The 72,089-nt window shown below is 36.2% G+C and overlaps 1 protein-coding gene and 3 long non-coding RNA genes across 4 annotated transcripts; all 4 read right to left on the reverse strand.

The window, feature by feature from the left end:
- Nucleotides 1-2,893: 2,893 nt before the first annotated feature.
- On the reverse strand, nucleotides 2,894-9,222 carry LOC148768500 (uncharacterized). Its single transcript, XR_016033116.1, has 2 exons — nucleotides 8,882-9,222; nucleotides 2,894-3,179 (listed from the first exon to the last, which is right to left on the reverse strand). It is a non-coding gene; the product is annotated as an uncharacterized LOC148768500 (long non-coding RNA).
- Nucleotides 9,223-15,003: 5,781 nt separating this feature from the next.
- On the reverse strand, nucleotides 15,004-16,505 carry LOC105964465 (uncharacterized). Its single transcript, XM_012988972.2, has one exon. The coding sequence runs from the start codon at nucleotides 16,503-16,505 to the stop codon at nucleotides 15,018-15,020; it is 1,488 nt and encodes a 495-aa protein (XP_012844426.2). The 3' UTR covers nucleotides 15,004-15,017.
- Nucleotides 16,506-16,707: 202 nt separating this feature from the next.
- Nucleotides 16,708-18,309, reverse strand: LOC148768501 (uncharacterized). The gene is made up of 2 exons (XR_016033117.1): nucleotides 17,590-18,309; nucleotides 16,708-17,482 (listed from the first exon to the last, which is right to left on the reverse strand). It is a non-coding gene; the product is annotated as an uncharacterized LOC148768501 (long non-coding RNA).
- Nucleotides 18,310-29,185: 10,876 nt separating this feature from the next.
- On the reverse strand, nucleotides 29,186-30,787 carry LOC148768502 (uncharacterized). Its single transcript, XR_016032854.1, has 3 exons — nucleotides 30,570-30,787; nucleotides 29,699-29,751; nucleotides 29,186-29,440 (listed from the first exon to the last, which is right to left on the reverse strand). It is a non-coding gene; the product is annotated as an uncharacterized LOC148768502 (long non-coding RNA).
- Between the last annotated feature and the right edge of the window lie 41,302 nt (nucleotides 30,788-72,089).

The following is a 72,089-nucleotide window of genomic DNA, read 5'->3' on the forward strand; positions in this document are numbered from 1 at the left end:
CTCTTCTAATTTGATTTTATTTTCCTAGTTGCAACTCATCTCTTACTCTTTGATCATTTTTGCTTCCTGGACACCTAATCTTCTATTTGTACCTATAAGATACCAAATCCACCAATTAATATAGAAATATAAATTAATCTGAAAAAAAATCCTCGTAAACGTAGAGTTTTATTTCTACACTACAACGTATCTTTTTAATCTTTTGTTTTTGCTGTTGTTTGTTGATGCGTATTAATGTCCTCGTATTGTAGTTCGTGTTTTTAAGAACGTTGTTTCGAATGCAATTTTGCGCATGTTTTTTTACATGACGTTTGTGCATGTCCATTTGAGCCAGTATGCTTATGCATGTTTGTTGATTTGTATTAATGTCCTAGGATTGTATTTTGTGTTTTCATGATCCTTTTTGCGAATCCACTTTAGCGTGAGCCCTTTTGTGCATGCTTTTATACTTTTACTTATGTGCATATCGCTTCTAGCGAGTGTTTTTGTGCACGTTTCTTGATGCGCATTCATGTCCTCAAACAATAGTACGTATTTTCATGATCGCTTTTGATATCCAATTTTGACCATGTTCGAGTCCAAATTTGGTATTTTGCCATTAGACAAGAACTGTAGCCAGCTGAAATAGCTTTCCAATGCCGCCGGAACCAGTTGCTTTGGAGTCCGGATGAGAAAGTTATGATTGACTTCGTGGACACTACCAAAGATGTTCGGGGATTCTCTCTTCTAATTTGATTTTATTTTCCTAATTGCAACTCTTTTCTTACTCTTTGATCATTTTCGATTTTTACCTATAAGATACCAAATCCACCAATTAATATAGAAATATAAATTAATCCGAAAAAAAACCCACGTAAAAGTAAACGTCAACGTAGAATTTTATTTCTACACTCCACTGTATCTTTTGTATCTAGTGTTTTTGTTGTTGTTTATTGATGCTATTAAAGGCCTAGTATTGTAGTTCGTGTTTTTAAGAACGTTGTTGCGAATGCACTTTTGCACATGTTTTTTTACATGTACATTTGTGCATGTCCATTTGAGCGAGTGTGCTTATGCATGTTTGTTGATTTGTATTAATGTCCTAGGATTGTAGTTTGTGTTTTCATGATCATTTTTGCGAATGATCTTTTGCGTGAGTACTTTTGTGCATGCTTTTGTACTTTTACTTATGTGACTATCTCTTCTAGCGAGTGTTTTTGTGCACGTTTCTTGATGCGCATTCATGTTCTCGAACTATAGTACGTATTTTCATGATCGCTTTTGGAATATAATTTTGACCATGTTCGAGTTCGAATTTGGTATTTTGCCATTACACACAAACTGTAGCCAGCTGAAATAGCTTTCCAATGCCGCCTGAACCAGTTGATTTGGAGTCCAGATGAGAAAGTTATGCTCAACTTCATGGACATTACCAAAGATGTTCGGGGATTCTCGCTTCTAATTTGATTTTATTTTCCTAATTGCAACTCTTTTCTTACTCTTTGATCATTTTTGCTTCCTGGACACCTAATTTTCGATTTGTACCTATAAGATACCAAATCCACCAATTAATATAGAAACATAAATTAATCCGGAAAAAATCCACGTAAACGTAAACCTAAACGTAGAGTTTTATTTCTACACTGCACTGTATTTTTTTTTTCTACTGGTTTTGCTGTTGTTTGTTGATGCGTATTAAAGTCCTAGTATTGCAGTTCGTGTTTTTAAGAACGATGTTGCAAATGCACTTTTGCGCATGTTTTTTTACATGTACGTTTGTGCATGTCCATTTGAGCGAGTGTGCTTATGCATGTTTTATTGATTTGTATTAATGTCCTAGGATTGTAGTTTGTGTTTTCATGATTTTTTTTTGCGAATGCAATTTTGCGTGAGTTCTTTTGTGCATGCTTTTGTACTTTTACTTATGTGCGTATCTCTTCTGGCGAGTGTGTTTGTGCACGTTTCTTGATGCGCATTCATGTTCTCGAACTATAGTACGTATTTCAATGATCGCTTTTGGAATCCAATTTTGACCATGTTCGAGTCCGAATTTGGAATTTTGCCATTAGACAGGAATTGTAGCCAGCTGAAATAGCTTTCCAATGCCGCCGGAACCAGTTGATTTGGAGTCCGGATGAGAAAGTTATGCTCGACATCGTGGACACTACCAAAGATGTTCGGGGATTTCTCTCTTCTAATTTGATTTTATTTTCCTAATTGCAACTCTTTTCTTACTCATTGATCATTTTTGCTTCAAGCACACCTAATTTTCGATTTGTACCTGTAAGATACCAAATCCACCAATTAATATAGAAATATAAATTAATACGAAAAAATATCCACGTAAACGTAGAGTTTTATTTCTACACTCCACTGTATCTTTTTTATCTAGTGTTTTTGCTGTTGTTTGTTGATGTGTATTAATGTAACGCCCCACAACCTAACAACAGAATCCAATTGGATCACCACCATTAAGTTAGGGATGCTAACCCTTTATATATACTTAAACATTATGGTTTTAATACAAAAATACGTTATATGCTTTGAAAAGAAATCAAGCTTTGTACTTTCTCGAAATCTGTACATATATATAAATATTTATTGTTTATAAAATTACATTGTACAAAAACCATAAACGAGCGGCTAACAAAATAAAATCAGAGTTTCTAGCTCGGCTACAAAAATGGCTCGAAGCATGGCATATGAACAAATCTGTGACTGGCCGCTCTTGGCTAGGTCAACTTCTAAACATGTACATCATTACCTGCATCATAAGAACCTAATGAGCTAATGGCTCAGCAAGTTGAAACTGATGTAATAGCGATATATCACATAACGCATTATTCATTCAATAAGTACAATATCACATATAACTTCATTCATGATCCTTTTCTTTGAAATCCTTCTCTTTATCGGGTACCCTTGAAGTGTGGTACTTGATTGATAGCAATAGACTGTGATTTTCGGAACCTGTTCATCACATTTGGCCAATAGATAATAGGGGGGTTTCCATACCGGCCTTTGGACCTCAGGTATTAGCCGTATTTCATTTCTTTAATTGTGGGTTTTCCATACTGGTCTTTCGACCTCAGGTATTTGCCACCATGCGTTGGGTCCGCCGGTTCCTCCCGCGTCCCTTGCCTACTCGACCATCAATCAAGTACCATACTCCCATTTTCCAAACATATTCTTTCATATCACTATGACTCATCAATCATTCAAACATGATGGAGAACACGTAGCAAAAGTCACATTAAAGCACACATAATTAGGTTCTTATCATGAGCAAATGAAAGCTTCAACTTACTGTTGGGTGCTAAATACCAACACGTAAGTGTACGTATCGCAAACAAGTAGTAAAGTAGACTCGTGAGAGTCGGATGTCGATCCCACATTCAACTTACATATGTTTTTTTTTTATTTTTTTTTATATAATAAAAATGGAAATAATAAAACGGCAACTAAAACAAAAACTAAAGCATGCAAAATAAAAGAAAAAAAATAAAACACAAATAAAGCGCACATAAACGAAAACAAGTAGTTAACCACCCCCAAACTTAAAATTCACATTGCCCTCAATGTGATTCGCCCGGAGTTTAAGGATAGAAAACACCTGTTTTTAAGCGTCGGGACCATCGTCGGGTTGCTCACCAACTCCACCTTGCGCATGAGCATCACCATCTCCTTCATCACCCGAAAGCTCGGGTACCGGCTCAAGAATCGGTGCGGGCAACGGAACCGGTTCGGCGCACTCGGGATTGCCGCAAGCCAAATGGCACACAATGGCTTGGAGCATCTTTCCCGACCATCGTTGGAGGGATTCGATCGTGCTCACCTTGTGCTCCACCGTGGCAAGCCGATTTCTCGTGATCACCAACTCGCGCTCCATTCTTCTTTGAAATCGCCGGTCCGAACTTGTACTTGGACCCTCGGGTGGAGCTATTGGTTGGCCATCGACGGGTTGCTCGCCATCTTGGATGGGTGCCTTGTATTGTCGGGCCGCAAGGTTACTCATCGGCTTCCGAATCGAGGTGAGAATATCCGTCGTTTTGGTTGGGACCTTCGCCTTCTTGCACAAGCCGGTAACTAGGCAAGGGAAATAAAACCCCTTGGAGTTGTTGACCATGGAGGTCCAAAATCGGTCGGATATGATTTCGCCAATGTTGATCGGTGTGCCCTTGAGAATGTGGTAAGCAAGGGCGCACCGTTCGGGATCCACGTGAGTCCACGAGCGGGTGGGAATGAGGTTGGCAAAAATGAACGTAAGGCACGCCTTGCCTATTTGGTGAATGCATTTCCACTCCAACTCGTACGTTTCTTCGGTTGAGAGGTTGGACCAAATGGGGGGTCCATCGCACAACACCTCGGCGATTTGATCTCGTGTGACCGCAAGTTGCAATTGCTCCCAATTGAATGACGTGTGTCGGAGGTGATAAAAAAAGTTGATTGCGTGGGCACACCAATCGACCTTCTTTCCTCGAACCGTGCTCGAGTTCCAATCCGTTGTGAGGAGGATACGGTTGTTGGCGTAGAACTCGCGGACCAATGATAGGTTGATCGAACCCTCCGGTTCCAATAATGCTTGCCAACCTCGTCGTAGAAATTCTTGGTGCAACGGTGCGAATTGTGGAAGGGTGATCGCATAGGCACGTTCCGTCACTAGTTTCTTCACTTTTTGCTTCTCAAAGCGAGCACTACCGCCTTCGACACAACAAGCATCTTCGTCGGGTGTTGGAATTTGATCGGTTTTCTTGCCCTTCCCCTTGCCTTTTGAAGGGCCTTCGCCTTGAGAAGTGCCCTCTCCGTCACGTCCTCGTTTCCCCATGACTTGAGAATGTGTGTGGAAGGGTTTAGGAGTGGATTGATGTGCAAAATTTCCCCCAAACTTGACTTGGGCAATTCGTCGAACACCTTGTGGGCGTTCGTGGTGGAATGGATTTTTGGAGAAATTTGTACCTTTCTTGACTCCTCCCTGCACAAATCAGCAACAAACAACCAAGTTTAAGTATTATGTGTGTGTAATTGGTGAATTTTTGGTGAAATTTGTCAAAGAAAATCGAAAATTTTGAAAAGAAAACGTTAGGGTTCGAAGTATGAGAGAGAGGTTTTGGATTTGTGAAGCTTGGGGTGTGAAAAATTCTATTTAAAGTTGCCCCCGTTTTTTCCCTCGGACGGCCGTGCGAGATATAGTCTTAATATCCGCACGGCCGCACCATTTGTTGAATTTGGGCAGTAGCCACTTTATATTTCGGACGGCCGTGCGAGATTGTAGGCATAAATCCGCACGGCCGCATCAATTGGCCAATTTGGACAGTAGCTCATCCGAAATCTCACACGGCCGTGTGAGATTCCTGCCTTTTTCTTGCACGGCCGTGTGAAGAATTGCAATTAAGTCCCTGTAAAATAAAAACTTCTAATTAGTGCCCCTGAAACTTTTTTTTTTTTTTCAAAGCTGAAATAAAATAAGAACGAACACTAACAAGCTAAATAAATAAAAACAAAAATAATAAAAAAAATAAAATAAAAGAAAGAAAAACGAAAGCTCGGGTTGCCTCCCGAGAAGCGCTAAGTTTACAGTCTTCAGCCGGACTTTGTCTGCTTCTTTGTTTAAGCTAACGTGACCGAAGTCACTTGGCAATTAGATTCCTCTCCCCGATGACGCTCGTTTGATTTTTTAGGTGGCCACATCCTCCTTGCACGTTCATCACCGTTAGCACCCCAACTCTTTTGACTATCTCTCGGAGGTGTTGAAATTGAGTTCGCACAACAAACGTGCTCCTTCCGATTCCCTTTTCCGCTGTCATCTCCTGCACTCGCGGATGCTTTCCCATGGTCCAAAATTGAAACATCAAAATTTTCATGATTTGTAAAATCCATAAGCTCAATAGTAAAACACTCATTATTCTCACATGGATTTTTATTAGCACAAAAAACATTAAAGTTGATCGTTTCATCATGCACCGTCATTGTAAGATCACCACTAGCACAATCAATTAGAGTTTTCGAAGTGGCTAAAAACGGTCTCCCTAAAATAAGAGGTATCTCCCTATCTTCATCTATATCGAGTACAACAAAATCAACCGGGAAGATAAATTTGTTCACCTTTACTAGCACATTCTCTAAAATACCTTTTGGGTAAACCAAAGACCTATCGGCTAATTGCAGAGTTATAGCCGTAGGTTCAATCTCACCTAACCCAAGATTTTTATAAGTGGAATAAGGCATAAGATTAATGCTAGCACCCAAATCAATAAGCGATCTAAAATTTTTACCTTCTATAGTACAAGGGATAGTGAACTTATCTGGATCGCCGAGTTTTTGTGGAAGGGGCCGTGTAAGAATTGCACTACATTGTTCCGTGAGTTGGATCATCTCGTTCCCTTGCAATTTCTTCCTTTTCGTCACGAGATCCTTGAGGAACTTCACCCATTTTGGCATCTTTTGAAGGGCTTCAATAAACGGGATATTTATTTGGATTTCCTTCAGCTTGTCCAAAAATCTTTGATACTCGGCATCGAGCTTCTTCTTCATAAGCTTCTGAGGATATGAAATCGGAGGGGCTCGTGATTTCACTGGAGATGATAGTGGTTCTTCGTGAGTCGCTTCTTTTTCTCCAATCACGCTTGGCTTCTCGATCACCGTGTTTTGCTTCTCTTTTCGTGGGGCTTCCTCCAATTGTCTCCCATTCCTTAAACTCACAGCGTTGCACTGCTCGACGTTGTTCTTCCGAGGATCTTTCGTATTCGACGGCAGTGCTCCCGATGGCCTCGTGGTTAGCTGGGTTGCAAGTTGACCCATTTGTGTTTCCAAATTCCGGATGGAGGCTTGGGTGGTTGTCATGAATTGCGCCAAGATATTTGCGAGATCTACACCTTGAGGTTGAGCTTGAGGCGGATTTTGGAATCCGGGAGCTGGTCGTGAATGATTTGGCGTTTGACCTTGAGGTGTTGCTTGCCTTTGTCCTTGCTGATTTCCTCCCCACCCAAAGTTAGGGTGATCCTTCCATCCGGGATTGTAAGTATTGGAGTACGGGTTCCTCTGTTGTCGGTTGGTGTCATGCACATAATTCAGAGACTCCGTTTCTTCTATGCGCTGGTCGGGAACTTGGACTGCGTGGACTTGCTTAGTCTGCAAAGCCGCTACTTGCTTCGATAGCTTCTCCAATTGGGCCGTGATTGCAGTGACTCCGTCTAACTCCAAAATTCCTCCAGTCTTGACTGCTCCGCTATTCGACCGGTCCGATGCCCGCATGTATTTGTTTCTAGCGATCCGCTCCAAGAGTTCGTATGCTTCGTCGTAAGTCAAACTCATGAACATGCCTCCAGCTGCAGAGTCGAGCACTGTCCTCGAGTTGTCTTGCAGTCCATCGTAAAATTTTTGCAGTTGGCGCCACTCTTGTAGTCCGTGATTCGGGCACCTCCTTACTACCTGTTTGAACCGCTCCCACGTCTCGAATAATGCTTCACCGGCTTCTTGTATGAAGTTTTGAATTTTTCGCCGGATTCTCTCAGTTTTTGTTTGGGAGTTGTATGTGTTCATGAAAAGTTGAGCTAGCTGGGCCCACAACGAGATGGAGTGCGGTGCACGAGTTTGCAACCATTCTCGGGCTGCTCCTTGTAGGGAGTGCTTGAACAGGCGGAGTTGCAATGCTTCGGGTGTTACTCCGTTCATCTTGTGCGAGTCACACGTTTCAAGAAAATTGACCAAGTGAAGATGTGGATCTTCATGAGCCAATCCGCTGAATAGACCATTGTTTTGGAGCATCGTGAGGAGTCCCGCTCGAATCTTGAAATTGTTGGCTTCAATGGGGGGCTGCTGGATGCTTGATTGGAACCCATTGAGTGTCGGGACGGTGTACTCATGCAGTGCTCGTTGACGAGGCGGTGGATTGATTAGCTGGCGTTGCTCTTGCTCGATAACGATTTCCCCTGCCGCATTCAGTAGGCGCCCTTGGTCACCTCCCCCACGATTATTCTCGTCTTCCATAGTTGCCGGAGTGTTTTGGGCTAACCGTTGATTTCTCCTGGCTTGCCTAAACGTTCGCTCAATTTCGGGATCAAGAGGTAGCAAGTTCGTGTCGTGTCCTCTTCGCATAAAAAGTACCTAAAACAAAATAATAATAAAAAAAAATAATTAAATAAAATAAATAAATTGGCTGAAGTAAGAAAAATTGCTCAAATTTAATATTAGGATAAATGAATAATTTAGCCGTATTCCCCGGCAACGGCGCCTACGTTCATGCGCTAAATAAGATCAAGATAGAAGAAATAATCGAAGAATTAAACTTGCATAAAAGTCGAAAAAGAGGTTCGAATTACCACATAGGGTTCCAATAAAATCCTAGAATAAAAACTTAGCTACTCATGTTCTCTACGAAAAGCATAATAAAAAGATGAAAAATCATAAAAGCTATAAATAACAATAAAGGAGGAGAACTATGATGAAGAGTCGTCAAGTCTTCGTCTTCGTTTTTGTGCTCCTTGATTGCGTGTAGAAAGATGAATAATAAAAACTAAAGATAAAAGATAATAAAAGATTAAAAGATAATTCCTAATTGTGTGCTTTTGGCCTTTAAATAGGGTGCAAAAATATAATAGGGCGGGTTTCCTTGTGTAATTAAACTTCCTTCACTGCGCCACCACGACCATCCGGACGGCCGTGTGAGATTTACGCCTGAAATCCGCACGGCCCCGCGGTCTTCAATTCTTCAGAAATCTGATTTTTTCACTTTTGGCCCACTTTTTCTCCGAATTTGCAGTTTTCACCCCAAAAGTTGACAATTCTTCAATTTGCACCTAAAATACAAATAATAACCATTTTAAGCACCAATTATCATTAAAACACACCAAAAGCTCCAATTAAAAGGTACCGTTAAGTGTAAAAATATACACTTAACACTTACCTCAAGTTCAATATGGTCTATGAAGTGAAAGGATCAGTTCTTAGATAAGGTGTGCTACAAGACTTGATTAGAGATGAATTCAAACTTCAAAACATAGGATTTTCAGCTAGAAAAGGTGCAGAACTTGTCCTAGCTATACTTCTATGAATTTTTATGGTTTGATGTTCTCTTTTGTGAATATGGAAGTGAAGAAATAAGAAGAGAAGCTTAAGGAATTGGTCTGGTCGTTTTTGGAAGAAGACAAGTAAAAATGAAGACCGAAACACAAAATCTTCACTTATCTACCCATTCCCAACAAGGCCAAATGGAGGATGATGATTGGACGGCTTATATTTGCTGGATTCTTGTGGTTATTCCACGTTTTTACAGCTTGAGATGAGATGGTGGGCTGATGTTTACTCATTATAATCAAGTGTAAACAAAATCAGAATGGTCTTGTGCAACCTAATCAACCAACCAATCGAATTGCACCCTTTTGCATACTTTTGGTTTTAGTCTAATATGAGTTACTTCAAGTAATTACATATGTAATTAATCATATCAAAATGTAATTAAAATGCAGAACTACAATTAAGACAACTATATCAGCGTTTAACACATTGATCCCTTCTTAACCGAGAAACTGAGCTTCTCATTACAATAAATCACTTAAGTTTCATGTTAAATCATAAAGTAGAAGTTCAATAACATGTATCATGTATTAGCACATTTTAAGAAAATTATTCGATCACATATTAAAACACTATAAAGGCACATGGCAAGCCAGGATTTCGGGTTGGGCTCGGACCGCTTTGGCTTTCGGGGGCCGTCTTGCCTTGATCCGGAGTACGCTTTTGACTATGGCTTTGCATCTTGTTCACGTTATTCAACCTCCGCAGTACATTATTCGGCAGATTGAGCAGTGCATGGCCCGATTTCTCTGGGGATCTTATGGTAATCAGCGCCGGCCTCATTGGGTTGCTTGGCAGACGATTTGTCGGCTTGGGGTTGAGGCGTTTGACGGATGTGATTGACGCCTTCACTTACAAGCTCTGGTTCCGATTCCGTGCTCAGGATTCTCTTTGGGCCCGTTTTCTCCGAAACAAGTATTGTCGGAATCGGTTCCCAGGTTCATGCGTTGTGTCTTCACTCTATAGCACGGTGTGGAAGCGCATGTGCCGTGTCCGAGAGCGTGTTCAAGCTCAAATATTTTGGCGGATTGGTCCAGGTCATGTTTATTTCTGGCACGACCACTGGTTTGGCGATGGTCCCCTTTCGGGCATTATTGATGGTGGTCGGCTAACATCAGTTCGTGTGGAGTATTATTTGGTTAACGGTCAGTGGGATCGAAACAAGCTAGCTGAGGATATTCCTTTTGAGTGGATCGATAGGATTTGCTCGGTCCCAATCTCTGGTGCTTCGAGTGATTTGCCCATTTGGAGAGCTTCTTCGGATGGCAAGTTTTCCTTGACCTCGGCTTGGGCCTTGATACGACAGCAGCATACCCCTACCCCTCTTCTTCATATATTTTGGGGATCTTGTCTTACTCATACAATTTCTATCTTTCTTTGGCGTCTCATTCTTCAGCGTCTTCCAGTGGATACCAAACTTCAGTCTCGAGGCACCTCTCTTGCCTTGAGGTGCTATTGTTGTCCAGATCCATCTATTCTTGTGTCGAGTCTTGTATCTCAGTCTGTCGAGTCTCCTTCTGTTGAGTCGATTGATCATATCTTCGTGGAGAGCCCGACGGCTAAGAGGGCATGGCATCATTTTTTCTATCTTTTTGGCTATACACCTGCACACACTACGCACGTACCCCAGATTTTACTTTATTGGCAGCACTTCACTTCGCAAACACTCACACACCACACACACATCACGACCATTGTGCCTTGCTTGATCTTGTGGTACTTATGGATTGCAAGAAATGACAGCAAGCACAAGGATATCACGGTTCGCGCTTCTTCCATCATTTACAGGGTCATCCAGCACATCAGGATTCTTCACCAAACCAACTTACTTTCGGCGGACAACTCGACTAGCATTCCCCAAGTGGCTGAGTCTCTTAGCCTATATTACCGAGTCAGAACACCAACTCTCACACCTCATCGAGTTATTCGGCTTCCACCGGATCCGGGTTGGGTGAAGCTAAACACAGACGGAGCCCGTAGAGCATCCACCCAGATTGCAGCTATTGGCGGGATTATCAGAGGTTCGGACGCTGAGGCCATACTTGCATTTCACGAGAGGATCTCTGCCCCGAGCAGTATTGCAGCCGAGCTTGCTGCCCTTGCCTCGGGGCTGCGATTTGTTATTCAGAGGCAATTCACTAGAGTTCGGATCGAGCATGACGTAGAAGTCGCTGTTCAACTTCTTTCGCACACGGACCAAGGTCATTGGAGTCTTCAAATTTCTCTCACGGCGATCCGGAACTCTCTTTCTACTTTGGAGTACAGGATTACATATATCTACCGGGAGGGCAATACAGTGGCTGATGCATTAGCTAACTTGGGGTGTCAGACCGAGTTGGTTCGTACCTTCACAACAGTGGAGCTTCCCCGACCTATTCAGCAGATGATTCGGATGGACCAGCTTGGATATCAATCCTTTCGATGACAGTCTCGCACATAGGTGCCATGCATTCCATGTTTTTATATTATTGGCAATTTAGGAATTTTCGTGAACTTTACATGTTAGGAAGGGTTGGGGTGATTATGGATTGTTTGGGTCTATCAAGACTAGACTGTTTGCCGAATGGTGCCACGCATTTCGCAGCCGTTATACCTGTTTCGCCCATTTTTGGCTGTTGTGGTGAGGCGAACGGTCTACCTTGGTCTTCCCCGACCTTCTATGATCATTCCCTACCCATCCATTTTATTATTTGGGCCACATGTTTTGCCCGTATTCTTAACGTTTTGTTAGTTAGCTATTGTCTTTTGTTTGTCAATTGCTATTATTACCCATATGTTGGGCAGTAGCAATTTGAGCGAAACTCATTATGTACTTCTTAAATTTTCTTTTATAAACAGGTAGGGGGTCAAGCCTAACCCCCCACCCTCACCGGGTGTCGTTCTCTGAAAAAAAAAAAGGCACATGTGTACCAAGCAGTCGTGATCATGCATCATGAATGATGAATTATAACTATATGCATTGATGCAATATGCTTATTATTGGCCATGTATGGATGGTTGGGCATTACAATCCTTCCCTCCTTATAAAATTTGCCCTTGAAAGTTGACGTACCGAACAATTCTGAATATTTGCTATGCATTTCTTCCTCCCCTTCCTACGTGGCTTCTTCAATAGATTTATTTATCCACAATACCTTAACTAATGGAATCTTTTTATTTCTCAGCTCCTTGACTTTTCGATCAATAATTTGAATTGGTTTCTCCTCATAAGACAATTCTGCAGAAAACTCAAACGGTTCATAACTCAAAACATGAGAGGGATTTGAAATGTACTTCTTCAACATAGACACATGGAAAACATTGTGAACACCAGATAATGAAGGAGGTAAGGCTACTCTATATGCTCTATCACCAACTCTTTTAAGGATTTCAAACGGACCAACATATCTTGGACTAAGTTTTCCTTTCTTTCCAAATCTCATTATGCCTTTCAATGGAGCCACTTTCAAAAATACATGGTCGCCAACCGTAAACTCCTGATCTCTTCTTCGTTTATCTGCATAACTTTTCTGTCTACTCTTTGCCGTCTTCATTCTTTCCCTTATCTTCCGTACCGTATCGGAAGTATGTTGCACCATCTCTGGCCCAAGTAGACTTCTTTCACCAACTTCATCCCAATGAATTGGAGATCTACATTTTCTCCCATATAGTGCTTCATAAGGTGCCATTCCAATTGTAGATTGATAACTGTTATTGTAAGTGAACTCTACCAATGGAAGCTTTTCATCCCAGCTCCCTTTCAAATCTAGAACACAAGCTCTTAACATATCCTCAAGTATTTGAATAACTCTCTCGGATTGTCCATCAGTCTGTGGATGAAATGGTGTACTAAATGCAAGCTTCGTCCCCATGGCATTGTGCAAACTCTTCCAAAATGCAGAAGTGAACTTCGGATCTCTATCAGATACTATTGACACTGGCACTCCATGCAATCTAACTATCTCTTTAATATATTGTTGTGCATATTGCTCCATGTTGAATGTGGACTTCACTGGAAGAAAATGGGCTGATTTAGTTAGTCTATCAACAATCACCCATATTGAATTGTATCCCCTTTGTGTTCTAGGCATTCCAAGCACAAAATCCATTGTAATATGCTCCCATTTCCACTCTGGAATCAGTAAAAGTTTCAATACTCCTGCTTGTCTTTGATGTTCCATTTTGACTTGTTGACAAGTGAAGCATTAAGCCACAAACTTTGCTATATCTCTCTTCATGTTAGGCCACCAATAGTGAAGTTGTAAGTCTTTTTGTACATTTTCGTGCTGCCCGGGTGCACTGAGTAAAGACTTCTGTGAGCTTCTTCCAAAATGTCGCCCTTTATGTTAGCATCAAAAGGAACACACAATATGCCTTTATAACGAATCATTTCATCATGACCAATAGAGAAGTTCGGCCTCTTCTTAGCATCAATCATACTTCGCAACCTGGACAAATACTTATCCACTTTCTGAGCCTCTTTGATTCGGTCATGAAGTACGGGTTTTAATACTAAAGATGATAAAGAGCTAACCGTCCCTTTAGGTACAATTTCAAGCTCTAATCTTTGTACATCTAGTAGTATTGGTTTCTGTATAACAAGGAAGGAAGACATAAATTTTCTACTCAATGCATCTGCAACCACATTAGCTTTACCAGGATGATAGTTAATCACACAGTCATAAATCCTTCACAAGTTCTAACTATCTTCGTTGTCTCATATTCAATTCTTTCTGAGTGAAGAAGTACTTCAAGCTCTTGTGATCCGTGTAAATTTCACATTTCTCACCATATAGGTAATGCCTCCAAATTTTCAAGGCAAACACAACGGCAGCAAGCTCTAAATCATGAGTTGGGTAATTCTTCTCATACTCCTTCAATTGTCTTTAAGCATAGGCGATAGCATTCCCATGTTGCATCAATACAGCACCCAATCCATTTTTTGAAGCATCACTATACACTACGAATCCACCAGTTCCAGAAGGAATGACGAGAACAGGAGTTGTAGTCAATCTCAGTTTCAACTTTTGAAAGCTACTTTCACATGCATCAGTCCATACATACTTCACGTTCTTCCGTGTAAACGTTGTTAATGGAGTTGCTATCTTGGAAAATCCCTGAACAAACCTTCGATAATATCCTGCCAATCCTAAGAAACTTCGAACCTCTGATACAGTTGTTGGTGTTGGCCAATTTTTGATAGCTTCTATCTTACTCGGGTCGACAGAGATACCATTCTTGGACACGACATGCCCTTGGAATACAACTTGATCAAGCCAAAACTCGCACTTCTTAAATTTAGCATATAGTTGCCTTTCTTTCAATATTTGCAACACCACTGTCAAATGTTCTCTATGTTCGTCTTTATCATGGGAATAGATCAAGATATCATCAATGAACACAATCACAAATTTTTCGAGGAACTCCTTGAACACCCTATTCATCAAATCCATAAAAGCTGCGGGGGCATTTGTTAAGCCAAAGGGCATAACTAGAAATTCATAATGTCCGTACCTTGTTCTAAATGCAGTCTTTTGTATGTCATCCTCCTTTATTTTCAGTTGATGATACCCGGAGCGTAAATCGATCTTCGAAAATATTGATGCTCCTTGCAATTGATCAAACAAATCATCTATTATGGGTAGTGGATATTTGTTCTTGATTGTAAGTTTGTTCAGTTCTCTATAATCGATGCATAAACGTAATGTACCATCTTTCTTTTTCACAAACAAAACCGGTGCTCCTCAAGGAGAATAACTCGGCCGAATAACACCTTTATGCAACAAGTCTTGTAGTTGAATCTTCAACTCTTTTAGTTCTGTTGGTGCCATTCTGTATGGAGCTTTAGAAATAGGAGTTCTTCCGGGCAACGTATCAATAAAAAATTCAATTTCTCGATCCGGTGGCAGTCCTGGTAAGTCATCTGAAAATACCTCAAGAAATTGATCAACCACATCCACATCTTGGGGTTTCAATTGTGTTCCTACTTAAGTGTCCATAACATTAGCCAAGTATCCAACACAACCCTTACTCATCATCTTTTGAGCCTTCAATACAGCTATAAATGGTATTGAAGATGAAAGTGAATGACCGCCGAACTCGAAATGTTCTTCACCAGGTGGCTGGAAGATGACAACCTTCCGATTACAATTAATGGTTGCATAATATTTTATAAGCCAATGCATGCCCAAAATAGTCTCATAATTTGCGAGAGGTAAAACAACAAGATCTGCACAAAGTGTTCTACCACTAATCTGAATAGAACAATGTTTCAACATTTGGTTGGAATTCATCTCTTCCCCTGATGGAGTCGTCACATTGTACATCACATCCAACGTATCTGGTATAATGCCCAATCTCCTCACCAATGAATGTGATGCAAATGAATGAGTAGATCCTGAGTCTATTAATGCAAGTGCTGGAGTTCCTAAAATCAAAATAGTACCCGAGACAACTGATGCATCTGCATCAGCTTGTTCTTTAGTCATTGCATACACTCTCGCTTGGACTTTGACTGGTGGGGTGCGACAATTCCTTGCAATATGCCCTGGTTTCTTACACTTGAAGCAACGATTTAAACAGCTATAGCATTCACCAAAATTATTCTTCCCACATGTGGCACACTTGGGCTTTTCAACTGTAGTAGAACTTTGTACAACTCTAGGGCGCTTGTCATTTACTTGGCCGGATTTTTGCTCTGGTTTCTTCCATTGAGATTGAGTTCTTGGAGTAAAAGTTTGCCTCTTCTGTTGATGAAATTTCTGAATTTCCTTCTCATCAAAGTCAGCCATCAATGCGTTGTCCACCACTTGTCGAAACTCGTTTGGAGAAGAGATCCTTACATCTTTTCTAATAACTAGGTTGAGGCCTCTCATAAAGTGATCCATCTTTTCTTTGTTATCTTTAGCTATGTAAGGTACATACTTGCAACCCTCCACGAATTTTCGCACGTAGTCACATACGGACATTTCATTCTGCTTCAATTCTAAGAACTCTTTAACTTTGAGTGACCGGACATCCCTCGTGAAATACTTGTCATAAAAGATTGTTTTGAATGCCTCCCATGTCAACTTCTCGATATCCACTGCAAGTTTTGTACCCTCCCACCGAACATCTTCTTTCTTCAATAGGAAAATGGCACAAAGTACTTTCTCGGAATCTTCAATACGCATGTAGTCAAAGATGACATCTAGAGATTTAACCCATTCTTCTGCAACCATAGGATCAGACCCACCATAGAAATCAACCGGTTCCATTTTATAAAACTTCTCATACACGGTAAGTGAGTTATCGTGTCTAGCTTGTGGAGGAGGAGGTTGTTGGTTTTGTTCATGGGTTCGCTGTTGCATATCGAACAATTTCTGTATCTGTTCGCCATGCATTCTAGTCTGTTGCTGAATCAAACCAGCTAAATTATCAACTAAGTTGTAGTCACCCTCGTGGCCAACATTCCCTGTCTTCCTTTTCGGTGCCATTACTTCCTATAAATTGCAGAATCTCATCCCATTCATTAGCCAATACTAATGCACAATCATGACAATGGCATACATATGTTAATATAATCAAACACATAGGTAAATAAGAAGAGAGTTAACCAAGCTTCGCAGCCAAAGTATGTTCATATGCCCTCTTCTGTCTTCAGAAAAGATTTTATACCTCCGCTCTGATACCACAAAATGTAACGCCCCACAACCTAACAGCAGAATCCAATTGGATCACCACCATTAAGTTAGGGATGCTAACCTTTTATATATACTTAAACATTATGGTTTTAATACAAAAATACGTTATATGCTTTGAAAAGAAATCAAGCTTTGTACTTTCTCGAAATCTGTACATATAAATAAATATTTATTGTTTATAAAATTACATTGTACAAAAACCATAATAGAGCGGCTATCAAAATGAAATAAGAGTTTCTAGCTCGGCTACAAAAATGGCTCGAAGCATGGCATATGAACAAATCTCTGACTGACCGCTCTTGGCTAGGTCAACTTCTAAACATGTACATCATTATCTGCATCATAAGAACCTAATGAGCTAATGGCTCAGCAAGTTGGAACTGATGTAATAGCGATATATCACATAACACATTATTCATTCAATAAGTGCAATATCACATATAACTTCATTCATGATCCTTTTCTTTGAAATCCTTCTCTTTATCGGGTACCCTTGAAGTGTGGTACTTGATTGATAGCAATAGACTGTGATTTTCGGAACCTGTTCATCACATTTGGCCAATAGATAATACGGGGGTTTCCATACCGACCTTTCGACCTCAGGTATTAGCCGTATTTCATTTCTTTAATTGTGGGTTTTCCATACTGGTCTTCGACCTCAGGTATTTGCCACCATGTGTTGGGTCCGCCGGTTCCTCCCGCGTCCCTTGCCTACTCGACCATCAATCAAGTACCATACTCCCATTTTCAAAACATATTCTTTCATATCACTATGACTCATCAATCATAAAAACATCATGGAGAACACGTAGCAAAAGTCACATTAAAGCACACATAATTAGGTTCTTATGATGAGAAAATGAAAGCTTCAACTTACCTCAAGTTCAATATGGTCTATGAAGTGAAAGGATCAGTTCTTAGATAAGGGGTGCTACAAGACTTGATTAGAGATGAATTCAAACTTCAAAACATAGGATTTTCAGCTAGAAAAGGTGCAAAACTTGTCCTAGCTATACTCTATGAGTTTTTATGGTTTGATGTTTTCTTATGTGAATATGGAAGTGAAGAAATAAGAAGAGAAGCTTAAGGAATTGGTCTGGTCGTTTTTGGAAGAAGACAAGTGAAAATGAAGACCAAAACACAAAATCTTCACTTATCTACCCATTCCCAACAAGGCCAAATGGAGGATGATGATTGGAACGCTTATATTTGCTGGATTCTTGTAGTTATTCCACGTTTTTACAGCTTGAGATGAGATGGTGGGCTAATGTTTACTCATTATAATCAAGTGTAAACAAAATCAGAATGGTCTTGTGCAACCTAGTCAACCAACCAATCAAATTGCACCCTTTTGCATACTTTTGGTTTTAGTCTAATATGAGTTACTTCAAGTAATTACATATGTAATTAATCATATCAAAATGTAATTATAATGCAAAACTACAATTAAGACAAATATATCAGCGTTTAACACATTGATCCCTTCTTAACCGAGAAACTGAGCTTCTCATTACAATAAATCACTTAAGTTTCATGTTAAATCATAAAGTAGAAGTTCAATAACATGTATCATGTATTAGCACATTTTAAGAAAACTATTCGATCACATATTAAAACACAATAAAGGCACATGTGTAACAAGCAATCGTGATCATGCATAATGAATGATAAATTATAACTATATGCATTGATGCAATATGCTTATTATTGGCCATGTATGGATGGTTGGGCATTACAATTAAAGTCCTAGTATTGTAGTTCGTGTTTTTAAGAACGTTTTCCGAATGCACGTTTGCACATGTATGTTGCATGTCCATTTGAGCGAGTGTGCTTATGCATGTTTGTTGACTTGTATTAATGTCCTAAGATTGTAGTTTGTGTTTTCATGATCCTTTTTGCGAATGCACTTTTGTTTGAGTACTTTTGTGCATGCTTTTGTACTTTTACTTATCCGCGTAACTCTTCTAGCGAGTGTTTTTGTGCACGTTTCTTGATGCACATTCATGTTCTCGAACTATAGTACGTATTTTCATGATCGCTTTTTTAATCCAATTTTGACCATGTTCGAGTCCAAATTTGGAATTTTACCATTAGACAGGAACTGTAGCAAGCTGAAATAGCTTTCCAATGCCGCTGAACCAATTGATATGGAGTCCGGATGAGAAAGTTATGCTCGACTTCGTGGACACTACCAAAGATGTTCGGGGATTCTGTCTTCTAACATGATTTTATTTTCCTAATTGCAACTCTTTTCTTACTCTTTGATTATTTTTGCTTCCAGGACACCTAATTTTCTATTTGTACCTATAAGATACCAAATCCATTAATTAATATAGAAATATAAATTAATCCGAAAAAAAATCCACGAAAACGTAGAGTTTTATTTCTACACTCCACTGTATCTTTTTTATCTAGTGTTTTTACTGTTGTTTGTTGATGCGTATTAAAGTCCTAGTATTGTAGTTTGTGTTTTTCAAAACATTGTTGCGAATGCACTTTTGCGCATGTTTTTTTACATGTACGTTTGTGCATATCCATTCGAGCGAGTGTGCTTATGCATGTTTGTTGATTGGTATTAATGTCCTAGGATTGTAGTTTGTGTTTTCATGATCCTTTTTGCGAATGCACTTTTGCGTGAGTACTATTGGGCATGCTTTTGTACTTTTACTTATGTACGTATCGCTTCTCGCGAGTGTTTTTGTGCACGTTTCTTGATGCGCATTCATGTTCTCGAACTATACTACGTATTTTCATGATCGCTTTTGGAATCCAATTTTGACCATGCTCGAGTCCGAATTTGGAATTTTGCCATTAGACAGAAATTGTAGCCAGCTGAAATAGCTTTCCAATGTCGCAAGAACTAGTTGTTTTGGAGTTCGAATTTGAAAGTTATGCTCGACTTCGTGGACACTACGAAAGATGTTGAGGGATTCTCTCTTCAAATTTGATTTTATTTTCCTAATTGCAACTCTTTTCTTAATCTTTGATCATTTTTGCTACCTGGACACTTAATTTTCGATTTGTACCTATATGATACAAAATCCACCAATTAAAACACAAATATAATTTAATCCAAAAATAATCCACGTAAACGAAAACGTTGAGTTTTATTTCTACACTCCATTGTATCTTTTTTATCTAGTGTTTTTGCTGTTGATTATTGATGCGTATTAAAGTCCTAGTATTGTAGTTCGTGTTTTTAAGAACGTTGTTGCGAATGCACTTTTGCGCATGTTTTTTACATGTACGCTTGTCCATGTCCATTTGAGCCAGTATGCTTATGCATGTTTGTTGACTTGGATTAAAGTCCTAGGATTGTAGTTTGTGTTTTCATGATCCTCTTTGCGAATGCACTTTTACGTGAATACTTTTGTGCATGCTTTTGTACTTTTACTTATGTGCGTATCTCTTCTAGCGAGTGTTTTTGTGCACGTTTCATGATGCGCATTCATGTTCTCGAACTATAGTACTTATTTTCATGATCGCTTTTGGAATCCAATTTTGACCATGTTCGAGTCCGAATTTGGAATTTTGCCACTAGACAGGAATTGTCGCTAGCTGAAATAGCTTTCCAATGCCGCCGGAACTAGTTGATTTCGACTTCGGATGAGAAAGTTATGCTCGACTTCGTGGACACTACCAAAGATGTTCGGGGATTCTCTCTTCTAATTTGATTTTATTTTCCTAATTGCAACTCTTTTCTTACTCTTTGATCATTTTTGCTTCCTGGACACCTAATTTTTGATTTGTACCTATAAGATACCAAATCCACCAATTAATATAGAAATATAAATTAATCATAAAAAAAAATCCATGTTAACGTAGAGTTTTATTTCTACACTCCACTGTATCTTTTTTATCTAGTGTTTTTGTTGTTGTTTGTTGATGCGTATTAAAGTCCTAGTATTGTAGTTCGTGTATTTAAAAACGTTGTTGCGAATGCACTTTTGCACATGTTTTTCTACATGTATGTTTGTGCATGTCCATTTGAGCGAGTGTGCTTATGCATGTTTGTTGATTTTTATTAATGTCCTAGGATTGTAGTTTGTGTTTTCATGATCCTTTTTGCGAATGCACTTTTGCGTGAGTACTATTGGGCATGCTTTTGTACTTTTACTTGTGTGTGTATCGCTTTTAGCGAGTGTTTTTGTGCACGTTTCTTGATTCGCATTCATGTTCTCGAACTATAGTACGTATTTTCATGATCGCTTTTGTAATCCAATTTTGACGATGCTCGAGTCCGAATTAGGAATTTGGCCATTAGACAGAAATTGTAGCCAGTAGAAATAGCTTTCCAATGTCGCAAGAACTAGTTGTTTTGGAGTCCGAATTAGAAAGTTATGCTCGACTTCGAGGACACTACCAAAGATGTTGAGGGATTCTCTCTTCTAATTTGATTTTATTTTCCTAATTGCAACTCTTTTCTTAATCATTGATCATTTTTGCTACCTGGACACTTAATTTTTCGATTTGTACCTATATTATACAAAATCCACCAATTAAAACACAAATATAAATTAATCCAAAAAAAATCAACGTAAACGTAAACGTAGAGTTTTATTTCTACACTCCACTGTATCTTTTTTATCTAGTGTATTTGCTATTGTTTGTTGATGCATATTAAAGTCCTAGTATTGTAGTTCGTGTTTTTAAGAACGTTGTTGCGAATGCAGTTTTGCGCATGTTTTTTTACATGTACGCTTGTGCATGTCCATTTGAGCCGGTATGCTTATGCATGTTTGTTGATTTGGATTAATGTCCTAGGATTGTAGTTTGTGTTTTCATGATCCTTTTTGCGTATCTCTTCTAGCGAGTGTTTTTGTGCACTTTTCTTGATGCGCATTCATGTTCTCGAACTATAGGACGTATTTTCATGATCACTTTTGGAATCCATTTTTGACCATGTTCGAGTCCGAATTTGGAATTTTGCCATTATATAGGAATTGTAACTAGCTGAAATAGCTTTCCAATGCCGGCGGAACCAGTTGATTTTGAGTCCGGATGAGAAAGTTATGCTCGACTTCGTGGACACTACCAAAGATGTTCGGGGATTCTCTCTTCTAATTTGATTTTATTTTCCTAATTGCAACTCTTTTCTTACTCTTTGATCATTTTTGCTTCCTGGACACCTAATTTTCGATTTGTACCTATAAGATACCAAATCCACCAATTAATATAGAAATATAAATTAATCCGAAAAAAATCCACGTAAACGTAGAGTTTTATTTCTACACTCCATTGTATCTTTTTTATCTAGTGTTTTTTCTGTTGTTTGTTGATGCGTATTAAAGTCCTACTAGTGTAGTTCGTGTTTTTAATAACGTTGTTGCGAATGCACTTTTACGCATGTTTTTCTACATGTACGTTTGTGCATGTCCATTTGAGCGAGTGTGCTTATGTATGTATGTTGATTTGGATTAATGTCCTAGGATTGTAGTTTGTGTTTTCATGATCCTTTTTGCGAATGCACTTTTGCGTGAGTACTATTGGGCATGCTTTTGTACTTTTACTTATGTGCGTATCGCTTCTAGCGAGTGTTTTTGTGCACGTTTCTTGATGCGCATTCATGTTCTCGAACGATAGTACGTATTTTCATGATCGCTTTTGGAATCCAATTTTGACCATGCTCGAGTCCGAATTTGGAATTTTTCCATTAGACAGAAATTGTAGCCAGCTGAAATAGCTTTCCAATGTCGCATGAACTAGTTGTTTTGGAGTCCGAATTAGAAAGTTATGCTCGACTTCGAGGACACTACCAAAGATGTTGAGGGATTCTCTCTTCTAATTTGATTTTATTTTCCTAATTGCAACTCTTTTCTTAATCATTGATCATTTTTTCTACCTGGACACTTACTTTTTGATTTGTACCTATATGATACAAAATCCACCAATTAAAACACAAATATAAATTAATCCAAAAAAAATCCACGTAAACGTAAACGTAGAGTTTTATTTCTCCACTCCATTGTATCTTCTTTATCTAGTGTTTTTGCTGTTGTTTGTTCATGCGTATTAAAGTCCTAGTATTGTAGTTCGCGTTTTTAATGACGTTGTTGCGAATGCACTTTTGCGCATGTTTTTTTACATGTACGCTTGTGCATGCCCATTTGAGCCAGTATGCTTATGCAGGTTTGTTGATTTGGATTAATGTCCTAGGATTGTAGTTTGTGTTTTCATGATCCTTTTTGCGAATGCACTTTTACGTGAGTACTTTTGTGCATGCTTTTGTACTTTACCTTATGTGCGTATCTCTTCTAGCGAGTGTTTTTGTGCATGTTTCTTGATGCGCATTCATGTTCTCGAACTATAGTACGTATTTTCATGATCACTTTTGGAATCCATTTTTGACCATGTTCGAGTCCGAATTTGGAATTTTGCCATTAGACAGGAATTGTAGCTAGCTGAAATAACTTTCCAATGCCGGCGGAACCAGTTGATTTTGAGTCCGGATGAGAAAGTTATGCTCGACTTCGTGGACACTACCAAAGATGTTCGGGGATTCTCTCTTCTAATTTGATTTTATTTTCCTAATTGCAACTCTTTTCTTACTCTTTGATCATTTTTGCTTCCTGGACACCTAATTTTCGATTTGTACCTATAAGATACAAAATCCACCAATTAATATAGAAATATAAATTAATCCGAAAAAAAATCCACGTAAACGTAGAGTTTTATTTCTACACTCCACTGTATCTTTTTTATCTAGTGTTTTTGCTGTTGTTTGTTGATGCGTATTAAAGTCCTAGTATTGTAGTCCGTGTTTTAAAAAACGTTGTTGCGAATGCACTTTTGTACATGTTTTTTTACATGTAAGTTTGTGCATGTCAATTTGAGCGAGTGTGCTTATGCATGTTTGTTGATTTGTATTAATGTCCTAGGATTGTAGTTTGTGTTTTCATGATCCTTTTTGCGAATGCACTTTTGCGTGAGTACTATTGTGCATGCTTTTGTACTTTTACTTATGTGCGTATCTCTTCTAGCGAGTGTTTTTGTGCACGTTTCTTGATACGCATTCATGTTCTCGAACTATAGTACGTATTTTCATGATCGCTTTTGGAATCCAATTTTGACCATGATCGAGTCGGAATTTGGAATTTTGCCATTCGACAGAAATTGTAGCCAGCTGAAATAGCTTTCCAATGTCGCAAGAACCAGTTGTTTTGGAGTCCGAATTAGAAAGGTATGCACGACTTCGTGGACACTACCAAAGATGATGAGGGATTCTCTCTTCTAATTTGATTTTATTTTCCTAATTGCAACTCTTTTCTTAATCATTGATCATTTTTGCTACCTGGACACTGAATTTCCGATTTGTACCTATATGATACAAAATCCACCAATTAAAACAGAAATATAAATTAATCCAAAAAAAATCCACGTAAACGTAAACGTAGAGTTTTATTTCTACACTCCATTGTATCTTTTTTATCTAGTGTATTTGCTATTGTTTGTTGATGCGTATTAAAGTCCTAGTATTGTAGTTCGTGTTTTTAAGAACGTTGTTGCGAATGCAGTTTTGCTCATGTTTTTTTACATGTACGCTTGTGCATGTCCATTTGAGCCAGTATGCTTATGCATGTTTGTTGATTTGGATTAATGTCCTAGGATTGTAGTTTGTGTTTTCATGATCCTTTTTGCGAATGCACTTTTACGTGAGTACTTTTGTGCATGCTTTTGTACTTTTACTTATGTGCGTATCTCTTCTAGCGAGTGTTTTTGTGCACGTTTCTTGATGCGCATTAATGTTCTCGAACTATAGTACGTATTTTCATGATCGCTTTTGGAATCCATTTTTGACCATATTCGAGTCCGAATTTGGAATTTTGCCATTAGACAGGAATTGTAGCTAGCTGAAATAGCTTTCCAATGCCGGCGGAACCAGTTGATTTTGAGTTCGGATGAGAAAGTTATGCTCGACTTCGTGGACACTACCAAAGATGTTCGGGGATTCTCTCTCCTAATTTGATTTTATTTTCCTAATTGCAACTCTTTTCTTACTCTTTGATCATTTTTACTTCCTGGACACCTAATTTTCGATTTGTACCTATAAGATACAAAATCCACCAATTAATATAGAAATATAAATTAATCCGAAAAAAAATCCACGTAAACGTAGAGTTTTATTTCTACACTCCACTGTATCTTTTTTATCTAGTGTTTTTGCTGTTGTTTGTTTATGCGTATTAAAGTCCTAGTATTGTAGTCCGTGTTTTAAAAAACGTTGTTGCGAATGCACTTTTGTACATGTTTTTTTACATGTAAGTTTGTGCATGTCAATTTGAGCGAGTGTGCTTATGCATGTTTGTTGATTTGTATTAATGTCCTAGGATTGTAGTTTGTGTTTTCATGATCCTTTTTGCGAATGCACTTTTGCGTGAGTACTATTGTGCATGCTTTTGTACTTTTACTTATGTGCGTATCTCTTCTAGCGTGTTTTTGTGCACGTTTCTTGATACGCATTCATGTTCTCGAACTATAGTACGTATTTTCATGATCGCTTTTGGAATCCAATTTTGACCATGATCGAGTCCGAATTTGGAATTTTTCCATTAGACAAAAATTGTAGCCAGCTGAAATAGCTTTCCAATGTCGCATGAACTAGTTGTTTTGGAGTCCGAATTAGAAAGTTATGCTCGACTTCGTGGACACTACCAAAGATGTTGAGGGATTCTCTCTTCTAATTTGATTTTATTTTCCTAATTGCAACTCTTTTCTTAATCATTGATCATTTTTTCTACCTGGACACTTACTTTTTGATTTGTACCTATATGATACAAAATCCACCAATTAAAACACAAATATAAATTAATCCAAAAAAATCCACGTAAACGTAAACGTAGAGTTTTATTTCTCCACTCCATTGTATCTTCTTTATCTAGTGTTTTTGCTGTTGTTTGTTGATGCGTATTAAAGTCCTAGTATTGTAGTTCGTGTTTTTAATGACGTTGTTGCGAATGCACTTTTGCGCATGTTTTTTTACATGTACGCTTGTGCATGTCCATTTGAGCCAGTATGCTTATGCATGTTTGTTGATTTGGATTAATGTCCTAGGATTGTAGTTTGTGTTTTCATGATCCTTTTTGCGAATGTACTTTTACGTGAGTACTTTTGTGCATGCTTTTAAACTTTTACTTATGTGCGTACCTCTTCTAGCGAGTGTTTTTGTGCACGTTTCTTGATGCGCATTCATGTTCTCGAACTATAGTACGTATTTTCATGATCGCTTTTGGAATCCAATTTTGACCATGTTCGAGTCCGAATTTGGAATTTTGCCATAAGACAGGAATTGTAGCTAGTTGAAATAGCTTTCCAATGCCGCCGGAACTAGTTGATTTCGAGTCCGGATGAGAAAGTTATGCTCGACTTCGTGGACACTACCAAAGATGTTCGGGGATTCTCTCTCCTAATTTGATTTTATTTTCCTAATTGCAACTCTTTTCTTACTCTTTGATCATTTTTACTTCCTGAACACCTAATTTTCGATTTGTACCTATAAGATACAAAATCCACCAATTAATATAGAAATATAAATTAATCCGAAAAAAAATCCACGTAAACGTAGATTTTTATTTCTACACTCCACAGTATCTTTTTTATCTAGTGTTTTTGCTGTTGTTTGTTTATGCGTATTAAAGTCCTAGTATTGTAGTCCGTGTTTTAAAAAACGTTGTTGCGAATGCACTTTTGTACATGTAAGTTTGTGCATGTCAATTTGAGCGAGTGTGCTTATGCATGTTTGTTGATTTGTATTAATGTCCTAGGATTGTAGTTTGTGGTTTCATGATCCTTTTTGCGAATGCACTTTTGCGTGAGTACTATTGTGCATGCTTTTGTACTTTTACTTATGTGCGTATCTCTTCTAGCGTGTTTTTGTGCACGTTTCTTGATACGCATTCATGTTCTCGAACTATAGTACGTATTTTCATGATCACTTTTGGAATCCAATTTTGACCATGATCGAGTCCGAATTTGGAATTTTTCCATTAGACAAAAATTGTAGCCTGCTGAAATAGCTTTCCAATGTCGCATGAACTAGTTGTTTTGGAGTCCGAATTAGAAAGTTATAATCGACTTCGTGGACACTACCAAAGATGTTGACGGATTCTCTCTTCTAATTTGATTTTATTTTCCTAATTGCAACTCTTTTCTTAATCATTGATCATTTTTTCTACCTGGACACTTACTTTTTGATTTGTACCTATATGATACAAAATCCACCAATTAAAACACAAATATAAATTAATCCAAAAAAAATCCACGTAAACGTAAACGTAGAGTTTTATTTCTCCACTCCATTGTATCTTCTTTATCTAGTGTTTTTGCTGTTGTTTGTTGATGCGTATTAAAGTCCTAGTATTGTAGTTCGTGTTTTTAATGACGTTGTTGCGAATGCACTTTTGCGCATGTTTTTTTACATGTACGCTTGTGCATGTCCATTTGAGCCAGTATGCTTATGCATGTTTGTTGATTTGGATTAATGTCCTAGGATTGTAGTTTGTGTTTTCATGATCCTTTTTGCGAATGTACTTTTACGTGAGTACTTTTGTGCATGCTTTTAAACTTTTACTTATGTGCGTATCTCTTCTAGCGAGTGTTTTTGTGCACGTTTCTTGATGCGCATTCATGTTCTCGAACTATAGTACGTATTTTCATGATCGCTTTTGGAATCCAATTTTGACCATGTTCGAGTCCGAATTTGGAATTTTGCCATAAGACAGGAATTGTAGCTAGCTGAAATAGCTTTCCAATGCCGCCGGAACTAGTTGATTTCGAGTCCGGATGAGAAAGTTATGCTCGACTTCGTGGACACTACCAAAGATGTTCGGGGATTCTCTCTCCTAATTTGATTTTATTTTCCTAATTGCAACTCTTTTCTTACTCTTTGATCATTTTTACTTCCTAAACACCTAATTTTCGATTTGTACCTATAAGATACAAAATCTACCAATTAATATAGAAATATAAATTAATCTGAAAAAAAATCCACGTAAACGTAGAGTTTTATTTCTACACTCCACTGTATCTTTTTTATCTAGTGTTTTTGCTGTTGTTTGTTTATGCGTATTAAAGTCCTAGTATTGTAGTCCGTGTTTTAAAAAACGTTGTTGCGAATGCACTTTTGTACATGTTTTTTTACATGTAAGTTTGTGCATGTCAATTTGAGCGAGTGTGCTTATGCATGTTTGTTGATTTGTATTAATGTCCTAGGATTGTAGTTTGTGTTTTCATGATCCTTTTTGCGAATGCACTTTTGTGTGAGTACTATTGTGCATGCTTTTGTACTTTTACTTATGTGCGTATCTCTTCTAGCGTGTTTTTGTGCACGTTTCTTGATACGCATTCATGTTCTCGAACTATAGTACGTATTTTCATGATCGCTTTTGGAATCCAATTTTGACCATGATCGAGTCTGAATTTGGAATTTTGCCATTAGACAGAAATTGTAGCCAGCTGAAATAGCTTTCCAATGTCGCAAGAACCAGTTGTTTTGGAGTCCGAATTAGAAAGTTATGCACGACTTCGTGGACACTACCAAAGATGTTGAGGGATTCTCTCTTCTAATTTGATTTTATTTTCCTAATTGCAACTTTTTTCTTAATCATTGATCATTTTTGCTACCTGGACACTTAATTTTCGATTTGTACCTATATGATACAAAATCCACCAATTAAAACAGAAATATAAATTAATCCAAAAAAAATGCACGTAAACGTAAACGTAGAGTTTTATTTCTACACTCCATTGTATCTTTTTTATCTAGTGTATTTGCTATTGTTTGTTGATGCGTATTAAAGTCCTAGTATTGTAGTTCGTGTTTTTAAGAACGTTGTTGCAAATGCAGTTTTGCGCATGTTTTTTTACATATACGCTTGTGCATGTCCATTTGAGCCAGTATGCTTATGCATGTTTGTTGATTTGGATTAATGTCCTAGTTGTAGTTTGTGTTTTCATGATCCTTTTTGCGAATGCACTTTTACGTGAGTACTTTTGTGCATGCTTTTGTACTTTTACTTATGTGCGTATCTCTTCTAGCGAGTGTTTTTGTGCACGTTTCTTGATGCGCATTCATGTTCTCGAACTATAGTACGTATTTTCATGATCACTCACTACAACACAAATCGTTATCCATAGCGTTTGAAAAACGCTATCCTAGGATTCTATAGCGTTTTTACAAATGCTATGTCTGCCCGAGCTATAATAGACCTAGGTTTTCTTATAGCGTTTTTGAAACGCTATAATAATTGTAATTTAGATAGCGTTTAGTCTATGCTATGGTATTTGTTTTTATAACAACAATAAAATGCTATTGTATGTCTATGATAGCATTTTCTAATGCTATCAGTAATTTGCTATTGTACTTTTGAAACGCTATCAAATTATTAATGACAACGTTTTTAAAATGCTATTGTCTTAGAATTGATAACAAAATGGTACTGTAGCAATTTTCATCACTACTATTAATTATTATTTATGGTGAACATGCTAATATTTAAAGAGTTATCCCTGAAAAATACAAAACAAGTACAAAAAAGGTAGATTACAGAATAAATACTTTTCATTAATATTTGAATCCAATTCATGTAAGTCTACAAATACTAGCTATCTTCTAGTACTATTCAAAGTAGATTCTCAAAAAAAGTATGGAGTACAATAAAATTTTTGTGACTACATGAGAGCATTGCATCTCAAACTCATGTATGTAGCTATTCACCATTCTTGACCTTGACCTGTTAAAATTAAAAGAAAACTAAAAATAAGTTATTACAGTAAACAAAGAAGATTGACCGGCTATAAAACTATTTTATCCACGTTAAAATATCGTACAGCCTACGTTCATGATCAATTTCATACCAGTCATATGGATGGAGACTCGTCAGCCTCAATATTGCATCAAACATCTAATAGTTGTTCATTTGTACCAAAATTTTTGTACAACAAGAAAATAAGTGAGAATGCATAAAAGAACTTTTATAGATATTACCTACCACTTGAATCATTGAAAGTACCGAATCCTCCGTTAATATGTTCCATCTAATACCTGAATACATAAAAAAATATATGTTATCAGTAACTTCTATCTGTACAAAAAAAAAAAAAAAAAAAAAAAACAAGTACAGAAATAGAGTTTATTCAACACATGAAAAAAATGGAATGTACTATACTCATGTCTAACATTTCTGTTATCTAGTTTTATGAATGAGAATTTGTATAAGGCAATTTGTTTTAGGCATTCATGCTAAAATTTAAAGAAAACACAATATCTAGAATGAATTACATGGTGCAAAAAATCAATTGAGAACAAAAAAACTATATGCATTCACATGTTGTTAGGAAAGATATATGAAAACATAGTATATGTGCTTCGTGATTATGTATAGTCAGGCATAGAACTCTGTCTACTAGTGCACAAATAAGAACCTGCAAAAACGTATTTATACATTAATTGTATATAACAATATCTAAGTAAAGTTGCATAAAATAATCATAAAAGCTAAAGGATAAAAAACAGTTTGTTGCAAACAAAAACGATAAATAAGAGTCTGATAAAATGTGCCCCAATATAATAATATTATAAATTCTTAAACAAATTTGAAGCATTGTAATTTAGAAAACATATAAACAACCAATACCATTCAACAAAAGATTGGGTAAATCAGTAGCGAATAATTGAGTAAATTTAGGGCTTTTTGCAAATAAATTAGAATCCAAAAGAATCTCGAAATTGACAATTATACGTTCAGAAAGATATCTATGGCGGATCGATTGCGAAGACTGAAGAGAGATGATAATCTTTAAGCATTGATTCGAGCCTTCGTGGCACCGACAATAGATAGATTTTTCTTGCGCAAGACATACCTGCTATAGCCCGGAAATAAGAGAAAAGTCGAGCAATAGGAACACCAACCGATTGAAATCTAGGAGAGACGGCAGTCTTGAAATTGAAGATTGAAATCTAGGAGAGACGGTAGTCTTGAAATTGAAGAAGGATTCTGCTTGGAAATAGGGTCGAAAATATTGAGGCGCACGAGTCAGAACGGATTTTTTGCCAAAAAAAAATTGTTCTTTTTTAGCGTCTTTTAAAGGTGAAAATTAGCGTGGGAATGTTATAGCGTTTTATTTATTTATTATTAATTTATAAAAATAAAAACTATCTACTATAGCACTTGCGTTAAAAACGCTATAAAGATGTGCTATCAAAAGCCACTTTTCTTGTAGTGACTTTTGGAATCCAACTTTGATCATGTTCGAGTCCGAATTTGGAATTTTGCCATTATACAGGAATTGTAACTAGCTGAAATAGCTTTCCAATGCCGTCGGAACCAGTTGATTTCGAGTCCGGATGAGAAAGTTATGCTCGACTTCGTGGACACTACCAAAGATGTTCGGGGATTCTCTCTTCTAATTTGATTTTATTTTCCTAATTGCAACTCTTTTCTTACTCTTTGATCATTTTTGCTTCCTGGACACCTAATTTTTGATTTGTACCTATAAGATACCAAATCCACCAATTAATATAGAAATATAAATTAATCCGAAAAAAATCCACGTAAACGTAGAGTTTTATTTCTACACTCCACTGTATCTTTTTTATCTAGTGTTTTTTCTGTTGTTTGTTGATGCGTATTAAAGTCCTAGTATTGTAGTTCGTGTTTTTAATAACGTTGTTGCGAATGCACTTTTGCGCATGTTTTTCTGCATGTACGTTTGTGCATGTCCATTTGAGCGAGTGTGCTTATGCATGTATGTTGATTTGGATTAATGTCCTAGGATTGTAGTTTGTGTTTTCATGATCCTTTTTGCGAATGCACTTTTGCGTGAGTACTATTGGGCATGCTTTTGTACTTTTACTTATGTGCGTATCGCTTCTAGCGAGTGTTTTTGTGCACGTTTCTTGATGCGCATTCATGTTCTCGAACGATAGTACGTATATTCATGAACGCTTTTGTAATCCAATTTTGACGATGCTCGAGTCCGAATTAGGAATTTTTCCATTAGACAGAAATTGTAGCCAGCTGAAATAGCTTTCCAATGTCGCATGAACTAGTTGTTTTGGAGTCCGAATTAGAAAGTTATGCTCGACTTCGTGGACACTACCAAAGATGTTGAGGGATTCTCTTTTCTAATTTGATTTTATTTTCCTAATTGCAACTCTTTTCTTAATCATTGATCATTTTTGCTACCTGGACACTTAATATTTGATTTGTACCTATATTATACAAAATCCACCAATTAAAACACAAATATAAATTAATCCAAAAAAAATCCACGTAAACGTCAACGTAGAGTTTTATTTCTACACTCCATTGTATCTTTTTTATCTAGTGTTTTTGCTGTTGTTTGTTGATGTGTATTAAAGTCCTAGTATTGTAGTTCGTGTTTTTAAGAACGTTGTTGCGAATGTTGTTTTGCGCATGTTTTTTTACATGTGCGCTTGTGCATGTCCATTTGCGGCAGTATGCTTATGCATGTTTGTTGATTTGGATTAATGTCCTAGGATTGTAGTTTGTGTTTTCATGATCCTTTTTGCGAATGCACTTTTACGTGAGTACTTTTGTGCATGATTTTGTACTATTACTTATGTGCGTATCTCTTCTAGCGAGTGTTTTTTTGCACGTTTCTTGATGCGCATTCATGTTCTCGAACTATAGTACGTATTTTCATGATCGCTTTTGGAATCCAACTTTTATCATGTTCGAGTCCGAATTTGGAATTTTGCCATTATACAGGAATTGTAACTAGCTGAAATAGCTTTCCAATGCCGTCGGAACCAGTTGATTTCGAGTCCGGATGAGAAAGTTATGCTCGACTTTGTGGACACTACCAAAGATGTATTGGGATTCTGTCTTCTAATTTGATTTTATTTTCCTAATTGCAACTCTTTTCTTACTCTTTGATCATTTTTGCTTCCTGGACACCTAATTTTCGATTTGTACCTATAAGATACCAAATCCACCAATTAATATAGAAATATAAATTAATCCGAAAAAAATCCACGTAAACGTAGTGTTTTATTTCTACACTCCACTGTATCTTTTTTATCTAGTGTTTTTTCTGTTGTTTGTTGATGCGTATTAAACTCCTAGTATTATAGTTCGTGTTTTTAATAACGTTGTTGCGAATGCACTTTTGCGCATGTTTTTCTACATGTACGTTTGTGCATGTCCATTTGAGCGAGTGTGCTTATGCATGTATGTTGATTTGGATTAATGTCCTAGGATTGTAGTTTGTGTTTTCATGATCCTTTTTGCGAATGCACTTTTGCGTGAGTACTATTGGGCATGCTTTTGTACTTTTACTTATGTGCGTATCGCTTCTAGCGAGTGTTTTTGTGCACGTTTCTTGATGCGCATTCATGTTCTCGAACTATAGTACATATTTTCATGATCGCTTTTGGAATCCAATTTTGACCATGATCGAGTCCGAATTTGGAATTTTTCCATTACACGGAAATTGTAGCCTGCTGAAATAGCTTTCCAATGTCGCATGAACTAGTTGTTTTGGAGTCCGAATTAGAAAGTTATGCTCGACTTCGTGGACACTACCAAAGATGTTGAGGGATTCTCTCTTCTAATTTGATTTTATTTTCCTAATTGCAACTCTTTTCTTAATCATTGATCATTTTTTCTACCCGGACACTTACTTTTTGATTTGTACCTATATGATACAAAATCCACCAATTAAAACAGAAATATAAATTAATCCAAAAAAAATCCACGTAAACGTAAACGTAGAGTTTTATTTCTCCACTCCATTGTATCTTCTTTATCTAGTGTTTTTGCTGTTGTTTGTTGATGCGTATTAAAGTCCTAGTATTGTAGTTCGTGTTTTTAATGACGTTGTTACGAATGCACTTTTGCGCATGTTTTTTTACATGTACGCTTGTGCATGTCCATTTGAGCCAGTATGCTTATGCATGTTTGTTGATTTGGATTAATGTCCTAGGATTGTAGTTTGTGTTTTCATGATCCTTTTTGCGAATGTACTTTTACGTGAGTACTTTTGTGCATGCTTTTATACTTTTACTTATGTGCGTATCTCTTCTAGCGAGTGTTTTTGTGCACGTTTCTTGATGCGCATTCATGTTCTCGAACTATAGTACGTATTTTCATGATCGCTTTTGGAATCCAATTTTGACCATGTTCGAGTCCGAATTTGGAATTTTGCCATTAGACAGGAATTGTAGCTAGCTGAAATAGCTTTCCAATGCCGCCGGAACCAGTTGATTTCGGTTCCGGATGAGAAAGTTATGCTCGACTTCGTGGACACTACCAAAGATATTCGGGGATTCTCTCTCCTAATTTGATTTTATTTTCCTAATTGCAACTCTTTTCTTACTCTTTGATCATTTTTACTTCCTGGACACCTAATTTTCGATTTGTACCTATAAGATACAAAATCCACCAATTAATATAGAAATATAAATTAATCCGAAAAAAAATCCACGTAAACGTAGAGTTTTATTTCTACACTCCACTGTATCTTTTTTATCTAGTGTTTTTGCTGTTGTTTGTTTATGCGTATTAAAGTCTTAGTATTGTAGTCCGTGTTTTTAAAAACGTTTTTGCGAATGCACTTTTGTATATGTTTTTTTACATGTACGTTTGTGCATGTCCATTTGAGCGAGTATGCTTATGCATGTTTGTTGATTTGTATTAATGTCCTAGGATTGTAGTTTGTGTTTTCATGATCCTTTTTGCGAATGCACTTTTGCATGAGTACTATTGGGCATGCTTTTGTACTTTTATTTATGTGCGTATCGCTTCTAGCGAGTGTTTTTGTGCACGTTTCTTGATGCGCATTCATGTTCTCGAACTATAGTATGTATTTTCATGATCGCTCTTGGAATCCAATTTTGACCATGCTCGAGTCCGAATTCGGAATTTTGCCATTAGACAGAAATTGTAGCTAGCTGAAATAGCTTTCCAATGTCGCAAGAACTAGTTGTTTTGGAGTTCGAATTAGAAAGTTTTGCTCGACAGCGTGGACACTACCAAAGATGTTGAGGGATTCTCTCTTCTAATTTGATTTTATTTACCTAATAGCAACTCTTTTCTTAATCATTGATCATTTCTGCTACCTGGACACTTACTTTTCGATTTGTACCTATATGATACAAAATCCACCAACTAAAACACAAATATAAATTAATCCAAAAAAAAATCCACGTAAACGTAAACGTAGAGTTTTATTTCTACACTCCATTGTATCTTTTTTATCTAGTGTTTTTGCTATTGTTTGTTGATGCGTATTAAACTCTTAGTATTGTAGTTCGTGTTTTTAAGAACATTGTTGCGAATGCACTTTTGCGCATGTTTTTTTACATGTACGCTTGTGCATGTCCATTTGAGCCAGTATGCTTATGCATGTTTGTTGATTTGTATTAATGTCCTAGGATTGTAGTTTATGCTTTCATGATCCTTTTTGCGAATGCACTTTTACGTGAGTACTTTTGTGCATGCTTTTGTACTTTTACTTATGTGCGTATCTCTTCTAGCGAATGTTTTTGTGCACGTTTCTTGATGCGCATTCATGTTCTCGAACTATAGTACGTATTTTCATGATCGCTTTTGGAATCCTTTTTTGACCATGTTCGAGTTCGAATTTGGAATTTTGCCATTAGACAGGAATTGTAGCTAGCTGAAATAGCTTTCCAATGCCGGCGGAACCAGTTGATTTTGAGTCCGGATGAGAAAGTTATGCTCGACTTCGTGGACACTACCAAAGATGTTCGGGGATTCTCTCTTCTTATTTGATTTTATTTTCCTAATTGCAACTCTTTTCTTACTCTTTGATCATTTTTGCTTCCTGGACACCTAATTTTCGATTTGTACCTATAAGATACAAAATCCACCAATTAATAAACAAATATAAATTAATCCGAAAAAAAATCCACGTAAACGTAAACGTAGAGTTTTATTTCTACACTCCATTGTATCTTTTTTATCTAGTGTATTTGCTATTGTTTGTTGATGCGTATTAAAGTCCTAGTATTGTAGTTCGTGTTTTTAAGAACGTTGTTGCGAATGAAGTTTTGCTCATGTTTTTTTACATGTACGCTTGTGCATGTCCATTTGAGCCAGTATGCTTATGCATGTTTGTTGATTTGGATTAATGTCCTAGGATTGTAGCTTGTGTTTTCATGATCCTTTTTGCGAATGCACTTTTACGTGAGTACTTTTGTGCATGCTTTTGTACTTTTACTTATGTGCGTATCTCTTCTAGCGAGTGTTTTTGTGCACGTTTCTTGATGCGCATTCATGTTCTCGAACTATAGTACGTATTTTCATGATCGCTTTTGGAATCCATTTTTGACCATGTTCGAGTCCGAATTTGGAATTTTGCCATTAGACAGGAATTGTAGCTAGCTGAAATAGCTTTCCAATGCCGGCGGAACCAGTTGATTTTGAGTCTGGATGAGAAAGTTATGCTCGACTTCGTGGACACTACCAAAGATGTTCGGGGATTCTCTCTTCTAATTTGATTTTATTTTCCTAATTGCAACTCTTTTCTTACTCTTTGATCATTTTTGCATCCTGGACACCTAATTTTCGATTTGTACCTATAAGATACAAAATCCACCAATTAATATAGAAATATAAATTAATCCGAAAAAAAATCCACGTAAACGTAGAGTTTTATTTCTACACTCCACTGTAGCTTTTTTATCTAGTGTTTTTGCTGTTGTTTGTTGATGCGTATTAAAGTCCTAGTATTGTAGTCCGTGTTTTAAAAAACGTTGTTGCGAATGCACTTTTGTACATGTTTTTTTACGTGTAAGTTTGTGCATGTCAATTTGAGCGAGTGTGCTTATGCATGTTTGTTGATTTGTATTAATGTCCTAGGATTGTAGTTTGTGTTTTCATGATCCTTTTTGCGAATGCACTTTTGCGTGAGTACTATTGTGCATGCTTTTGTACTTTTACTTATGTGCGTATCTCTTCTAGCGTGTTTTTGTGCACGTTTCTTGATACGCATTCATGTTCTCGAACTATAGTACGTATTTTCATGATCGCTTTTGGAATCCAATTTTGACCATGATCGAGTCTGAATTTGGAATTTTGCCATTAGACAGAAATTGTAGCCAGCTGAAATAGCTTTCCAATGTCGCAAGAACCAGTTGTTTTGGAGTCCGAACTAGAAAGTTATGCACGACTTCGTGGACACTACCAAAGATGTTGAGGGATTCTCTCTTCTAATTTGATTTTATTTTCCTAATTGCAACTTTTTTCTTAATCATTGATCATTTTTGCTACCTGGACACTTAATTTTCGATTTGTACCTATATGATACAAAATCCACCAATTAAAATAGAAATATAAATTAATCCAAAAAAATTCCACGTAAACGTAGAGTTTTATTTCTACACTCCATTGTATCTTTTTTATCTAGTGTATTTGCTATTGTTTGTTGATGCGTATTAAAGTCCTAGTATTGTAGTTCGTGTTTTTAAGAACGTTGTTGCGAATGCAGTTTTGCGCATGTTTTTTTACATGTACGCTTGTGCATGTCCATTTGAGCCAGTATGCTTATGCATGTTTGTTGATTTGGATTAATGTCCTAGGATTGTAGTTTGTGTTTTCATGATCCTTTTTGCGAATGCACTTTTACGTGAGTACTTTTGTGCATGCTTTTGTACTTTTACTTATGTGCGTATCTCTTCTAGCGAGTGTTTTTGTGCACGTTTCTTGATGCGCATTCATGTTCTCGAACTATAGTACGTATTTTCATGATCTCTTTTGGAATCCAACTTTGATCATGTTCGAGTCCGAATTTGGAATTTTGCCATTATACAGGAATTGTAACTAGCTGAAATAGCTTTCCAATGCCGTCGGAACCAGTTGATTTCGAGTCCGGATGAGAAAGTTATGCTCAACTTCGTGGACACTACCAAAGATATTCGGGGATTCTCTTTTCTAATTTGATTGTATTTTCCTAATTGCATCTCTTGTCTTACTCTTTGATCATTTTTGCTTCGTGGACACCTAATTTTCGATTTGTACCTATAAGATACCAAACCCATTAATTAATATACAAATATAAATTAATCCGAAAAAAAATCCACGTAAACATAAACGTAAACGTAGAGTTTTATTTCTACACTCCACTGTATCATTTTTATCTAGTGTTTTTGGTGTTGTTTGTTGCTGCGTATTACAGTCCTATTATTGTAGTCCGTGTTTTTAAAAACGTTGTTGCGAATGCACTTTTGTACATGTTTTTTTTCATGTACGTTTGTGCATGTCCATTTGAACGAGTGTGCTTATGCGTGTTTGTTGATTTGTATTAATGTCCTAGGATTGTAGTTTTTGTTTTCATGATCCTTTTTGCGAATGCACTTTTGCGTGAATAATATTGTGTATGCTTTTGTACTTTAACTTATGTGTGTATCTCTTCTAGCGAGTGTTTTTGTGCACGTTTCTTGATGCGCATTCATGTTCTGGAACTATAGTACGTATTTTCATGATCGCTTTTGGAATCCATTTTTGACCATGCTCGAGTCTGAATATGGAATTTTGCCATTAGACAGAAATTGTAGCTAGCTGAAATAGCTTTTCAATGTCGTCGGAACCAGTTGTTTTGGAATCAGAATTAGAAAGTTATGCTCGACTTCGTGGACACTACGAAAGATCTTGAGGGATTCTCTCTTCTAATTTGATTTTATTTTTCTAATTGCAACTCTTTTCTTAATCATTGATCATTTTTGCTACCTGGACACTGAATTTTCAATTTGTACCTATATGATACAATATCCACCAATTAAAAGAGAATTATAAATTAATCCAAAATAAATCCACGTAAACGTAAACGTAGAGTTTTATTTTTACACTCCATTGTATCTTTTTTATCTAGTGTTTTTGCTGTTGCTTGTTGATGCGTATTACAGTCCTAGTATTGTAGTTCGTGTTTTTAAGAACGTTGTTGCGAATGCACTTTTGCGCATGTTTTTTTACATGTACGCTTGTGCATGTCCATTTGAGCCAGTATGGTTATGCATGTTTGTTGATTTGGATTAATGTCCTAGGATTGTAGTTTGTGTTTTCATGATCCTTTTTGCGAATGCACTTTTACGTGAGTACTTTTGTGCATGCTTTTGTATTTTTACTTATGTGTGTATCTCTTCTAGCGAGTGTTTTTGTGCACGTTTCTTGATGCGCATTCATGTTCTCGAACTATAGTACGTATTTTCATGATCGCTTTTGGAATCGAATTTAGACCATGCTCGAGTCTGAATTGGGAATTTTGCCATTAGACAGGAATTGTAGCCAGCTGAAATAACTTTCCAATGCCACCGGAACGGATGAGAAAGTTATGCTTGACTTCGTGGACACTACCAAAGATGTTCGGGGATTCTCTGTTCTAATTTGATTTTATTTTCCTAATTGCAACTCTTCTCTTACTTTTTGATCATTTTGCTTCCTGGACACCTTATCTTCTATTTGTACCTATAAGATACCAAATCCACCAATTAATATAGAAATATAAATTAATCTGAAAAAAAATCCACGTAAACGTAAACGTAGAGTTTTATTTCTACACTACAATGTATCTTATTAATCTAGTGTTTTTGTTGTTGTTTGTTGATGCGTATTAAAGTCCTAGTATTGTGGTTCGTGTTTTTAAGAACATTGTTGCGAATGCACTTTTGCGCATGTTTTTTAAAATGTACGCTTGTGCATGTCAATTTGAGCCAGTATGGTTATGCATGTTTGTTGATTTGGATTAATGTCCTAGCATTGTAGTTTGTGTTTTCATGATCCTTTTTGCGAATGCACTTTTACGTGAGTACTTCTGTGCATGCTTTTGTACTTTTACTTATGAGCGTATCTCAACTAGCCAGTGTTTTTGTGCATGTTTCTTGATGCGCATTCATGTTCTCGATCTATAGTACGTATTTTCATGATCGCTTTTGGAATCCAATTTTGACCATGTTCGAGTTTGAATTTGGAATTTTGCCATTAGACAGGAATCGTAGCCAGCTGAAATAGCTTTCCAATGCCGCCAGAACGAATGAGAAAGTTATGCTCGCCTTCGTGGACACTACCAAAGATGTTCGGGGATTCTCTCTTCTAATTTGATTTTATTTTCCTAATTGCAACTCTTCTCTTACTCTTTGATCATTTTGCTTCCTGGACACCTAATCTTCTATTTGTACATATAAGATACCAAATCCACCAATTAATATAGAAATATAAATTAATCTGAAAAAAAATCCACGTAAACGTAAACGTAGAGTTTTATTTCTACACTACAATGTATCTTATTAATGTAGTGTTTTTGTTGTTGTTTGTTGATGCATATTAAAGTCCTCGTATTGTCGTTCGTGTTTTTAAGAACCTTGTTGCGAATGCACTTTTGAGCATGTTTTAGTACATGTACGTTTGTGCATGTCCATTTGAGCCAGTATGCTTATGCATGTTTGTTGATTTGTATTAATGTCCTAGGATTGTAGATTGTGTGTTCATGATCCTTTTTGCGAATCCACTTTTGCGTGAATACTTTTGTGCATGCTTTTGTACTTTTACTTATGTGCGTATCTCTTCTAGCGAGTGTTTTTGTGCACGTTTCTTGATGCGCATTCATGTTCTCGAACTATAGTACGTATTTTCATGATCGCTTTTGGAATCCATTTTTGACCATGCTCGAGTCCGAATTTGGAATTTTGCCATTAGATAGAAATTGTAGCTAGCTGAAATAGCTTTTCAATGTCGTCGGAACCAGTTGTTTTGGAATCCGAATTAGAAAGTTATGCTCGACTTCGTGGACACTATGAAAGATGTTGAGGGATTCTCTCTTCTAATTTGATTTTATTTTTCTAATTGCAACTCTTTTCTTAATCATTGATCATTTTTGCTACCTGGACACTGAATTTTCAATTTGTACCTATATGATACAATATCCACCAATTAAAAGAGAATTATAAATTAATCCAAAATAAATCCACGTAAACGTAAACGTAGAGTTTTATTTCTACACTCCATTGTATCTTTTTTATCTAGTGTTTTTGCTGTTGCTTGTTGATGCGTATTACAATCCTAGTATTGTAGTTCGTGTTTTTAAGAACGTTGTTGCGAATGCACTTTTGCGCATGTTTTTTTACATGTACGCTTGTGCATGTCCATTTGAGCCAGTATGGTTATGCATGTTTGTTGATTTGGATTAATGTCCTAGGATTGTAGTTTGTGTTTTCATGATCCTTTTTGCGAATGCACTTTTACGTGAGTACTTTTGTGCATGCTTTTGTACTTTTACTTATGTGTGTATCTCTTCTAGCGAGTGTTTTTGTGCACGTTTCTTGATGCGCATTCATGTTCTCGAACTATAGTACGTATTTTTCATGATCGCTTTTGGAATCGAATTTTGACCATGCTCGAGTCTGAATTTGGAATTTTGCCATTAGACAGGAATTGTAGCCAGCTGAAATAGCTTTCCAATGCCACCGGAACGGATGAGAAAGTTATGCTTGACTTCGTGGACACTACCAAAGATGTTCGGGGATTCTCTCTTCTAATTTGATTTTATTTTCCTAATTGCAACTCTTCTCTTACTCTTTGATCATTTTGCTTCCTGGACACCTAATCTTCTATTTGTACATATAAGATACCAAATCCACCAATTAATATAGAAATATAAATTAATCTGAAAAAAAATCCACGTAAACGTAAACGTAGAGTTTTATTTCTACACTACAATGTATCTTATTAATCTAGTGTTTTTGTTGTTGTTTGTTGATGCGTATTAAAGTCCTTGTATTGTGGTTCGTGTTTTTAAGAACGTTGTTGCGAATGCACTTTTGCGCATGTTTTTTAAAATGTACGCTTGTGCATGTCCATTTGAGCCAGTATGGTTATGCATGTTTGTTGATTTGGATTAATGTCCTAGCATTGTAGTTTGTGTTTTCATGATCCTTTTTGCGAATGCACTTTTACGTGAGTACTTTTGTGCATGCTTTTGTACTTTTACTTATGAGCGTATCTCTTCTAGCCAGTGTTTTTGTGCATGTTTCTTGATGCGCATTCATGTTCTCGAACTATAGTACGTATTTTCATGACCGCTTTTGGAATCCAATTTTGACCATGTTCGAGTCCGAATTTGGAATTTTGCCATTAGACAGGAATCGTAGCCAGCTGAAATAGCTTTCCAATGCCGCCAGAACGAATGAGAAAGTTATGCTCGACTTCGTGGACACTACCAAAGATGTTCGGGGATTCTCTCTTCTAATTTCATTTTATTTTCCTAATTGCAACTCTTCTCTTGCTCTTTGATCATTTTTCTTCATGGACACCTAATCTTCTATTTGTACATATAAGATACCAAATCCACCAATTAATATAGAAATATAAATTAATCTGAAAAAAAATCCACGTAAACGTGAACGTAGAGTTTTATTTCTACACTACAATGTATCTTATTAATGTAGTGTTTTTGTTGTTGTTTGTTGATGCATATTAAAGTCCTCGTATTGTAGTTCGTGTTTTTAAGAACCTTGTTGCGAATGCACTTTTGCGCATGTTTTAGTACATGTACGTTTGTGCATGTCCATTTGAGCCAGTATGCTTATGCATGTTTGTTGATTTGTATTAATGTCCTAGGATTGTAGATTGTGTGTTCATGATCCTTTTTGCGAATCCACTTTTGCGTGAATACTTTTGTGCATGCTTTTGTACTTTTACTTATGTGCGTATCTCTTCTAGCGAGTGTTTTTGTGCACGTTTCTTGATGCGCATTCATGTTCTCGAACTATAGTACGTATTTTCATGATCGCTTTTGGAATCCATTTTTGACCATGCTCGAGTCCGAATTTGGAATTTTGCCATTAGACAGAAATTGTAGCTAGCTGAAATAGCTTTTAAATGTCGTTGGAACCAGTTGTTTTGGAATCCGAATTAGAAAGTTATGCTCGACTTCGTGGACACTACGAAAGATCTTGAGGGATTCTCTCTTCTAATTTGATTTTATTTTTCTAATTGCAACTCTTTTCTTAATCATTGATCATTTTTGCTACCTGGACACTGAATTTTCAATTTGTATCTATATGATACAATATCCACCAATTAAAAGAGAATTATAAATTAATCCAAAATAAATCCACGTAAACGTAAACGTAGAGTTTTATTTCTACACTCCATTGTATCTTTTTTATCTAGTGTTTTTGCTGTTGCTTGTTGATGCGTATTACAGTCCTAGTATTGTAGTTCGTGTTTTTAAGAACGTTGTTGCGAATGCACTTTTGCGCATGTTTTTTTACATGTACGCTTGTGCATGTCCATTTGAGCCAGTATGGTTATGCATGTTTGTTGATTTGGATTAATGTCCTAGGATTGTAGTTTGTGTTTTCATGATCCTTTTTGCGAATGCACTTTTACGTGAGTACTTTTGTGCATGCTTTTGTACTTTTACTTATGTGTGTATCTCTTCTAGCGAGTGTTTTTGTGCACGTTTCTTGATGCGCATTCATGTTCTCGAACTATAGTACGTATTTTCATGATCGCTTTTGGAATCGAATTTTGACCATGCTCGAGTCTGAATTTGGAATTTTGCCATTAGACAGGAATTGTAGCTAGCTGAAATAGCTTTCCAATGCCACCGGAACGGATGAGAAAGTTATGCTTGACTTCGTGGACACTACCAAAGATGTTCGGGGATTCTCTCTGCTAATTTGATTTTATTTTCCTAATTGCAACTCTTCTCTTATTCTTTGATCATTTTGCTTCCTGGACACCTAATCTTCTATTTGTACCTATAAGATACCAAATCCACCAATTAATATAGAAATATAAATTAATCTGAAAAAAAATCCACGTAAACGTAAACGTAGAGTTTTATTTCTACACTACAATGTATCTTATTAATCTAGTGTTTTTGTTGTTGTTTGTTGATGCGTATTAAAGTCCTAGTATTGTGGTTCGTGTTTCTAAGAACGTTGTTGCGAATGCACTTTTGCGCATGTTTTTTAAAATGTACGCTTGTGCATGTCCAATTGAGCCAGTATGGTTATGCATGTTTGTTGATTTGGATTAATGTCCTAGCATTGTAGTTTGTGTTTTCATGATCCTTTTTGCGAATTCACTTTTACGTGAGTACTTTTGTGCATGCTTTTGTACTTTTACTTATGTGCGTATCTCTTCTAGCGAGTGTTTTTGTGCATGTTTCTTGATGCGCATTCATGTTCTCGAACTATAGTACGTATTTTCATGATCGCTTTTGGAATCCAATTTTGACCATGTTCGAGTCCGAATTTGGAATTTTGCCATTAGACAGGAATCGTAGCCAGCTGAAATAGCTTTCCAATGCCGCCAGAACGAATGAGAAAGTTATGCTCGACTTCGTGGACACTACCAAAGATGTTCGGGGATTCTCTCTTCTAATTTGATTTTATTTTGCTAATCGCAACTCTTCTCTTACTCTTTGATCATTTTGCTTCATGGACACCTAATCTTCTATTTGTACATATAAGATACCGAATCCACCAATTAATTTAGAAATATAAATTAATGTGAAAAAAACTCCACGTAAACGTGAACGTAGAGTTTTATTTCTACACTACAATGTATCTTATTAATGTAGTGTATTTGTTGTTGTTTGTTGATGCGTATTAAAGTCCTCGTATTGTAGTTCGTGTTTTTAAGAACCTTGTTGCGAATGCACTTTTGCGCATGTTTTAATACATGTACGTTTGTGCATGTCCATTTGAGCCAGTATGCTTATGCATGTTTGTTGATTTGTATTAATGTCCTAGGATTGTAGATTGTGTGTTCATGATCCTTTTTGCGAATCCACTTTTGCGTGAATACTTTTGTGCATGCTTTTGTACTTTTACTTATGTGCGTATCTCTTCTAGCGAGTGTTTTTGTGCACGTTTCTTGATGCGCATTCATGTTCTCGAACTATTGTACGTATTTTCATGATCGCTTTTGGAATCCATTTTTGACCATGCTCGAGTCCGAATTTGGAATTTTGCCATTAGACAGAAATTGTAGCTAGGTGAAATAGATTTTCAATGTCGTCGGAACCAGTTGTTTTGGAATCCGAATTAGAAAGTTATGCTCGACTTCGTGGACACTACGAAAGATCTTGAGGGATTCTCTCTTCTAATTTTATTTTATTTTTCTAATTGCAACTCTTTTCTTAATCATTGATCATTTTTGCTACCTGGACACTGAATTTTCAATTTGTACCTATATGATACAATATCCACCAATTAAAAGAGAATTATAAATTAATCCAAAATAAATCCACGTAAACGTAAACGAAGAGTTTTATTTCTACACTCCATTGTATCTTTTTTATCTAGTGTTTTTGCTGTTGCTTGTTGATGCGTATTACAGTCCTAGTATTGTAGTTCGTGTTTTTAAGAACGTTGTTGCGAATGCACTTTTGCGCATGTTTTTTTACATGTACGCTTGTGCATGTCCATTTGAGCCAGTATGGTTATGCATGTTTGTTGATTTGGATTAATGTCCTAGGATTGTAGTTTGTGTTTTCATGATCCTTTTTGCGAATGCACTTTTACGTGAGTACTTTTGTGCATGCTTTTGTATTTTTACTTATGTGTGTATCTCTTCTAGCGAGTGTTTTTGTGCACGTTTCTTGATGCGCATTCATGTTCTCGAACTATAGTACGTATTTTCATGATCGCTTTTGGAATCCAATTTTGACCATGTTCGAGTCCGAATTTGGAATTTTGCCATTAGACAGGAATCGTAGCCAGCTGAAATAGCTTTCCAATGCCGCCAGAACGAATGAGAAAGTTATGCTCGACTTCGTGGACACTACCAAAGATGTTCGGGGATTCTCTCTTCTAATTTGATTTTATTTTGCTAATCGCAACTCTTCTCTTACTCTTTGATCATTTTGCTTCACGGAAACCTAATCTTCTATTTGTACATATAAGATACCAAATCCACCAATTAATATAGAAATATAAATTAATCTGAAAAAAATCCACGTAAACGTGAACGTAGAGTTTTATTTCTACACTACAATGTATCTTATTAATGTAGTGTTTTTGTTGTTGTTTGTTGATGCATATTAAAGTCCTCGTATTGTAGTTCGTGTTTTTAAGAACCTTGTTGCGAATGCACTTTTGCGCATGTTTTAGTACATGTACGTTTGTGCATGTCCATTTGAGCCAGTATGCTTATGCATGTTTGTTGATTTGTATTAATGTCCTAGGATTGTAGATTGTGTGTTCATGATCCTTTTTGCGAATCCACTTTTGCGTGAATACTTTTGTGCATGCTTTTGTACTTTTACTTATGTGCGTATCTCTTCTAGCGAGTGTTTTTGTGCACGTTTCTTGATGCGCATTCATGTTCTCGGACTATAGTACGTATTTTCATGATCGCTTTTGGAATCCATTTTTGACCATGCTCGAGTCCGAATTTGGAATTTTGCCATTAGATAGAAATTGTAGCTAGCTGAAATAGCTTTTCAATGTCGTCGGAACCAGTTGTTTTGGAATCCGAATTAGAAAGTTATGCTCGACTTCGTGGACACTACGAAAGATCTTGAGGGATTCTCTCTTCTAATTTGATTTTATTTTTCTAATTGCAACTCTTTTCTTAATCATTGATCATTTTTGCTACCTGGACACTGAATTTTCAATTTGTACCTATATGATACAATATCCACCAATTAAAAGAGAATTATAAATTAATCCAAAATAAATCCACGTAAACGTAAACGTAGAGTTTTATTTCTACACTCCATTGTATCTTTTTTATCTAGTGTTTTTGCTGTTGCTTGTTGATGCGTATTACATTCCTAGTATTGTAGTTCGTGTTTTAAAGAACGTTGTTGCGAATGCACTTTTGCGCATGTTTTTTTACATGTACGCTTGTGCATGTCCATTTGAGCCAGTATGGTTATGCATGTTTGTTGATTTGGATTAATGTCCTAGGATTGTAGTTTGTGTTTTCATGATCCTTTTTGCGAATGCACTTTTACGTGAGTACTTTTGTGCATGCTTTTGTACTTTTACTTATGTGTGTATCTCTTCTAGCGAGTGTTTTTGTGCACGTTTCTTGATGCGCATTCATGTTCTCGAACTATAGTACGTATTTTCATGATCGCTTTTGGAATCGAATTTTGACCATGCTCGAGTCTGATTTCGGAATTTTGCCATTAGACAGGAATTGTAGCCAGCTGAAATAGCTTTCCAATGCCACCGGAACGGATGAGAAAGTTATGCTTGACTTCGTGGACACTACCAAAGATGTTCGGGGATTCTCTCTTCTAATTTGATTTTATTTTCCTAATTGCAACTCTTCTCTTACTCTTTGATCATTTTGCTTCTTGGACACCTAATCTTCTATTTGTACCTATAAGATACCAAATCCACCAATTAATATAGAAATATAAATTAATCTGAAAAAAAATCCACGTAAACGCAAACGTAGAGTTTTATTTCTACACTACAATGTATCTTTTTAATCTAGTGTTTTTGTTGTTGTTTGTTGATGCGTATTAAAGTCCTAGTATTGTGGTTCGTGTTTCTAAGAACGTTGTTGCGAATGCGCTTTTGCGCATGTTTTTTAAAATGTACGCTTGTGCATGTCCATTTGAGCCAGTATGGTTATGCATGTTTGTTGATTTGGATTAATGTCCTAGCATTGTAGTTTGTGTTTTCATGATCCTTTTTGCGAATGCACTTTTACGTGAGTACTTTTGTGCATGCTTTTGTACTTTTACTTATGTGCGTATCTCTTCTAGCGAGTGTTTTTGTGCATGTTTCTTGATGCGAATTCATGTTCTCGAACTATAGTACGTATTTTCATGATCGCTTTTGGAATCCAATTTTGACCATGTTCGAGTCCGAATTTGGAATTTTGCCATTAGACAGGAATCGTAGCCAGCTGAAATAGCTTTCCAATGCCGCCAGAACGAATGAGAAAGTTATGCTCGACTTCGTGGACACTACCAAAGATGTTCGGGGATTCTCTCTTCTAATTTGATTTTATTTTGCTAATTGCAACTCTTCTCTTACTCTTTGATCATTTTGCTTCATGGACACCTAATCTTCTATTTGTACATATAAGATACCGAATCCACCAATTAATTTAGAAATATAAATTAATGTGAAAAAAACTCCACGTAAACGTGAACATAGAGTTTTATTTCTACACTACAATGTATCTTATTAATGTAGTGTTTTTGTTGTTGTTTGTTGATGCGTATTAAAGTCCTCGTATTGTAGTTCGTGTTTTTAAGAACCTTGTTGCGAATGCACTTTTGCGCATGTTTTAATACATGTACGTTTGTGCATGTCCATTTGAGCCAGTATGCTTATGCATGTTTGTTGATTTGTATTAATGTCCTAGGATTGTAGATTGTGTGTTCATGATCCTTTTTGCGAATCCACTTTTGCGTGAATACTTTTGTGCATGCTTTTGTACTTTTACTTATGTGCGTATCTCTTCTAGCGAGTGTTTTTGTGCACGTTTCTTGATGCGCATTCATGTTCTCGAACTATTGTACGTATTTTCATGATCGCTATTGGAATCCATTTTTGACCATGCTCGAGTCCGAATTTGGAATTTTGCCATTAGACAGAAATTGTAGCTAGCTGAAATAGCTTTTCAATGTCGTCGGAACCAGTTGTTTTGGAATCCGAATTAGAAAGTTATGCTCGACTTCGTGGACACTACGAAAGATCTTGAGGGATTCTCTCTTCTAATTTGATTTTATTTTTCTAATTGCAACTCTTTTCTTAATCATTGATCATTTTTGCTACCTGGACACTGAATTTTCAATTTGTACCTATATGATACAATATCCACCAATAAAAGAGAATTATAAATTAATCCAAAATAAATCCACGTAAACGTAAACGTAGAGTTTTATTTCTACACTCCGTTGTATCTTTTTTATCTAGTGTTTTTGCTGTTGCTTGTTGATGCGTATTACATTCCTAGTATTGTAGTTCGTGTTTTTAAGAACGTTGTTGCGAATGCACTTTTGCGCATGTTTTTTTACATGTACGTTTGTGCGTGTCCATTTGAGCGAGTGTCTTTGTGCATGTTTGTTGATTTGTATTAATGTCCTAGGATTGTAATTTGTGTTTCCATGATCCTTTTTGCGAATGCACTTTTACGTGAGTACTTTTGTGCATGCTTTTGTACTTTTACTTATGTGCGTATCTGTTCTAGCGAGTGTTTTTGTGCACGTTTCTTGATGCGCATTCATGTTCTCGAACTATAGTACGTATTTTCATGATCGCTTTTGGAATCGAATTTTGACCATGCTCGAGTCTGAATTTGGAATTTCGCCATTAGACAGGAATTGTAGCCAGCTGAAATAGCTTTCCAATGCCACCGGAACGGATGAGAAAGTTATGCTTGACTTCGTGGACACTACCAAAGATGTTCGAAGATTCTCTCTTCTAATTTGATTTTATTTTCCTAATTGCAACTCTTCTCTTACTCTTTGATCATTTTGCTTCTTGGACACCTAATCTTCTATTTGTACCTATAAGATACCAAATCCACCAATTAATATAGAAATATAAATTAATCTGAAAAAAAATCCACGTAAACGCAAACGTAGAGTTTTATTTCTACACTACAATGTATCTTATTAATCTAGTGTTTTTGTTGTTGTTTGTTAATGCGTATTAAAGTCCTAGTATTGTGGTTCGTGTTTCTAAGAACGTTGTTGCGAATGCGCTTTTGCGCATGTTTTTTAAAATGTACGCTTGTGCATGTCCATTTGAGCCAGTATGGTTATGCATGTTTGTTGATTTGGATTAATGTCCTAGCATTGTAGTTTGTGTTTTCATGATCCTTTTTGCGAATGCACTTTTACGTGAGTACTTTTGTGCATGCTTTTGTACTTTTACTTATGTGCGTATCTCTTCTAGCGAGTGTTTTTGTGCATGTTTCTTGATGCGCATTCATGTTCTCGAACTATAGTACGTATTTTCATGATCGCTTTTGGAATCCAATTTTGACCATGTTCGAGTCCGAATTTGGAATTTTGCCATTAGACAGGAATCGTAGCCAGCTGAAATAGCTTTCCAATGCCGCCAGAACGAATGAGAAAGTTATGCTCGACTTCGTGGACACTACCAAAGATGTTCGGGGATTCTCTCTTCTAATTTGATTTTATTTTGCTAATTGCAACTCTTCTCTTACTCTTTGATCATTTTGCTTCATGGACACCTAATCTTCTATTTGTACATATAAGATACCGAATCCACCAATTAATTTAGAAATATAAATTAATGTGAAAAAAACTCCACGTAAACGTGAACATAGAGTTTTATTTATACACTCAAATGTATCTTATTAATGTAGTGTTTTTGTTGTTGTTTGTTGATGCGTATTAAAGTCCTCGTATTGTAGTTCGTGTTTTTAAGAACCTTGTTGCGAATGCACTTTTGCGCATGTTTTAATACATGTACGTTTGTGCATGTCCATTTGAGCCAGTATGCTTATGCATGTTTGTTGATTTGTATTAATGTCCTAGGATTGTAATTTGTGTTTCCATGATCCTTTTTGCGAATGCACTTTTACGTGAGTACTTTTGTGCATGCTTTTGTACTTTTACTTATGTGCGTATCTGTTCTAGCGAGTGTTTTTGTGCACGTTTCTTGATGCGCATTCATGTTCTCGAACTATAGTACGTATTTTCATGATCGCTTTTGGAATCGAATTTTAACCATGCTCGAGTCTGAATTTGGAATTTCGCCATTAGACAGGAATTGTAGCCAGCTGAAATAGCTTTCCAATGCCACCGGAACGGATGAGAAAGTTATGCTTGACTTCGTGGACACTACCAAAGATGTTCGGGGATTCTCTCTTCTAATTTGATTTTATTTTCCTAATTGCAACTCTTCTCTTACTCTTTGATCATTTTGCTTCCTGGACACCTAATCTTCTATTTGTACCTATAAGATACCAAATCCACCAATTAATATAGAAATATAAATTAATCTGAAAAAAAATCCACGTAAACGTAAACGTAGAGTTTTATTTCTACACTACAATGTATCTTATTAATCTAGTGTTTTTGTTGTTGTTTGTTGATGCGTATTAAAGTCCTAGTATTGTGGTTCGTGTTTTTAAGAACGTTGTTGCGAATGCACTTTTGCGCATGTTTTTTAAAATGTACGCTTGTGCATGTCCATTTGAGCCAGTATGGTTATGCATGTTTGTTGATTTGGATTAATGTCCTAGCATTGTAGTTTGTGTTTTCATGATCCTTTTTGCGAATGCACTTTTACCTGAGTACTTTTGTGCATGCTTTTGTACTTTTACTTATGAGCGTATCTCTTCTAGCCAGTGTTTTTGTGCATGTTTCTTGATGCGCATTCATGTTCTCGAACTATAGTACGTATTTTCATGATCGCTTTTGGAATCCATTTTTGACCATGCTCGAGTCCGAATTTGGAATTTTGCCATTAGACAGAAATTGTAGCTAGCTGAAATAGCTTTTCAATGTCGTCTGAACCAGTTGTTTTGGAATCCGAATTAGAAAGTTATGCTCGACTTCGTGGACACTACGAAAGATCTTGAGGGATTCTCTCTTCTAATTTGATTTTATTTTTCTAATTCCAACTCTTTTCTTAATCATTGATCATTTTTGCTCCCTGGACACTGAATTTTCAATTTGTACCTATATGATACAATATCAACCAATTAAAAGAGAATTATAAATTAATCCAAAAGAAATCCACGTAAACGTAAACGTAGAGTTTTATTTCTACACTCCATTGTATCTTTTTTATCTAGTGTTTTTGCTGTTGCTTGTTGATGCGTATTACAGTCCTAGTATTGTAGTTCGTGTTTTTAGGAACGTTGTTGCGAATGCACTTTTGCGCATGTTTTTTTACATGTACGCTTGTGCATGTCCATTTGAGCCAGTATGGTTATGCATGTTTGTTGATTTGGATTAATGTCCTAGGATTGTAGTTTGTGTTTTCATGATCCTTTTTGCGAATGCACTTTTACGTGAGTACTTTTGTGCATGCTTTTGTACTTTTACTTATGTGTGTATCTCTTATAGCGAGTGTTTTTGTGCACGTTTCTTGATGCGCATTCATGTTCTCGAACTATAGTACGTATTTTCATGATCGCTTTTGGAATCGAATTTTGACCATGCTCGAGTCTGAATTTGGAATTTTGCCATTAGACAGGAATTGTAGCCAGCTGAAATAGCTTTCCAATGCCACCGGAACGGATGAGAAAGTTATGCTTGACTTCGTGGACACTACCAAAGATGTTCGGGGATTCTCTCTTCTAATTTGATTTTATTTTCCTAATTGCAACTCTTCTCTTACTCTTTGATCATTTTGCTTCCTGGACACCTAATCTTCTATTTGTACCTATAAGATACCAAATCCACCAATTAATATAGAAATATAAATTAATCTGAAAAAAAATCCACGTAAACGTAAACGTAGAGTTTTATTTCTACACTACAATGTATCTTATTAATCTAGTGTTTTTGTTGTTGTTTGTTGATGCGTATTAAAGTCCTAGTATTGTGGTTTGTGTTTTTAAGAACGTTGTTGCGAATGCACTTTTGCGCATGTTTTTTAAAATGTACGCTTGTGCATGTCCATTTGAGCCAGTATGGTTATGCATGTTTGTTGATTTGGATTAATGTCCTAGCATTGTAGTTTGTGTTTTCATGATCCTTTTTGCGAATGCACTTTTACGTGAGTACTTTTGTGCATGCTTTTGTACTTTTACTTATGTGCGTATCTCTTCTAGCGAGTGTTTTTGTGCATGTTTCTTGATGCGCATTCATGTTCTCGAACTATAGTACGTATTTTCATGATCGCTTTTGGAATCCAATTTTGACCATGTTCGAGTCCGAATTTGGAATTTTGCCATTAGACAGGAATCGTAGCCAGCTGAAATAGCTTTCCAATGCCGCCAGAACAAATGAGAAAGTTATGCTCGACTTCGTGGACACTACCAAAGATGTTCCGGGATTCTCTCTTCTAATTTGATTTTATTTTGCTAATTGCAACTCTTCTCTTACTCTTTGATCATTTTGCTTCATGGACACCTAATCTTCTATTTGTACATATAAGATACCAAATCCACCAATTAATTTAGAAATATAAATTAATGTGAAAAAAAATCCACGTAAACGTGAACGTAGAGTTTTATTTCTACACTACAATGTATCTTATTAATGTAGTGTTTTTGTTGTTGTTTGTTGATGCGTATTAAAGTCCTCGTATTGTAGTTCGTGTTTTTAAGAACCTTGTTGCGAATGCACTTTTGCGCATGTTTTAATACATGTACGTTTGTGCATGTCCATTTGAGCCAGTATGCTTATGCATGTTTGTTGATTTGTATTAATGTCCTAGGATTGTAGATTGTGTGTTCATGATCCTTTTTGCGAATCCAATTTTGCGTCAATACTTTTGTGCATGCTTTTGTACTTTTACTTATGTGCGTATCTCTTCTAGCGAGTGTTTTTGTGCACGTTTCTTGATGCGCATTCATGTTCTCGAACTATTGTACGTATTTTCATGATCGCTTTTGGAATCCATTTTTGACAATGCTCGAGTCCGAATTTGGAATTTTGCCATTAGACAGAAATTGTAGCTAGCTGAAATAGCTTTTCAATGTCGTCGGAACCAGTTGTTTTGGAATCCGAATTAGAAAGTTATGCTCGACTTCGTGGACACTACGAAAGATCTTGAGGGATTCTCTCTTCTAATTTTATTTTATTTTTCTAATTGCAACTCTTTTCTTAATCATTGATCATTTTTGCTACATGGACACTGAATTTTCAATTTGTACCTATATGATACAATATCCACCAATTAAAAGAGAATTAAAAATTAATCCAAAATAAATCCACGTAAACGTAAACGTAGAGTTTTATTTCTACACTCCATTGTATCTTTTTTATCTAGTGTTTTTGCTGTTGCTTGTTGATGCGTATTACATTCCTAGTATTGTAGTTCGTGTTTTTAAGAATGTTGTTGCGAATGCATTTTTGCGCATGTTTTTTTACATGTACGCTTGTGCATGTCCATTTGAGCCAGTATGGTTATGCATGTTTGTTGATTTGGATTAATGTCCTAAAATTGTAGTTTGTGTTTTCATGATCCTTTTTGCGAATGCACTTTTACGTGAGTACTTTTGTGCATGCTTTTGTACTTTTACTTATGTGCGTATCTCTTCTAGCGAGTGTTTTTGTGCATGTTTCTTGATGCGCATTCATGTTCTCGAACTATAGTACGTATTTTCATGATCGCTTTTGGAATCCAATTTTGACCATGTTCGAGTCCGAATTTGGAATTTTGCCATTAGGCAGGAATCGTAGCCAGCTGAAATAGCTTTCCAATGCCGCCAGAACGAATGAGAAAGTTATGCTCGACTTCGTGGACACTACCAAAGATGTTCGGGGATTCTCTCTTCTAATTAGATTTTATTTTGCTAATTGCAACTCTTCTCTTACTCTTTGATCATTTTGCTTCATGGACACCTAATCTTCTATTTGTACATATAAGATACCGAATCCACCAATTAATTTAGAAATATAAATTAATGTGAAAAAAACTCCACGTAAACGTGAACATAGAGTTTTATTTCTACACTACAATGTATCTTATTAATGTAGTGTTTTTGTTGTTGTTTGTTGATGCGTATTAAAGTCCTCGTATTGTAGTTCGTGTTTTTAAGAACCTTGTTGCGAATGCACTTTTGCGCATGTTTTAATACATGTACGTTTGTGCATGTCCATTTGAGCCAGTATGCTTATGCATGTTTGTTGATTTGTATTAATGTCCTAGGATTGTAGATTGTGTGTTCATGATCCTTTTTGCGAATCCACTTTTGCGTGAATACTTTTGTGCATGCTTTTGTACTTTTACTTATGTGCGTATCTCTTCTAGCGAGTGTTTTTGTGCACGTTTCTTGATGCGCATTCATGTTCTCGAACTATTGTACGTATTTTCATGATCGCTTTTGGAATCCATTTTTGACCATGCTCGAGTCCGAATTTGGAATTTTGCCATTAGACAGAAATTGTAGCTAGCTGAAATAGCTTTTCAACGTCGTCGGAACCAGTTGTTTTGGAATCCGAATTAGAAAGTTATGCTCGACTTCGTGGACACTACGAAAGATCTTGAGGGATTCTCTCTTCTAATTTTATTTTATTTTTCTAATTGCAACTCTTTTCTTAATCATTGATCATTTTTGCTACCTGGACACTGAATTTTCAATTTGTACCTATATGATACAATATCCACCAATTAAAAGAGAATTATAAATTAATCCAAAATAAATCCACGTAAACGTAAACGTAGAGTTTTATTTCTACACTCCGTTGTATCTTTTTTATCTAGTGTTTTTGCTGTTGCTTGTTGATGCGTATTACATTCCTAGTATTGTAGTTCGTGTTTTTAAGAACGTTGTTGCGAATGCACTTTTGCGCATGTTTTTTTACATGTACGTTTGTGCGTGTCCATTTGAGCGAGTGTCTTTGTGCATGTTTGTTGATTTGTATTAATGTCCTAGGATTGTAATTTGTGTTTCCATGATCCTTTTTGCGAATGCACTTTTATGTGAGTCCTTTTGTGCATGCTTTTGTACTTTTACTTATGTGCGTATCTGTTCTAGCGAGTGTTTTTGTGCACGTTTCTTGATGCGCATTCATGTTCTCGAACTATAGTACGTATTTTCATGATCGCTTTTGGAATCGAATTTTGACCATGCTCGAGTCTGAATTTGGAATTTCGCCATTAGACAGGAATTGTAGCCAGCTGAAATAGCTTTCCAATGCCACCGGAACGGATGAGAAAGTTATGCTTGACTTCGTGGACACTACCAAAGATGTTCGGGGATTCTCTCTTCTAATTTGATTTTATTTTCCTAATTGCAACTCTTCTCTTACTCTTTGATCATTTTGCTTCCTGGACACCTAATATTCTATTTGTACCTATAAGATACCAAATCCACCAATTAATATAGAAATATAAATTAATCTGAAAAAAAATCCACGTAAACGTAAATGTAGAGTTTTATTTCTACACTACAATGTATCTTATTAATCTAGTGTTTTTGTTGTTGTTTGTTGATGCGTATTAAAGTCCTAGTATTGTGGTTCGTGTTTTTAAGAACGTTGTTGCGAATGCACTTTTGCGCATGTTTTTTAAAATGTACGCTTGTGCATGTCCATTTGAGCCAGTATGGTTATGCATGTTTGTTGATTTGGATTAATGTCCTAGCATTGTAGTTTGTGTTTTCATGATCCTTTTTGCGAATGCACTTTTACCTGAGTACTTTTGTGCATGCTTTTGTACTTTTACTTATGAGCGTATCTCTTCTAGCCAGTGTTTTTGTGCATGTTTCTTGATGCGCATTCATGTTCTCGAAGTATAGTACGTATTTTCATGATCGCTTTTGGAATCCATTTTTGACCATGCTCGAGTCCGAATTTGGAATTTTGCCATTAGACAGAAATTGTAGCTAGCTGAAATAGCTTTTCAATGTCGTCTGAACCAGTTGTTTTGGAATCCGAATTAGAAAGTTATGCTCGACTTCGTGGACACTACGAAAGATCTTGAGGGATTCTCTCTTCTAATTTGATTTTATTTTTCTAATTCCAACTCTTTTCTTAATCATTGATCATTTTTGCTCCCTGGACACTGAATTTTCAATTTGTACCTATATGATACAATATCCACCAATTAAAAGAGAATTATAAATTAATCCAAAATAAATCCACGTAAACGTAAACGTAGAGTTTTATTTCGACACTCCATTGTATCTTTTTTATCTAGTGTTTTTGCTGTTGCTTGTTGATGCGTATTACAGTCCTAGTATTGTAGTTCGTGTTTTTAAGAACGTTGTTGCGAATGCACTTTTGCGCATGTTTTTTTACATGTACGCTTGTGCATGTCCATTTGAGCCAGTATGGTTATGCATGTTTGTTGATTTGGATTAATGTCCTAGGATTGTAGTTTGTGTTTTCATGATCCTTTTTGCGAATGCACTTTTACGTGAGTACTTTTGTGCATGCTTTTGTACTTTTACTTATGTGCGTATCTGTTCTAGCGAGTGTTTTTGTGCACGTTTCTTGATGCGCATTCATGTTCTCGAACTATAGTACGTATTTTCATGATCGCTTTTGGAATCGAATTTTGACCATGCTCGAGTCTGAATTTGGAATTTCGCCATTAGACAGGAATTGTAGCCAGCTGAAATAGCTTTCCAATGCCACCGGAACGGATGAGAAAGTTATGCTTGACTTCGTGGACACTACCAAAGATGTTCGGGGATTCTCTCTTCTAATTTGATTTTATTTTCCTAATTGCAACTCTTCTCTTACTCTTTGATCATTTTGCTTCCTGGACACCTAATCTTCTATTTGTACCTATAAGATACCAAATCCACCAATTAATATAGAAATATAAATTAATCTGAAAAAAAATCCACGTAAACGTAAACGTAGAGTTTTATTTCTACACTACAATGTATCTTATTAATCTAGTGTTTTTGTTGTTGTTTGTTGATGCGTATTAAAGTCCTAGTATTGTGGTTCGTGTTTTTAAGAACGTTGTTGCGAATGCACTTTTGCGCATGTTTTTTAAAATGTACGCTTGTGCATGTCCATTTGAGCCAGTATGGTTATGCATGTATGTTGATTTGGATTAATGTCCTAGCATTGTAGTTTGTGTTTTCATGATCCTTTATGCGAATGCACTTTTACGTGAGTACTTTTGTGCATGCTTTTGTACTTTTACTTATGTGCGTATCTCTTCTAGCGAGTGTTTTTGTGCATGTTTCTTGATGCGCATTCATGTTCTCGAACTATAGTACGTATTTTCATGATCGCTTTTGGAATCCAATTTTGACCATGTTCGAGTCCGAATTTGGAATTTTGCCATTAGACAGGAATCGTAGCCAGCTGAAATAGCTTTCCAATGCCGCCAGAACAAATGAGAAAGTTATGCTCGACTTCGTGGACACTACCAAAGATGTTCCGGGATTCTCTCTTCTAATTTGATTTTATTTTGCTAATTGCAACTCTTCTCTTACTCTTTGATCATTTTGCTTCATGGACACCTAATCTTCTATTTGTACATATAAGATACCAAATCCACCAATTAATTTAGAAATATAAATTAATGTGAAAAAAAATCCACGTAAACGTGAACGTAGAGTTTTATTTCTACACTACAATGTATCTTATTAATGTAGTGTTTTTGTTGTTGTTTGTTGATGCGTATTAAAGTCCTCGTATTGTAGTTCGTGTTTTTAAGAACCTTGTTGCGAATGCACTTTTGCGCATGTTTTAATACATGTACGTTTGTGCATGTCCATTTGAGCCAGTATGCTTATGCATGTTTGTTGATTTGTATTAATGTCCTAGGATTGTAGATTGTGTGTTCATGATCCTTTTTTCGAATCCAATTTTGCGTCAATACTTTTGTGCATGCTTTTGTACTTTTACTTATGTGCGTATCTCTTCTAGCGAGTGTTTTTGTGCACGTTTCTTGATGCGCATTCATGTTCTCGAACTATTGTACGTATTTTCATGATCGCTTTTGGAATCCATTTTTGACCATGCTCGAGTTTGAATTTGGAATTTTGCCATTAGACAGAAATTGTAGCTAGCTGAAATAGCTTTTCAATGTCGTCGGAACCAGTTGTTTTGGAATCCGAATTAGAAAGTTATGCTCGACTTCGTGGACACTACGAAAGATCTTGAGGGATTCTCTCTTCTAATTTTATTTTATTTTTCTAATTGCAACTCTTTTCTTAATCATTGATCATTTTTGCTACCTGGACACTGAATTTTCAATTTATACCTATATGATACAATATCCACCAATTAAAAGAGAATTATAAATTAATCCAAAATAAATCCACGTAAACGTAAACGTAGAGTTTTATTTCTACACTCCATTGTATCTTTTTTATCTAGTGTTTTTGCTGTTGCTTGTTGATGCGTATTACATTCCTAGTATTGTAGTTCGTGTTTTTAAGAACGTTGTTGCGAATGCATTTTTGCGCATATTTTTTTACATGTACGCTTGTGCATGTCCATTTGAGCCAGTATGGTTATGCATGTTTGTTGATTTGGATTAATGTCCTAAAATTGTAGTTTGTGTTTTCATGATCCTTTTTGCGAATGCACTTTTACGTGAGTACTTTTGTGCATGCTTTTGTACTTTTACTTATGTGTGTATCTCTTCTAGCGAGTGTTTTTGTGCACGTTTCTTGATGCGCATTCATGTTCTCGAACTATAGTACGTATTTTCATGATCGCTTTTGGAATCGAATTTTGACCATGCTCGAGTCTGAATTTGGAATTTCGCCATTAGACAGGAATTGTAGCCAGCTGAAATAGCTTTCCAATGCCACCGGAACGGATGAGAAAGTTATGCTTGACTTCGTGGACACTACCAAAGATGTTCGGGGATTCTCTCTTCTAATTTGATTTTATTTTCCTAATTGCAACTCTTCTCTTACTCTTTGATCATTTTGCTTCCTGGACACCTAATCTTCTATTTGTACCTATAAGATACCAAATCCACCAATTAATATAGAAATATAAATTAATCTGAAAAAAAATCCACGTAAACGTAAACGTAGAGTTTTATTTCTACACTACAATGTATCTTATTAATCTAGTGTTTTTGTTGTTGTTTGTTGATGCGTATTAAAGTCCTAGTATTGTGGTTCGTGTTTTTAAGAACGTTGTTGCGAATGCACTTTTGCGCATGTTTTTTAAAATGTACGCTTGTGCATGTCCATTTGAGCCAGTATGGTTATGCATGTTTGTTGATTTGGATTAATGTCCTAGCATTGTAGTTTGTGTTTTCATGATCCTTTTTGCGAATGCACTTTTACCTGAGTACTTTTGTGCATGCTTTTGTACTTTTACTTATGAGCGTATCTCTTCTAGCCAGTGTTTTTGTGCATGTTTCTTGATGCGCATTCATGTTCTCGAACTATAGTACATATTTGCATGATCGCTTTTGGAATCCATTTTTGACCATGCTCGAGTCCGAATTTGGAATTTTGCCATTAGATAGAAATTGTAGCTAGCTGAAATAGCTTTTCAATGTCGTCGGAACCAGTTGTTTTGGAATCCGAATTAGAAAGTTATGCTCGACTTCGTGGACACTACGAAAGATCTTGAGGGATTCTCTCTTCTAATTTGATTTTATTTTTCTAATTCCAACTCTTTTCTTAATCATTGATCATTTTTGCTCCCTAGACACTGAATTTTCAATTTGTACCTATATGATACAATATCCACCAATTAAAAGAGAATTATAAATTAATCCAAAATAAATCCACGTAAACGTAAACGTAGAGTTTTATTTCTACACTCCATTGTATCTTTTTTATCTAGTGTTTTTGTTGTTGCTTGTTGATGCGTATTACAGTCCTAGTATTGTAGTTCGTGTTTTTAAGAACGTTGTTGCGCATGCACTTTTGCGCATGTTTTTTTACATGTACGCTTGTGCATGTCCATTTGAGCCAGTATGGTTATGCATGTTTGTTGATTTGGATTAATGTCCTAGGATTGTAGTTTGTGTTTTCATGATCCTTTTTGCGAATGCACTTTTACGTGAGTACTTTTGTGCATGCTTTTGTACTTTTACTTATGTGTGTATCTCTTCTAGCGAGTGTTTTTGTGCACGTTTCTTGATGCGCATTCATGTTCTCGAACTATAGTACGTATTTTCATGATCGCTTTTGGAATCGAATTTTGACCATGCTCGAGTCTGAATTTGGAATTTTGCCATTAGACAAGAATTGTAGCCAGCTGAAATAGCTTTCCAATGCCACCGGAACGGATGAGAAAGTTATGCTTGACTTCGTGGACACTACCAAAGATGTTCGGGGATTCTCTCTTCTAATTTGATTTTAGTTTCCTAATTGCAACTCTTCTCTTACTCTTTGATCATTTTGCTTCATGGACACCTAATCTTCTATTTGTACATATAAGATATCAAATCCACCAATTAATATAGAAATATAAATTAATCTGAAAAAAAATCCACGTAAACGTGAACGTAGAGTTTTATTTCTACACTACAATGTATCTTATTAATGTAGTGTTTTTGTTGTTGTTTGTTGATGCGTATTAAAGTCCTCGTATTGTAGTTCGTGTTTTTAAGAACCTTGTTGCGAATGCACTTTTGCGCATGTTTTAATACATGTACGTTTGTGCATGTCCATTTGAGCCAGTATGCTTATGCATGTTTGTTGATTTGTATTAATGTCCTAGGATTGTAGATTGTGTGTTCATGATCCTTTTTGCGAATCCACTTTTGCGTGAATACTTTTGTGCATGCTTTTGTACTTTTACTTATGTGCGTATCTCTTCTAGCGAGTGTTTTTGTCCACGTTTCTTGATGCGCATTCATGTTCTCGAACTATAGTACGTATTTTCATGATCGCTTTTGGAATCCATTTTTGACCATGCTCGAGTCCGAATTTGGAATTTTGCCATTAGACAGAAATTGTAGCTAGCTGAAATAGCTTTTCAATGTCGTCGGAACCAGTTGTTTTGGAATCCGAATTAGAAAGTTATGCTCGACTTCGTGGACACTACGAAAGATCTTGAGGGAGTCTCTCTTCTAATTTGATTTTATTTTTCTAATTCCAACTCTTTTCTTAATCATTGATCATTTTTGCTCCCTGGACACTGAATTTTCAATTTGTACCTATATGATACAATATCCACCAATTAAAAGAGAATTATAAATTAATCCAAAATAAATCCACGTAAACGTAAACGTAGAGTTTTATTTCTACACTCCATTGTATCTTTTTTATCTAGTGTTTTTGCTGTTGCTTGTTGATGCGTATTACAGTCCTAGTATTGTAGTTCGTGTTTTTAAGAACGTTGTTGCGAATGCACTTTTGCGCATGTTTTTTTACATGTACGCTTGTGCATGTCCATTTGAGCCAGTATGGTTATGCATGTTTGTTGATTTGGATTAATGTCCAAGGATTGTAGTTTGTGTTTTCATGATCCTTTTTGCGAATGCACTTTTACGTGAGTACTTTTGTGCATGCTTTTGTACTTTTACTTATGTGTGTATCTCTTCTAGCGAGTGTTTTTGTGCACGTTTCTTGATGCGCATTCATGTTCTCGAACTATAGTACGTATTTTCATGATCGCTTTTGGAATCGAATTTTGACCATGCTCGAGTCTGAATTTGGAATTTTGCCATTAGACAGGAATTGTAGCCAGATGAAATAGCTTTCCAATGCCACCGGAACGGATGAGAAAGTTATGCTTGACTTCGTGGACACTACCAAAGATGTTCGGGGATTCTCTCTTCTAATTTGATTTTATTTTCCTAATTGCAACTCTTCTCTTACTCTTTGATCATTTTGCTTCCTGGACACCTAATCTTCTATTTGTACCTATAAGATACCAAATCCACCAATTAATATAGAAATATAAATTAATCTGAAAAAAAAATCCACGTAAACGTAAACGTAGAGTTTTATTTCTACACTACAATGTATCATATTAATCTAGTGTTTTTGTTGTTGTTTGTTGATGCGTATTAAAGTCCTAGTATTGTGGTTCGTGTTTTTAAGAACGTTGTTGCGAATGCACTTTTGCGCATGTTTTTTAAAATGTACGCTTGTGCATGTCCATTTGAGCCAGTATGGTTATGCATGTTTGTTGATTTGGATTAATGTCCTAGCATTATAGTTTGTGTTTTCATGATCCTTTTTGCGAATGCACTTTTACGTGAGTACTTTTGTGCATGCTTTTGTACTTTTACTTATGAGCGTATCTCTTCTAGCAACTGTTTTTGTGCATGTTTCTTGATGCGCATTCATGTTCTCGAACTATAGTACGTATTTTCATGATCGCTTTTGGAATCCAATTTTGACCATGTTCGAGTCCGAATTTGGAATTTTGCCATTAGACAGGAATCGTAGCCAGCTGAAATAGCTTTCCAATGCCGCCAGAACGAATCAGAAAGTTATGCTCGACTTCGTGGACACTACCAAAGATGTTCGGGGATTCTCTCTTCTAATTTGATTTTATTTTCCTAATTGCAACTCTTCTCTTACTCTTTGATCATTTTGCTTCATGGACACCTAATCTTCTATTTGTACATATAAGATACCAAATCCACCAATTAATATAGAAATATAAATTAATCTGAAAAAAAATCCACGTAAACGTAAACGTAGAGTTTTATTTCTACACTACAATGTATCTTATTAATGTAGTGTTTTTGTTGTTGTTTGTTGATGCGTATTAAAGTCCTCGTAATGTAGTTCGTGTTTTTAAGAACCTTGTTGCGAATGCACTTTTGCGCATGTTTTAATACATGTACGTTTGTGCATGTCCATTTGAGCCAGTATGCTTATGCATGTTTGTTGATTTGTATTAATGTCCTAGGATTGTAGATTGTGTGTTCATGATCCTTTTTGCGAATCCACCTTTGCGTGAATACTTTTGTCCATGCTTTTGTACTTTTACTTATGAGCGTATCTCTTCTAGCGAGTGTTTTTGTCCACGTTTCTTGATGCGCATTCATGTTCTCGAACTATAGTACGTATTTTCATGATCGCTTTTGGAATCCATTTTTGACCATGCTCGAGTCCGAATTTGGAATTTTTCCATTAGACAGAAATTGTAGCTAGCTGAAATAGCTTTTCAATGTCGTCGGAACCAGTTGTTTTGGAATCCGAATTAGAAAGTTATGCTCGACTTCGTGGACACTACGAAAGATCTTGAGGGATTCTCTCTTCTAATTTGATTTTATTTTTCTAGTTGCAACTCTTTTCTTAATCATTGATCATTTTTGCTACCTGGACACTGAATTTTCAATTTGTACCTATATGATACAATATCCACCAATTAAAAGAGAATTATAAATTAATCCGACAAAAATCCACGTAAACGTAAACGTAGAGTTTTATTTCTACACTCCATTGTATCTTTTTTATCTAGTGTTTTTGCTGTTGCTTGTTGATGCGTATTACAGTCCTAGTATTGTAGTTCGTGTTTTTAAGAACGTTGTTGCGAATGCAGTTTTGCGCATGTTCTTTAACATTTACGTTTGTGCATGTCCATTTGAGCTAGTGTGCTTATGCATGTTTGTTGATTTGTTTTAATGTCCTAGGATTGTAGTTTGTGTTTTCATGATCCTTTTTGCGAATGCACTTTTGCTTGAGTACTTTGGTTTATGCTTTTGTACTTTTACTTATGTGCGTATCTCTTCTAGCGAGTGCTTATGTTCACGTTTCTTGATGCGCATTCATGTTCTCGAACTATAGTACGTATTTTCATGATTGCTTTTGGAATCCGATTTTGACCATGTTCGAGTACGAATTTGGAATTTTGCCATCAGAGAGGAATTGTAGCCCGCTGAAATAGCTTTCCAATGCCGTTAGAACCAGTTGATTTGGAGTCCGGATGTGAAAATTATGCTCGACTTCGCGGACACTACCAAAGATGTTGAGGGATCCTCTCTTTTAATTTGATTTTATTTTCCTAATTGCAACTATTTTCTTACTCTTTCATCATTTTGGCTTCCTGGACACCTAATTTTTGACTTGTACCAATAAGATACAAAATGCACCAATTAATATAGAAATATAAATTAATCCGAAAAAAAATCCACGTAAACTTAAACGTAAACGTAGTATTTTATTTCTACACTCCACTGTATCTTTTTGATCTAGTGTTTTTGCTGTTGTTTGTTGATGCGTATTAAAGTCCTAGTATAGTAGTTTGTGTTTTTAAGAACGTTGTTGCGAATGCACTTTTACACATGTTTTTTTACATGTACGTTTGTGCATGTCCATTTGAGCGAGTGTGCTTATGCATGTTTGTTGATTTGTAATAATGTCCTCGGATTGTAGTTTGTGTTTTCATGCTTTGTACATTTACTTATGTGCGTATCTCTTCTAGCGAGTGTTTTTTTGCACGTTTCTTGATGCGCATTCATGTCCTCAAACTATAGTAGGTATTTTCATGATCGCTTTTGGAATCCAATTTTGACCATGTTCGAGTCCGAATTTGGAATTTTGCCATTAGACAGGAATTGTAGCTAGCTGAAATAGCTTTCCACTGCCGCAGGAACCAGTTGATTAAGAGTCCGGATGATAAAGTTATGATCTACTTTGTGGACACTACCAAAGATGTTCGGGGATTCTCTCTTCTAATTTGATTTTATTTTCCTTATTGTTACTCTTTTCTTACTCTTTGATCATTTTTGCTTCCTGGACACCTAATTTTCAATTTTTACCTATAAGATACCAAATGGACCAATTAATATAGAAATATAAACTAATCCGAAAAAAATCCACGTAAACGTAAACGTAGAGTTTTATTTCTACACTACACTGTATCTTTTTTATCTAGTGTTTTTGCATTTGTTTGTTTATGCGTATTAAAGTCCTAGTATTGTAGTTTGTGTTTTTAAGAACGTTGTTGCGATTGCACTTTTGCACATGTTCTTTTACATGTACGTTTCTGCATGTCCATTTGAGCGAGTGTGCTTATGCTGTTGATTTGTATTAATGTCCTAGGATTGTAGTTTGTGTTTTCATTATCCTTTTTGCGAATGCACTTTTGCCTGAGTACTTTTGTGCGTACTTGTGTACATTTACTTATGTGCGTATCTCTTCTAGCGAGTGTTTTTTTGCACGTTTTTCGATGCGCATTCATGTTCTCGAACTATAGTAAGTATTTTCATGATAGCTATTGGAATCCAATTTTGACCATGTTCGAGTGCGAATTTGGAATTTTTCCATTTGACAGGAATTGTAGCCAGCTGAAATAGCTTTCCAATGCCGCGAAAACCAGTTGATATGGTGTCCGGATGAGAAAGTTATGCTCGACTTCGTGGACACTACCAAAGATGTTCAGGGATTCTCTCTTCTAATTTGATTTTATTTTCCTAGTTGCAACTCTTTTCTTACTCTTTGATCATTTTTGCTTCCTGGACACCTAATTTTCTATTTGTACCTATAAGATACCAATCCACCAATTAATATAGAAATATAAACTAATCCGAAAAAAATCCACGTAAACGTAAACGTAGGGTTTTTATTTCTACACCCCACTGTATCTTTTTTATCTAGTGTTTTTGTTGTTGTTTGTTTATGCGTATTAAAGTCCTAGTATTGTAGTTCTTTTTTTTAAGAACGTTGTTGCGAATGCACTTTTGCACGTGTTTTTTTACATGTACAATTTTGCATGTCCATTTGAGCGACTGTGCTTATGCATGTTTGTTGATTTGTATTAATGTCCTAGGATTTGAGTTTGTGTTATCATGATCCTTTTTGCGAATGCACTTTTGAGTGAGTACTTTTGTGCAGGCTTTTGTAATTTACTTATGTGCGTATCTCTTCTAGCGAGTGTTTTTGTGCACGTTTCTTGATGCGCATTCATGTCCTCGAACTATAGTACGCATTTTCATGACCGCTTTTGGAATCCAATTTTGACCATGTTCGAGTCCGAATTTTGAATTTCGCCATGAGTCAGGAATTGTAGCCAGCTGAAATAGCTTTCCAATGCCGCCAGAACCAGTTGATTTGGAGTTCGGATGAGAAAGTTATGCTCGACTTCATGGACACTACCAAACATGTTCGGGGATTCTCTCTTCTAATGTGATTTTATTTTCCTAATTGCAACTCTTTTCTTACTCTTTGATCATTTTTGCTTCCTGGACACCTAATTTTCTATTTGTACCTATAAGATACCAAATCCATCTATTAATATAGAAATATAAATTAATCCAAAAAAAAATCCACGTAAACGTAGAGTTTTATTTCTACACACCACTTTATTTTTTTTAGCTAGTGTTTTTGCTGTTGTTTGTTTATGCGTATTAAAGTCCTAGTATTGTAGTTCGTGTTTTTAAGAACGTTGTTGCGAATGCACTTTTACACCTGTTTTTTTACATGTACGTTTGTGCATGTCCATTTGAGCGAGTGTGCCTATGCATGTTTGTTGATTTGTAATAATGTCCTAGGATTGTAGTTTGTGTTTTCATGATCTTTTTTGCGAAGACACTTTTGCGTGAGTCCTTTTGGGCATGCTTTTGTACTTTTACTTATGTGCGTATCTCTTCTAGCGAGTGTTTTTGTGCGCGTTTCTTGATGCGCATTCATGTTCTCGAACTATAGTACGTATTTTCATGATCGCTTTTGGAATCCAATTTCGACCATGTACGAGTCCGAATTTGGAATTTTGCCATTAGACGGGAATATTAGCTAGTTGAAATAGATTTCCAATGCCGCCGGAATGGATGAGAAAGTTATGCTCGACTTCGTGGACACTACCTAAGATGTTCGGGGATTCTCTCTTCTAATTTGATTTTATTTTCCTAATTGCAACTCTTTTCTTACTCTTTGATCATTTTTGCTTCCTGCACACCTAATTTTTGATTTCTACCTATAAGATACCAAATCCACTAATTAATTTAGAAATATAAATTAATCCGAAAAAAATCCACGTAAACGTAAACGTAGAGTTTTATTTCTACACTCCACTGTATCTTTTTTATCTAGTGTTTTTGCTATTTTTTATTGATGCGTATTAAAGTCCTAGTATTGTAGTTCGTTTTTTTAAGAATGTTGTTGGGAATGCACTTTAGCACATGTTTTTTTACATGTACGTTTGTGCATGTCCATTTGAGCGACTCTGCTTATGCATGTTTGTTGATATGTATTAATGTCCTAGGATTGTGGTTTGTGTTTTCATGATCCTTTTTGCCAATGCACTTTTGCGTGAGTACTTTTGTGCATGCTTTTGTACTTTTACTTATGTGCGTATCTCGTCTAGCGAGTGTTTTTGTGCACGTTTCTTGATGCACATTCATGTTCTCGAACTATAGTACGTATTTTCATGATCGCTTTTGGAATCCAATTTTGACCATGTTCGAGTCCGAATTTGGAATTTTGCCATGAGCAGGAATTGTAGCCAGCTGAAATACCTTTCAAATGCCGCCGGAACCAGTTGATTTCGAGTCCGGATGAGAAAGTTGTGCTCGACTTCGTGGACACTACCAAAGATGTTCATGGATTCTCTCTTCTAATTTGATTTTATTTTCCTAATTGCAACTCTTTTCTTCCTCTTTGATCATTTTTTTCTTCCTGGACACCTACTTTTCTATTTGTACCTATAAGATAACAAATCCATTAATTAATATAGAAATATAAATTAATCCGAAAAATAATCCACATAAACGTAAACGTAAACGTAGAGTTTTATTTCTACACTCCACTGTATCTTTTTAATCTAGTGTTTTTGCTGTTGTTTGTTAATGCGTATTACAGTACTAGTATTGTAGTTCGTCTTTTTAAGAACGTTGTTGCGAATGCACTTTTCCGCATGTTTTTTTACATGTACGTCTGAGAATGTCCATTTGAGCGAGTGTGCTTATGCATGTTTGTTGATTTTTATTAATGTCCTCGGATTGTAGTTTGTGTTTTCATGATCATTTTTGCGAATACACTTTTGCGTGCGTTCTTTTTTGCATGCTTTTGTACATTTACTTATGTGCGTTTCTCTTATAGCAAGTGTTTTTATGCACGTTTCTTGATGCACAGTCATGTCCACAAACTATAGTACGTATTTTCGCTTTTGGAATCATATTTTGACCATGTTCGAGTCCGAATTTGGAATTTTGCCATTACACAGGAATTGTAGCCAGCTGAAATAGCTTTCCAACGTTGCCGGAACCAGTTGATTTGGAGTTCGGATGAAAAAGTTATGCTCGACTTCGTGGACACTACCAAAGATATTCGGGGATTCTCTCTTCTAATTTGATTTTATTTTCCTAATTGCAACTCTTTTCTTACTCTTTGATCAATTTTGCTTCCTGGACACCTAATTTTCGATTTGTACCTAAAAGATATTAAATCCACCAATTAATATAGAAATATAAATTAATCCGAAAAAAAATCCATGTAAACGTAAATGTAAACGTAGAGTTTTATTTCTACACTCCATTGTATCTCTTTTATCTAGTGTTTTGCTGTTGTTTGTTGATGCGCATTAAATTTCTAGTATTATAGTTCGTGTTTTTAAGAAACTGGTTGCGAATGCACTTTTTCACATGTTTTTTTACATGTACGTTTGTGCATATCCATTTGAGCGAGTGTGCTTATGCATGTTTGTTGATTTGTATTAATGTCCTAGGATTGTAGTTTGTCTTTTCATGATCCTTTTTGCGAATGCACTTTTGCGTGAGTACTTTTGTGCATGCTTTTATACTTTTACTTATGTGCGTATCTCGTCTAGCGAGTGCTTTTATGCACGTTTCTTGATGCGCATTCATGTCCTCAAACTATAGTAAGTATTTTCATGATCGCTTTTGGAATCCAATTTTGACTATGTTTGAGTCCGAATTTGGAATTTCGCCATTTGAAAGGAATTGTAGCCAGCGAAAATAGCTTTCCAATGCCGCCGGAACCAGTTGATTTGGAGTCCGGATTAGAAAGTTAAGCTCGACTTCATGGACACTACCAAAGATGTTCGGGGATTCTCTCTTTTAATTTCATTTTATTTTCCTAATTGCAACTATTTTCTCACTCTTTGATCATTTTTGCTTCCTGGACACCTAATTTTCTATTTGTACCTATAAGATACCAAATCCACCAATTAATATAGAAATATAAATTAATCCGACAAAAAATCCACGTAAACGTAAACGTAGAGTTTTATATCTACACTCAACAATATCTTTTTAATCTAGTGTTTTTTATGTTGTTTGTTGATGCGTATTAAATTCCTAGTATTGTAGTTCGTGTTTTTAAGAACGTTGTTGCGAATGCACTTTTGCGCATGTTCTTTTACATGTACGTTTGAGCATGTCCATTTGAGCCAGTGTGCTTATGCATGTTTGTTGATTTGTATTAATGTCGTAGGATTGTAGTTTGTGTTTTCATGATCCTTTTTGCGAATGCACTTTTGCTTGAGTACTTTGGTGCATGCTTTTGTACTTTTACTTATGTGCGTATATCTTCTAGGGAGTGTTTTTGTTCACGTTTCTTGATGCGCAGTCATGTTCTCGAACTATAGTACGTATTTTCATGATCGCTTTTGGAATCCAATTTTGACCATGTTCGAGTCCGAATTTGGAATTTTGCCATTAGACAAAAATTGTAGCCATCTGAAATAGCTTTCCAATGTCGCCAGAACCAGTTGATTTGGAGTCCGGATGAGAAAGTTATGCTCGACTTCGTGGACACTACCAAAGATGTTCGGGGATTCTCTCTTCTAATTTGATTTTATTTTCCTAATTGCAACTCTTTTCTTACTCTTTCATCATTTTTGCTTCCTGGACACCTAATTTTCGACTTGTACCTATAAGATACAAAATCCACCAATTAATATAGATATATAAATTAATCCGAAAAAAAATCCACGTAAACGTAAACGTAAACGTAGAGTTTTATTTCTACACTCCACTCTATCTTTTTTATCTAGTGTTTTTGTTGTTGTTTGTTGATGCGTATTAAAGTCCTAGTATAGTAGTTTGTGTTTTTAAGAATGTTGTTGCGAATGCACTTTTACACATGTTTTTTTACATGTACGTTTGTGCATGTCCATTTGAGCGAGTGTGCTTATGCATGTTTGTTGATTTGTATTAATGTCCTCGGATTGTAGTTTGTGTTTTCATGATCATTTTTGCGAATCCATTTTTGCGTGATTACTTTTGTGCATGCTTTTATACTTTTACTTATGTGCGTATCTCTTCTAGCGAGTGTTTTTGTGCACGTTTCTTGATGCGCATTCATTTCCTCAAACTATAGTACGTATTTTCATGATCGCTTTTGGAATCCAATTTTGACCATGTTGGAGTCCGAATTTGGAATTTTGCCATTAGATAGGAATTGTAGCCAGCTGAAATAGCTTTCCAATGCCGCCAGAACCAGTTGATTTGGAGTCCGCATGAGAAAGTTATGCTCGACTTCGTGGACACTACCAAAGATGTTCGGGGATTCTCTCTTCTAATTTGATTTTATTTTCCTAATTGCAACTCTTTTCTTACTCTTTCATCATTTTTGCTTCCTGAACACCTAATTTTCGACTTGTACCTATAAGATACAAAATCTACCAATTAATATAGATATATAAATTAATCCGAAAAAAAATCCACGTACACGTAGAGTTTTATTTCTACACTCCATTCTATCTTTTTTATCTAGTGTTTTTGTTGTTGTTTGTTGATGTGTATTAAAGTCCTAGTATAGTAGTATGTGTTTTTAAGAACGTTGGTGCGAATGCACTTTTACACATGTTTTTTTACATGTACGTTTGTGCATGTCCATTTGAGCGAGTGTACTTATGCATGTTTGTTGATTTGTATTAATGTCCTCGTATTGTAGTTTGTGTTTTCACGATCATTTTTGCGAATCCATTTTTGCGTGATTACTTTTGTGCATGCTTTTGTACTTTTACTTATGTGCGTATCAATTCTAGCGAGTGTTTTTGTGCACGTTTCTTGATGCGCATTCATGTCCTCAATCTATAGTACGTATTTTCATGATCGCTTTTCGAATCCAATTTTGACCATGTTCGAGTCCGAATTTTGAATTTTTCAATGAGACAGGAATTGTAGCCAGCTGAAATCGCTTTCCAATGCCGCCAGAACCAGTTGATTTGTTGTCTGGATGAGAATGCTATGCTCGACTTCGTGGACACTACCAAACATGTTCGGGGATTCTCTCTTCTAATTTGATTTTATGTTCCTAATTGTTACTCTTTTCTTACTCTTTGATCATTTTTGCTTCCTGGACACCTAATTTTCGATTTGTACCTATAAGATATTAAATCCACCAATTAATATAGAAATATAAATTAATCCGAAAAAAAAACCACGTAAACGTAGAGTTTTATATCTACACTCCATTGTATCTTTTTTATCCAGTGTTTTTGCTGTTGTTTGTTGATGCGTATTAAATTCCTAGTATTGTAGTTCGTGTTTTTAAGAACGTTGTAGCGAATGCACTTTTGCACATGTTTTTTTACATGTACGTTTGTGCATGTCCCTTTGAGCGAGTGTGCTTATGCTGTTGATTTGTATTAATGTCCTAGGATTGTAGTTTGTGTTTTCATGATCCTTTTTGCGAATTCACTTTTGCCTGAGTACATTTGTGCATGCTTTTGTACTTTTACTTATGTGCGTATCTCTTCTAGCGAGTGTTTTTGTGCACGTTTCTCGATGCGAATTCATGTTCTCGAACTATAGTAAGCATTTTCACGATCGCTATTGGAATCCAATTTTGACCATGTTCGAGTCCGAATTTGGAATTTCGCCATTAAACAGGAATTGTAGCCAGCTGAAATAGCTTTCCAATGCCGCCGGAACAAGTTGATTTGGAGTCCGGATGAGAAAGTTATGCTCGACTTCATGGACACTACCAAAGATGTTCGGGGATTCTCTCT

The sequence above is a fragment of the Erythranthe guttata genome, chromosome 8 (assembly GCF_056151865.1).
Source record: "Erythranthe guttata isolate IM_541 chromosome 8, IM_541, whole genome shotgun sequence".
Lineage (NCBI taxonomy): Eukaryota > Viridiplantae > Streptophyta > Magnoliopsida > Lamiales > Phrymaceae > Erythranthe > Erythranthe guttata.

Excerpts from the sequence above, each read along its gene's own strand:
- LOC105964465 (XM_012988972.2), bottom strand. The coding sequence starts at position 16,505 with ATGGCACCGAAAAGGAAGACAGGGAATGTTGGCCACGAGGGTGACTAC.